Source organism: Telopea speciosissima, chromosome 5 (genome assembly GCF_018873765.1).
Source record: "Telopea speciosissima isolate NSW1024214 ecotype Mountain lineage chromosome 5, Tspe_v1, whole genome shotgun sequence".
In the NCBI taxonomy this organism is placed as follows: Eukaryota; Viridiplantae; Streptophyta; class Magnoliopsida; order Proteales; family Proteaceae; genus Telopea; species Telopea speciosissima.
In genome coordinates this window covers 20685221-20749582 of record NC_057920.1, presented here as the reverse complement: position 1 = coordinate 20749582, position 64362 = coordinate 20685221, and the positions used below count along the sequence as shown (strand labels likewise).

The following is a 64362-nucleotide window of genomic DNA, read 5'->3' as shown; positions in this document are numbered from 1 at the left end:
CGTACCAAAAAAAAAAAAAGCATGTCGAGTAGAGATTAGGTTCTTGATGCAAATAACAGATAAGTCACCTAAAGAGCTTATTTTATTGAAAGGAAGCCTCTTTGGGTTGGGTTATGTAGGTGTTAGTCCTTTGATCCAATGGGGTTTTTTTTTTTGGTAATGGGTCACTTTATTTGGCCTAAGATAAGACTAGAAAGTAGGAAAACGATATTTACTTCATTAGTTTAGTTAGAGTCTGTTTCTTTTATTATTTTAGTTGTCTAATCAGTTTATCTTACCTTTATTAGTTTAGTTAGAGCCTGTGTTCTCTTATCACCTACAAGGGGGAGGGAACCCAATATTATATATGCCCACATCCAAGCCCTTACGGGACCGATGTGGGACTATTGTACATAACATTACCCCACCCTTTAACAGCCAACGTCCTCGTCGACCCACTCTGGATCAAGTAGGCGGCTCCACTCTACTCTAAGAAGCTGCCCGGCAGCAGGTAGCCCTTTCCTAGGGGCTCACACTCTGGCACCAGGTCACCCCTCTCAAGTAGTTAACCGCGAAGGATGGGTCAATGAAAACACCAATTGATACAATTGGAAGAACTCACCCTCATAAACCGGTCTATAAGGGGAGGGAACCCAACATTATATATACCCACATCTAAGTCCTTATGGGACCGATGTGGGACTATTGTACATAACAGAGTATGAGACAATCCTTTTTGGTTTGGTCGTATAAAGACCAAAACCACAATCAAAGAAAAGGGGAAGAAAAAAAAATTCCTTCAACTGCTTTGAAAACTTAGAAGGAAGGATTAGAAATAATATAAAAGTCACTCAAATAACTTGAGCCATAATTAAAGGACGAAAAGGAGCGTAACAAATTAAATTAGCTGTAAAGCCTTCAGTTCAGCCACCATAAAAGATCAAAAAATGAAGTATTTGTTTTCTATGAAGCCAAATAAAGTAAAGAGTAAATGCAAAGAAACTGAAGAAATGATGAAGATCAAAAAATGACATAATTTTCAGTCAGTAAAGATATTTAAAGAAAAAAAGTTTTAAAAAGGAATCACTAATGAGTAATAAGTTTCTCAGTTCTCAAACTCAAAACCCCAGCAGTCCAAGTTCTCAAACTCACAGCAAAAGAAAGTATGCCAATCAAATTCAGATTCTGTTTTACAGAAAGCACAAAGATCAACTACTTAGAAAGTCAAGCATTAGTTGGAATCCCATGATTAAAAAATGATTCAAAAATCTCCAAACAAATATTTTAAATTTTGGATGAATGTGTAGTTTTCACAAAAACTCCCACCATGGGCTAGAAGCCATGCTAGGATCTGGTTAAGAATTAAAAACATGGAAAAAATCTCTACTTGATGGTGTTTCCTACGCCCTCTCACAGGGCACCGTGAGATGACGTCTCTACCCCTGAGTATCGTGCTCACCCATTGGCCTAGGTAGGGGTGTCAATAATACCCGCTGGCCCGGCTGGCCCGAACCCGCCAACCGCTCGAGCCCCCCCGAACCCGACTGATCCGCTAGGCCCGAAGGGCGGGTCGTGTTGAGATTTTGGCTGACCCTCGGCAGGTCGGGTCGGGTCGGGCTCAACATGGAGGGCCTAGCCCGGCCCGGCCCCGACCTCGACTCCTCGAATTCTTTATAAGCCTTTATATGGCTGAAAATACCAAAATACCCCTAAGAGTGATAAATAACCCTAATCCCATATGGCCATATTCCCTTTTTGTTTTCACTTTTCACATTTTCAGTCTTCCCATTCTTCTTCTTCATCCACGAGAAGTCGAGAAAGCCGCCGCTCGACGACTAGCAGCCTTCTTCTTCCTCGGTTCCTCCTTCCCAAATTCGCATCAAGGAGTCAAGGACTCAAGGTATGTTCTAAACTTCTAATATTCAGCACTTCATTCTTATTTGGGTCTTTCCACCGCCTTTGTATTTGCCATGTATTCGAGTTTACCACGTAGGTGGTCCTGCAATGGCGTTTGTAATTGCACCTTCAACAAACTTCTAGTATCCTTAATTTAGTGCATCCATATCTTCTTTCCATTTTAATTTTGGTTTTTGCAAAGGCTAGTGGCTTCATGGTTCTCTTCCTCCTTAAGCTTTTTCTTTCCATCATCATCCACTAATAAGACAATAAACTTTTGCAAACATTTATCGTATACTGGAGCAAGTTCAAAGAAGCGAGAATGCTTAAGTTTCTCCTAATTCCTCTTGTTCATAAAAGCAGGGGAACCAAAATAACGAAAAAATGATCAGTTCGAGTTTTTTTACACGCTTTCAATTGTTTATGTTGCCCCATATGGTGTGTGGTACTTCTGGCTCTTTATAAGAAGCAAAAACATCAAGAAGTTCACATTTTAGTGGGTTTCTTTCTTTTCAAAGACTTTCACTCACTTGCAATGACATCAAGACTACAAAAACAGAAATATAGGAAACATATTGCATCTTCTTACATGACAAACCAAAGTAAAGAGGAAGTTTAATATGGTATCGTCAAAGTTTCGATTGCAAAAATCGACATAATCATGTAAAGTCAACCCCAAAACCTGAATCTCTATTTTCCTCCGAATGGATCATAGTAAATTCACAACAACCACAACCTAACATAGAAACCTGGTCAACCAAGTGGATTAATTAATCTTCATAACAAAGAAACAATTTTGATGAAGATGTCGTGATTGTCCAGTGATGGATTGAAGCTATAGTTGTTATAGTGCCCAAAATTTCTCTACCCGAATCAATGCAATTCTACCGTTTGAATTTCTACAAAACAAACAGAGGTTAGAAGGAGAAATTAGGGTCAAGCATGTTAGGGTATCAAATATCTTCAAGTGAGAGGTCACAATTTGAACCTATTAGCTGGGTCCTAGCTAGGATAGTATTCTAGTCTCATTCGATTCTGCTCTCCAAATTAACAATAAAACCATTGCCTGGAAATAAGAATAACCTCCTCGAATGTATTAAATCATTCAAAACTTCCTTCATGTTGAAACATCTTATTAAACCATTAGGTGATGGCGAGATAAAATAGTCAACTCCTCACCCTATACATGAGAACTGTCCTCATGTTCTGTTTAAAGGTATGGATTGCTGCCAATAACACTTAAATAGCAAATGTAACCTTTTAAAACAAAAGGCAAGAAGTAAACCATGTATCAATCATATAGAGCAAGTCTCCTTCTTCTTCACTATTTTCTTCAACTTATTGTTTCAAAGATCTTACACATGTCTGAATTTTTGAATTTGTACAGATCTCAATGGAGGAAAACTCAAATCCAAGGCAGCCAAACTCAAGTTCAAATCCAGCTTGAATCAAGCTCTAAGGATCTGTGACAAGCTCTACAAAGGCACAACCAAATTCTAATGCGTCTGAGGTATCTTCTAATCCCCTCACTATAGGGTCATCTAGTGTTTGGAATCACTTCACTAAAGTTATACCTCCTAGTGGTTCAAAAGCTACTAAGTGTACATGCAAGTATTGCCACAAGGAATTTGGTTGTGCAAGTGAACATGGTACTAGTTCACTAAAACGACATTTGGATAGATGTCTTCTGTGTCCAAGTAGTGAAAAATAAGAAGCAAAAACTTTTGGATTTTAAAGTTGACACGAGTGATGGTAAGAGTACAATCACTAGTATCTTAGCTTGGAAATTTGATTATGAATTGTGTAGAAAGGCGCTTGCTCGCATGATTATTATGGATGAATTACCATTTATATTTGTAGAGCGGGACGGGTTTAGAGATTTTTGTAAGGCTTTACAGCCTAGGTTTAATACTTTGACCCGTATCTATCGTGGCACAAGATTGCTTGCAATTGTATCCGGGAGAAAAAGAAGTTGCAAGATTTGTTTAAGAGAAATATGTGGACTTCTATCCACATATATGTGGACTTCTATCCAAAATCTTGGTTATTTGTGCCTCACAAAGACATTACATTGACCAAAATTGGAAATTGCAAAAGAAAATCATTAACTTTTGTAGTCCCATCACCACATACTGGTGAAGCAATTAGTAATGCCCTTGAGCCGTGTTTGATTGATTGGGGTTGGATAAACTGTGTAGTATTACTGTGGACAATGCAAGCAAGAATGATGTTGCAATTCAAAATTTAAAGAGAAGATTTAATAAGAAAAATGGGTTATTGTTGGGTGGTGAGTTTTTTCATATGAGATGTGCTGCCCATATTTTGAATTTGATTGTCAAGAAAGGTCTTGAGGATTGTGGAGATGTTGTAAGTAGAGTTCGTTCTGTAGTGAAGTATGTAAGGAGTTCACCATCAAGGTCACAACAGTTTAGATTGTGTTATAAGCAAGAAAAGATTGAGTGTAAGAAAGCTTTGAGTTTAGATGTTTCTACCGTTGGAACTCTACATATCTTATGTTGCAAACTGCTTTGGAGTTTCAAAAGCTTTTGAATGTGTAGAAGATAGAGACCCAAACTTTACTATGGAGTGCAGGATGGGGTCCCAACTACTCAAGATTGGGAGAGAGCTAAAGTTTTATGCAAGATGTTGGAGTTTTTTACAATGCAACTACAAGATTGTCCGGTCTCTTTTTACTACTTCAAATCTTTACTTCAAAGAGATTAGTGTGATTGAATCACACTTGAACAAGTGGTCAAGAAGTGAAGATGACATGATTCGGGATATGTCATTGGCAATGAAAGAAAAATTTGACAAATATTGGGGTGGTAGTGGCAATCGACAAAATGAATATTATGTTGGTTGTTGCTCGTGTTCTTGATCCACGATTTAAGTTGAGATATGTGAAATATTGCTATTCAAAATTATATTCTCAACATGAGGTGGAAGAGAAAATTGAGAGGATTAAAAATGTCATGGATCGCCTCTTGAGACATTACCAAATGCAGGGTCGACAAGTAGTACAAAGAGAGTTGATTCATCTACAACCTCTTTTGATGGTTCATCAATAGATGATGATGACAAGGAATTTTCGAAAGGGATTTTCATAATGCATTAGAAGAGGAGGAGCGTTTCCATGTGACATCCGACTTAGACAAATATTTGTTGAAGGTATTGAGAAGGAGGATGAACTCAATTCTTTTGACATCTTGAATTGGTGGAAGGTCAATAGTACACGATTTGTGGTTCTAAATAAGATGGCAAGGGATGTTTTGACGATTCCTGCCTCAAGTGTTGCTTCAGAGTGTGCTTTTAGCACCGGTGGTAGGATTTTAGACCGGTCCATAGCTCTTGACACCTACGATGGTAGAGGCATTGGTATGTACACAAGATTGGCTACGACAGACACGGTTTCAATTGATGTTGAAGAGAACTTAATTGACCTTGAGAAGATCGAATCAGGTAACAACCTTTTAAATTCCTATATCATTTAATTACAATAATAATAATAACATTATGAATGATGATTAAGTTTATTGATTTGTTCATTTGTTAAATGTGTTTTTTTCAGCTACTAACAATGATTGTGGTGATGCAACTATAACTTTGACTTGATGGATGATAATGCATACTTATTTGGCGGAACTGGTAAGGACTTGTATCCAAACAATAGTTCTTATTAGCTAATATTTTCTTTGACATCTGCTTGTATTAATAGAGTTTTTCCCTCATTTTGGGCATTTTTTTCCAGAACCTATTCAAGCATATCATGGAGATGGATCATGGATGCCAGCCGTGATTGATGGTTGATTGTGGCAGTATTTTTATTCATGGATGATTGTAGCAAGAGTATTTTTATGGATGTTTGTGGCAGTATTTATATGGATATTTGTGGTAGATTATTATGGATGATTGTGGTAGTATTTTTATGATGTTTGTGGAAGTATTTTATTTATGGATGTTTGTGAGAGTATTTTTATTTATGGATGTTTATGGTAATATTTTTATTTATGGATTTTTATAGATGTTTGTGAATTATTTTTATTTAAATTTACAAGTCCCTCTCTCCCTCTCTCTCCTTCCCATCTTATTCTTATTATTTACGGTTTTTTTTAGATATATTCTTTGATATATATCAATCGGGTCAAGACAGGAAAAACAGTGGTCAAGACAGGGTCAATCAGTATTTACCTGACCCCGCCCGACCCTGGGTCGGGCCTGCCGCCGTAGAAAACCCCGGCAGTGGTAGTCGTGGTCGTGGTTTAGACCGTGGTCGAGGTTTTGCAGGCCCGCCCAACCCGACCCATTGACACCCCTAGGCCTAGGTGCTTGTATAGTGACCATGCAACCAAGTAGAGATCTCTTGCCCTTTTTCTTTGGTTAGTGAGTTACTTGCCCATATAAATTGGAATGTTATTCTTATAGATATATAGTATTTTCCTAGATCTATAGCTTCTTCTATAATTAGGACACCTCTTTTTTCTTATCACTAGAATGATGAATGGATTTGTCCTCTCACTAAGTTTTGTATCTTATCTGCAAAATTTGCAGCTTCATTCTTCTTTCAATAGTCTTGCGCATAAGTAAGCGAAGGATCGATCCATATATTTACTCAACGCCCATCCCCAATTCTAAAACACACCATTTTATTTAGGAGTGGTACAATAATACTTGATTTGGCATTCCAGGTCCATGAGCCTTTCTTGAAGAAAACCGAATTGTCCAGCGAAGATACATTGGAAAAATATTTGGCACATAAATTAAAAGCCTGAAGACTTTGGGGGTTAGTGATTAATCTCCATCCTAATTTAATAAGAAAATGTTATTATGAATAGACAATCTCTTAAACCAAGACCACTCAAACATTTAGGTATACAATGAGGCACCATGAAATAAGTCTACCTTTCCTATTATTCCTACTAACTCCTAGCCAAGATCTAGAATTAATAAAGTCCAATATCCAACAAGTCTTTAAAGGAATGCGAAAACAAGACATCAAATATGAAGAGATGGATGAGACTAATTGGATTAAAACTCTACGGTCAGCATTTGGTTAGATGATTTTTTTTCCAACTTTTTTTTTGGTAAGAAAGGATGAAAAAGGTTAGTAGCAAGATATATTGCATCCCTAGACATTTCTTGAATTCTCAATAATTGAATAAATTGTCTCTTCATATCTTAGAGGAACATTCTTACTAAAAAAGACACCAAATTAACTAAAATTAATATGTTGGTTTGATAAATCCAAAAATAAATAAATAAACAGGTCTAATAGTTTAAAAGTTCTATGCATATCCACGAGGAGCTCTAGGATCCGGCTCCTCTCCAAGGAGGTCAGTACCTAGGGGGCATCCAAGGGTGGGGCTGTGCTGCACACATCTTGACATACGTCTAGGGATGTGTGCGGCACAGCCCAATAGTTGGATGCTCCCTAGGCGTGTTGGGTTCCCTGGAGACGAGTTCAATTGGGAGCTCTAATGGTTGTTCTCTGGAGATTGAGTGAGAGAGAGTGTGTGTGTGTGTGAAAATCAATTTGCGGAATTGATAGACAGCTATTGGAAAAACCACTATATACTCTTTTAGAACAATATGTGATTTGGCTTTCCTAATTGGAGCGAATCACAATCTCCCTAATCATATCCATTTTGTATCAAATACAATAAAGGTATGATTTAGTTGTCATTAGATAAGACCATTCATAAAGAAGTTGTTGTAAAAAGATTCTCTTGCCACATCATCTCCCAAATCTTGATGTGAGATCTTATCTCATCAATATACTCATCCAATGGATATTATCCAAAGGACCATGGCCAATAATAAACATGCTACATAATGGGTTAAATCAATAGGAAATGGGTAGATTTCCATTGGAATTCCACCCAGGTTGTTATACTACGCATCAATCCCTCATAGTGTAACATCGCATTATAGAATGTATGGCATGTCTATATTGTCATAACCCCTGTCTATAGAAAATTATTTTTTAAAGATTATGTAATTTTGATTGGACCAATAAAAATATTTTTAAAAATAAATATTAATTTTAAAAACTTTACAACCAATTTACCAAAATGTCACCGATTCTAAATTTGTGTTCAATCAATTGATCAAATGCCACCTAAGCTATATATCTTGTTTGCTACCCATTTAATTCTTGATTTTTTCTATCAACTTCTATCTAAAACTCGTATCTTGAAAGATTAGTTTTTTGATAATTTTGTTTTGGGAATTAGTAATCTTAAAATGTAACCCCCACTCTTCTGAGCCGTAACATAACATGTGGACTAATCTCAAATGAAAGAGTATAAAAATAGAGAAAATGATGTACACACCGCCAGTCTGCAAGGGCCCTCTCTCATTCTCCTTATGACACACTCTCTCTCCTCCCTAACATAGTAACATGTGAATCCTCCCTGTATTCCCATGCTCCCCCATTGGCTAAGTGTGTAGATCTCATTACAAGCCCGCGCATACAGATCCTCTCCTGCCCACGCCCAAAAATAGTATTGTCATTATAAAATGGTGCAAAAATCAAAATCGGGTACATTGGAATCGGTCAAGAATCAGTTGGACTCGGAAGGAATTCATCAACCTCGACCTAACTTATCCTAACTTGGTTGAACTTATCCTAACTTGGTTGAACTTTTGTTTGGCAGTAGCTGTTAACTTAGCTAAATATGCCCACTCTAACCAAACAATGTACATATTTGCTAAGTAAGTTTAATATATTAAATTTTCTCATCAAAAAAAAAGAAAAAAGAAAAAAAAAGAGAGTTGGTCTCCGTCGATGTTGAGTCAAATTGATCAATTCCACCAATTCTAATCCAATTTTTAAAACCATATTATATTAGCTATGCAAATTTGGGCCAATGAGTCCCACCTGAAAATTTCAAGGCCTAGGTTTCAACTCCCAGATTAAGTTAGGGTTGGGTTTTCAAGTACGGGTTAGGCCGGGTCAGGCCTATAAATATATGTGGGTGCATTTTGTTGACACCAAGTATGTGAACCAAGAAGTTGTACCCTTATTTTTTTGCCCTTTGTATTATTCCCAAAAATTAATTAATGCATTGGTAATCTTGTCATTTCACATGAATAATGATAACTTTTGAAAATGACATAATGATAAGTCACTTTCAATTACATATTTAAAAGAAAAATCACTTTCAGCTTATTTTAAAAATATTTTTTTATCGATGATTAAAATAATTTTTGAGGATAAAACAAAAAGTACTGCAAAAGTAAGATTACAATCTTGCTGTAATCAAGGTTGGTTACAACAAGATTTTCCATGTGTGCGTGTGCATAGAAAAATCTTGTGATAACAAAAGTTGGTTACAACAAGGTTATAACTTTTTACTTTTTTTTGTCCCTTGTCTTATTCCCAAAATTTAATTAAAGTAACGCTAAAAAAATGTTCTATAGTGAAAAATCTTGTGATAAACAAAATTGGTTACAACAAGATTATAGCATTATTTTTCTATCATTTATCTTATTCTCAAAAGTTATTTTAATCAAGACTTAAAAAATATTATATATTGAAAAATCTTGTAATAACCAAAGTTGGTTATAACAAGGTTATAACATTACTTTTCTATCATTTGTTTTATTTCCAAAAGTTATTTTAATCAAGATTTAAAAAATGTTATATGTTGAAAACTCATACACTAACCAACTTGGACAAAAAAATAACATTTTTTTTTTTTGGGACTCAGACAAGGGACAGAAAAATAATATTATAATCTTGTTCTAACCAACTTTGGTTATTGCAAGATTTTTTTTTTTTTTCACCAGAAAAATCTTGCAATAGCCAAAGTTGGTTATAACAATATTATAACATTATTTTTCTGTCCCTTGTCTTGGTCCCAAAAAATATTTACCCAAAAAAAAAAGGTCTAATTCCCAAAAAGGCATTTCAATTAAGGCTAAAAAAGTTTTCAAAATAGATTGAATTATCATTTTGTGAGGTCCAAAAGTTGTTATTATCCATGTAAAATGACAGGATTACCCTCACATTAAATGCCTTTTGAGAATAAGACAAGGACAAAAAAATAAGGTTACAACTTCTTAGTTCACCTACTTAGAGACAACAAGATGTACCATATATATATATATATAGATAGATAGAGAGAGAGAGAGAGAGAGAGAGAGAGAGAGAGAGAGAGAGAGAGATGTCTTTCCCTATATATATAGAGAAGTAATTTTCAATCGCCAGCACTTTCATGTGTCTATCTCTCTCCTCAAACAAGGGGCAAATGTGTCTTTTCATATGGGGAGAAGAGAGATAGACTCATGGGAATGCTGATGTAGATCACACTCTTTGGAAAGTACACCATGCCTTGTGTCGTCCTACACTCCCATTGGTGCATGCTGGCGTACATCAAAATTATTTCATCATTTGTGTAAAAATAGAAAGAATATTATTGTCACAATGATTTGTTAATATTTATTATAACCTTTCAATGTATCTATTCTACTAGGTAAACAGACAATGTATCCATTTTCATCGTCAGTTGGAGAGAACAAGTCTAGATCAGTCACATGTCAAATTTCAGTCTACTTCAATTAAACACTCCTTATAATTAACATGCATATCCACGCATTTTAGACATTAGTTTGTACTCTTCAACTTGTGCAGAATAGTTTAAACCATGAACTTTTAGAAACGTCACAAGCAATTTTGACACTAATAATCACCCTTATAAAATAAAATAAATAATAAAATAATAGGGCCATACCCAACCGGCCTGAGCTCGACCAGGCCAAGCTTAGGTAAAGATATCCCAGCCTAACATCGGGTCGAAATCGAATCAGACCTGGCTGGGCCTAGGTTTAAAAACCTGGTCCAACCTGGTCCAATTGCAGCCCCAAAACCTGCACCCGCTAATTAAAGTTTAGTTAACAAAAGTTTCCAATGGAATCTCCGTTTCGGAAACCTTTTTTTAAAGCGTTATATTTTTCATCGTCCCACTGACCTTTGCCTTTCCATTTATTTATATATGGATCATGGTCATGGTCATGGTCATGGATGGGTTCGTAAATTGGAACTCAAGTAACGTATAGATTTAGAGAGCCGTTTCGGCTTCAACTTCAATGCACGTTTTTGACCCCTTCTTCTTCTTCTTCTTCTCTTAAGCCCCTATTCCTAATCCTAATCGTAACCTATAAGTTAGTGTTTAATGAAATTCCTAATTCCAACCACCAAATAGATTCCTCCGATGACATCAGCAGATTCCCTGGAACGAACTCTAATTTGCCCTCTCACAGGTAGTGCAAGTTGGAACCTTCACTATCTCTGACCTACTTTCCACGTCAGCGTTAGAATAAGTAGAAAACCAATAGAAACAAAGAATAACCAACGAACTCATAAAAAGGATCTCTCTCATCTCTCTCTCTCTCTCTGTCTATGTTTTGTTGTTTCCTTTCTTTCTTGCGCATAAACATGCGCCGGAAAAACAGTCCAGCGCTTCTATTATTCTTCTTGGTCTCCTTGGCTCTCGTCGCCTCTTTCCTCTTCTTTCTTCCCCGTAATTTCTTCTTCGGCAGAGAACTTAATCAAACTTCCACGATTCTCAGAAACCACAAGAATCTTCACCTTCGCCTCACCATCGATACCGAAGAAGACATCTACCGCACCTTCACCTTCCATCACCTATCATCATCTCTTACCGATCTCGATACCGTCTCGATCCTCGTACCCGATTGGGAAGTTCTCCTGATCCATTTGCCGGAAAATCCTTCATCATCGAACGCCGCCGTGGACGACGACCGATATTATTGCCTCTTCCAAAACAACGCTACTTCTCCGGCGAAACCTTCTGGAATCTTACCTTCAACCAAAGCTACAATCTTCAAGTGCGTTCTTCCCGATAGCATCCGCCGAATTCGCCCTTTCTTGCAACCGATTCTAACAAAGCGGAGGAAATTTTGGCCTTGGACGGAGTCAGAGTCGGAATCGAGTGGAGGATCGCCCGAGTTGTTACGATGGGGTTTCCTTGTGTACGAATCGTTATCGACAGAAGATGACGTCATCTTGTTCGCTAAGGGAGTTAACAATCGTCAAGGCATCAACCGGCAACCGTCTGAGCTCCGTTGCGTGTTCGGAGACGGCGTCATAACGGAGGTCACTAGCTCCTGTCAAGAGGTGTTTCGATGTCGTCATCCGGACGAAAATGCCCTCGCTCGCTTGCCCCAAGGCGGGAAGGGCAAAACGATGAAAATTTCCCTCCAACTTCTAGTCCAGGGAAGGGAGGAAGAAAAAGAGAAGGAGAAGGTGGCGTTGATGGTGCCATCCGTGGCGTACTACACACCCTCGCACAAACCAGCTTCCCAAGAGGGGAAGTCGCTATTGTGCGCGTGTACGATGGTGTACAACGTAGCGAAGTTCTTGAAAGAATGGGTTCTCTACCATTCCAAACTCGGCGTAGACAAATTCATATTGTACGACAACGGTAGCGATGATGGATTAGAAGAAGTAGTTTCACAGCTACTACGTGAATCACACAACGTCACTACCTTCTTATGGCCATGGGCTAAGACCCAAGAAGCTGGTTTCTCACATTGTGCCATGCATGCCAAGGATTCATGTACATGGATGATGTACATCGATGTAGATGAGTTTTTTTTCTCTCCATCATGGCTCAATTATTCATACCCATCAACTAACATGCTCAGATCCTTATTGCCGAAGTCATCCACGTCAAGCGTATCTCTTCCGGTCGGGCAAATTAGTATGCGGTGCCTTGATTTTGGACCGTCGAATCAACGGTCCAACCCGGTTCAAGGAGTCACCCAAGGCTACACTTGTAGAAGAAGGCTAGAGCAGAGACACAAATCTATTGTGCTATTGGATGCGATCGATGCTTCTCTATTGAACGCGATACATCATTTCCGATTGAAAGAAGGGTATAGAGGGAAATGGTTGAGCCGGAATGGAGCTGTAGTGAACCACTACAAGTACCAAGCGTGGCCGGAATTTAAGACCAAGTTTCGGAGAAGGGTTTCAGCTTATGTGGCGGATTGGACACAAGAGGTGAACCCAAAGTCCAAGGATAGGACCCCGGGGCTGGGTCGAATGCCGGTTGAACCGACAGGATGGGCCAACAAGTTCTGTGAGGTGAATGATACGGGGTTACAGTGGGTCACCCAGAGATGGTTTGGGTTTAAGTCGAGAACCGGGTTCAAGATGGCTTGGCAGAATCAGTGAGGAAGAAGGTCTTCTTGGGGGATTTAGGGAACTAGGAAAGGGTCTGCCACCACCCTCAGCCCCTATCTTTAGGACGTGAAAGCCAATAGTATTAGCTAGTTCGTGCCAAATAAAAGAAAGGCAGGGAGAGAGAGGGTACGTAGAGACAAGGCAGGAACATTGATTTTTTTTTTTTTTTTTTTTTTGGTAAGAAGGAACGTTGATTCAATACTACACATTACATGAGAACATATTCTTTTCTTTCTTTGGATAAATAAAACTTTCTGCCATAACAAAAAGAAAAAAACAGATCCTTTTGTTTGTTACATGTAGGCCCCATTGAAAATTTGAAAATTTATTACAAAAAATAAAAAATTAGCTTCCTCTATGGGGAGCGTGGCCTCTATACACGTGCAAGGGTCAATGAGAATGCACACATTGGCATTATGGGGGGTGTGGCAGTCATTTTGTCCCCGTGCGAACATAGAGTGGTACACTCTCCTACAGGAGAGATGTTTTCTGGGATTTGGATCCTCTACGGCCTGGGGTTGAGTGGCCATCGTGCTGTGCTCAACTCTCAAACCGCCACATCAGATTCCATGTTGATCCAATGGTCGGTAGACAAGCTCCAACCATTTTGAATTTTGAATTGAGCTTATCTACCGACCATTGGATTGACATGGGCTGCAAAGGATCCAAATCTTCTTTTCTGCGAGAGAGTGTAACCCTTGTGCCCAGACACATGGGGTGCAAAATATTTGTCTCGCCCCATGAAATGCAAAATTACTCCCTGTCGATGCTTCTATGTGTGCTCTTAGTAGCCCCTGCACAGGCATAGGAGCCGCATTCTCGGACAAAGAACATTTCCTCAGAAAAAATTAAAGACAATAAATCCATCACTTGTGCCATTCTTTTGCCATTATTTCAGGTATTCAAACGCTTAACACATTGACTTTGTAATGTGACAGATCAATGAATGTTGAGTGAGTTTGATGTGCAAAGCTGGTGTAGGCCGTTAGGGCTTTGTGGTTAAGTGGATTAGGAATGAAGGAAATTTGAGATTTTCCAAGTAGCACTAAGCACTTAAGCAAGGGTATGTGACATGTCAAACATCATTGCCGTTAACTAGTCAATATAAATGGTACCTCGCTAATCTTATTTCTCAAGTAACCCACATTGAAGCATGTCGGATCGGTTGATTCGTATTAGTATTAATAGAAATTGATATTGATTCTTGACCGATCTTATATTAAAATAATGGGATTCAAATTTATTTTATTTTTAAAAAAAATAAATTTATTTGATTCCAAATCGATCTAGATTGGTTTCGGCCGAGACCGATACCAATCCCAATACCGAATACGAAATCGCTACTTCAAAGGTTTAGTTGTATTGCATAACCATATAAAAAGGGTTGCTTAGATCGCTTTCTGATTCCTCATCAATTTGTTTAAACTTATCATGTTTATATGGTTTCGCTTCTTCCCTAATAAAGCAAAGATTTGGAGAAAAAGCCAGAATGTGCTGGTTATTGATCACTTGAACACGGCAAGTGTCACATGCATGATGCAACTGTGGAAACTATGGTCCCACCTGAGTTGGGCATATTGGGATTGGTCTTCTCTCCAGTGCACATCCAACGGCTGCAAAGCCATGACGTACACGCCAGCACATATCCCGATGCAAATTGTGGCTCTGCAACCATTGGATGTGCGTTGGACACTGTCGTTGGATGTGCGTTGAACACCATCCCGTGCTGGAGAGGAGCCAAACCCGGCATATTGATCAGATCCATCAGAGTTATCGTCATCTTCTAGAGAGTCCAAAATAACCCAAAAAGCTCATATTGTCATACATTCGAATGGAAACAGTCCAACAAGAGTGATCTTTACAACCCTAGTAATTTATGGGGTTCTTGGGGGTGCGACAGTCATTTCACGTGCCCTTGGGTCAAGGCGCAGGGAGAGTTCTATTGTCCATAATATTTCTAGTTATTTAACACATTTCTATTTTTGCTGGTATTTGGTATGATTTTAACCCTTATTTCTCATAAATATAAATCATACTATTATATAAGTGCACGAATGCATGTTTCGTGACTATTTTTTCACTTGACTATTTTGTCCTTCTTTCTTTTTTAAATATATTTTCTCTCCTATTATATTTTTTGTCATTTCTTTTTATTTTTCACAAATTAATGGTATCCTTACCCTCAACTTTTTATAATATCTGTTTTTGGTAACTATAAATTGACATCCACGAGAAATATCTCCACTTACCATATATCTCTCTTTATTTTCTGATAATTCTTCTCATACAGTTATTATTACTCAAAAAAACAATGGTTTTTTTCAAATGTCCCCTGAAAATGGTCAAACTTAAAGTTGTCTCCCTGAATTTTCACTAATTTCACGTACACCCCTGCTTTTCAAACTAAGTACCACTATAGTCCCTCCCGTTAGATTGAGATGTTATAACATATTAAAGGATCCCAATTTTTAAACATTGATAAGAACTGATTCAAGAACTTAGAATCATCTAAAACTCACACTTTTTCTTTATTTAATTAGATAAAGCCACTCAATGTGTTGCTTCATGAGTGCATAAAGTTTCCTGGAATGAACTTTTGTCCTGATAGAAAAGCAGCAGCAACAACAACTCACTTCCATGAATCATATCAAAGGTACCTAAGTCAAAGAGACGCCCAATTGCAAAATATACGAACTAACACTGGTTTCCAATTTCAGTTTCTTAGTTTCATATGGAGACCGTGATGATTTATGATGAAAACAAGAACCCACAAACCTTAACCAGTGAAGACACAGAAGTATGGTTATCGTAGTAATCCAATTGGAGGTATTCAAGTCGAAACACCCAATACGCCAAAAACAAATTAACCTAGGTTTTGAATTTCAGTTTCTACCATTTAAGTAACTTGTAGAATTCAATCCTGAAAAACTAAAACGAGCATAGGAAGGAGACCATGATGATTTGACGATGAAAATGAGAACTCACAAACCTTAATTAGAGAAGAAACATACGTCTGGTCAGCATAGCAATCCCCGGGTTCCATATTGAGATAAGCAGTGGCGCCTTACACAGCTCTCCAACTGCCTCCACAGCCTGCAACTCTGCACACTTGGTCCCCTGAGCATAGAGATATCCTTCCCCCACCAAGTTTTTTCCCACTGCTATCACGCAACCAAAATTAGGGTGTGGAGATGTGAAACCAGCCGATTTGTCGGTGATTTCTGCGGGCCGGCGAATGTGGGCAGCCTCAGGCGAGTGACTGTTGTTGGCTTTGCAGACAATAGGGGAAGAGAACGCTCCCAAGGAGAATGACATTCTCAAGCTTCAAACTCAGTTAATGCTCAAAAGGGTTTCTTAGGTCTTGAATCTTGATTGCTTCGGCTTCTGATTCAATTGAGAGAGAGTCTGAAGTTTGAAATTGAAGAAGAATAGAGGAAGAGGAAGAAAATGTATAGGGGAAGCAAAAGAGTGGTATGGATTATTAGCGCAGCGCATTTCTGATTCAAGTCTAGGGGAAAACCCCCGAGATGCCCTAAAAAAACCCTAAGCTGCCCTGAAAGTCTAGGGGAAAAACCCCGAGATGCAATAAAAAGTCTAGGGGAAAAACCCTGAGATGCCTTGAAAAGTCTAAAGGAAAAAAATCCCGAGATGCCCTGAAAGTCTGGGGAAAAACCTTGTGCTGCCCTAAGGAACCCTGAACAAGTTTCTCATCGGTTCAACGATGCCGTCTCATCGCAACAAGACCGGTTGGCGATGTCATCTCATCGTTACACAAGTCGGTCGCAATTCCATCTCATCGTTACACAAGTCAGTCGTGATGCCACCTCATCGTTACACAAGTTGGTCGCGATGCCATCTCATCGTTACACAAGTCAGTCGCGATGCCATCTCATTGTTACACAAGTCGGTCACGATGCCATCTCATCGTTACACAAGTTGGTCGCGATTCCATCTCATCGTTACACCAGTCGGTCACGATGCCATCTCATCGTTACACAAGTCGGTCATGATGCCATTTCATCGTTACACAAGTCGATCGCGATGCCATCTCATCGTTATGCAAGTCGATCGTGATGCCATCTCATCGTTACAAAATTCGATCGTGATGCCATCTCATCGTTACAAAATTCGATCATGATGCCATCTCATCATTACACAAGTCAGTCGCGATGCCATCTCATCGTTGCACAAGTCGGTCGCGATGCCATCTCATCATTGCACAAGTCGGTTGTGATGCCATCTCATCGTTACACAATTTGGTCGCGATGCCATCTCATCGTTATATTTTTCAAAACCTCGTCGCCTATGAACAAAGTAACAATAGTAGAGATCTGTCAAATGATTTACCAAAACACGATTTTATTGTCCAACTCCGCCACCTATGAGCACAGTGGCGGTGATGCATGTTCTTGGTGACCAAATCAGTTAGTTTTTTGTCTTTACCCTTCGGTTGCTGGCGCAGGCCTCAGCCAAAGAGGGGCAAATGTAGACACTGAATTTTGCCACCACCTCTGACGATGATGACAACGGGACACGGACGATGAACGTCGCACCCTTTTCCATTTCCTAAGACCAAAAAGACAGGGCCCATGGGTCCAAACACACTCTAAAGCCCCTTTAGGCTCAAAAAAAGTGGAAAGAGGGGGACCACATTGTCCATGGTGTCGTGGACAGTGCCCCACGGCCCTGTGGAGGCCTCCTACGGTAGTAGTGTATGGAACCACGCCACCGCGGAGAGTTACGACGTTAGTAGGATGACATCATCCACGATGCAGTGGAAAAGTCCTCCACGGCGCCATAGAGGTCCTCCATGGTACCTCTATGGCACTGTGAGTGCGGGACACCCCCTATAAATAGGAGGGTCTCCCTCCCCTCATTTCATGGATTTCAAGCCTAGGGAGACCCTCCTAGTCCGAATTTTACCCTCTTGCAATCCTTTGTGAATGAGTTTTGAGCGGTGTTCTGAGTTGTGGGTAGATCCATCGATTACCCATTCGAGCAAAGAGCGATCACATTCTAGTCAAGTCGTTATTCCGTCTGTATATGGATAACGAAAGTTCCTTTTTATAGCCGTTATTCTGTCCGCTTACAGATAACGAAAGACACATCCAGAGAGCCATTACCCTGTTCAAAGAACTGATGTTGATCCATCCATTTGTCTCCCCCTGAGCCAGGGGATCGTCAACATCTGAGGTATACCCCTATGAAGGTATATTCATTGCATTTTTCGTTACAATGTAGTCTTTCTGTTTTTCCGCTTTAATGTATATAATGTAAATAGAATGTACATTATGTAGTCATACATCATGAAGAGAGAATATTCGCCCTTTCAGCATCTATAACGAAAAGATCGATTTTTGTTGGGCAAGATGGGTGTCTAACACCTTCCAATGCTTGTAACCTGACCCCTTACCCGAATCTCTGACCAGACCATATGCAATCATGTAGCCTGTTTTCGTTCATGATGGATAGGGCTACACCTATTGGGTCCTAGGCCCTAACCCTAGGTGGCGACTCCTCATTTTATTTTAATATTTTTATGAAGTATGACCCCTACCCCATGATAATGTATCAAAATGATACCTTCACAATAAGAGACCGATAGTCTGTCGAAACCCCGTAACCGGGGACCGAGGTACTTACAACACCACTGCCCATGTTTTTACAGTTAGATTTTCAAGTGTGGTGCATTAGGCAGTGTACCACACTTGAGAGGATAAGTTTAAAATGTTTTTTTTGACTTTTATTAAATGTAGGGATTGCAGTCAAGGATATTGTTTCAAAATGGATTCAGGTCGATCCCACTTGTGCTCTCTGTGACACTTGTAATGAGACCCTCTGGTTTGTCCTCTTCTCCTATGATTGGGTTAAACATATCTAGGCAGCTGGTCCTCTTGGTTTGAGAACATAGTTTCTCACCTACTCTTCAATGGAACATTTCTGCATATCCATTTATCACTCTTGAAGGCTTGATAAATCCACCCTCCATTGGTTCTTTTCTGTGCTCATAATAACTTGCTACTTTATTTGGGAAACTAGAAACAATTTTTGTTTTAAGTCTGTTAAACCTAACCCTTTTATGTTATTGCGAAAGGTTAATAGATGGTTGCAGGATCTTCATATATCCCCTACCCCAATTTCATCCCTATGTGTAAATGATTTTGATGAGGACAATTTACTCCTATCCTCTATGCCTGATTTATCGATTTTAGAATTTCCTGTTTTGGTATGCGCAGGGGTTGACTCCAGAGACCCAAACACTTTTGGCTGGGCCTGTTGGGGGAGGAATGTACCCGAAATGTCCTGTCCAGATCCCGGTTCGGGCAGAGCGATGCGCGCTGGCTGGTGTGCAATAAAGAATTAAAGTTGCACATTTCCTCATAAGGCATCTTTTGGGGGATTGGCATGCATTTGATCCTACAATTGGTATCAGAGCAGGTGGTCACGAGTTCGAGTCTCCCCGGTACTATGGGTGCTCTGTTATTGGGCGTATATTTAGGGGGGGATTGTTGGGGGTGGAATATACCCAAAATGTATTGCCTAAATCCCGGCTCGGGCGGAGCGATGCGCGCTGGTTGGTGTGCAATAAGAAATTAAAGTTGCACCTTCCCTCACAAGGCGTCTTTAGGGAGATTGGAATGCGCTTGGTCCTATAGGACCTTTGACATTTTGTTAGATGACAAACTCATTTTGGTGAATGCAGGTTTCATTAAGGACTACCATACTCTAGAACTAGTGTTGACTGGGATAAGTCACGGGTTAAATTTTGCATCCAAGAGAGGTGTGAAGCTGAAAGAAGTTTGATGTTCGGATAACTCTTTGCCTGGACTTCTTCCAACTCCATCCGGATCTCCTTGGCCCTACGAGCTTCTAACCCCTTTTTTTGCAGATTTCAGACATGTCAAAGGATATCCAATTCCAAAATATTACTAATGATAGGATTTTAATCTGGCTAAAATCAAAAGCTAATACAGTTGCTAGACATTCTCTTCCTTGTATGTATGATCAAATTACTAATTTGCCATCTTTTTAGTAATATAATTTTCTTGGTTCACCAAAAAACAAAAATAAAAACTATTCTCAGGTTTAACTTGTTACTTTTGTTGTTATGCACATTCTGAATGATATTTAAGTTTCTATATGGAAATGTCTATATTCATGTCTCAGTTCAAATGTTTTAGTTGAGATAGTTTATGATCTAACGCTCTCCGCCCACGAGGGTTGCACCATTCCCTTATCCAGGGATGCGTGGCATCACATCTAATATGATCGAAATCAACCTCCTTAGTTCTTTGTTAAAGCCTTAAAACTAGCTTTCTTAGTCTTAACAGTTACTTGGACCTTATTATCCCACCACTAAGTCTCCCTAGGGGGATGAAGTTTACCTTTAGATTCTCCTAGGACTCTTTAGACATATTCATACACGTAGGCATCTTGTTCCACATCGAATTAGCATCTCCCTCAAAGCCCCACTTCCATTTTTTGACTACTTTGTGAGTAAATGATTTCAATGAGTCACCTTTCAAGATCTACCACCTTACCCTAGGGCAAGGAAGCTCACCTATCTTATGATCCTGCTTAATGAGACACATATCCATGACCACCAATTTATGTTGATCACACACTGGCCTGTATTACAGCAACAGGAAGAAAGGAACAAGGGCAGCAGCTGAATCGAAGTCCATTTTTTGGATCTATTTGAGCCAACCGGCTGTGTTGGGCTTATGCAAGCTCGTATGACCTATTTTACTATTTATAAATTGATTTTAATTAGTTATTTCAAGTCCTAATAGAAGTAGGAATTGTGGTTGTTAGTAGTTTAATTTCGGCAATGTAAATATCCCTACTTATGATAGGAGTTATTTTTCAATTTCCCTATTTTGTTTAGGAATTGCTTTGAACCTTATAAATACAAAGAATGGACTGTACAGCCTCTCACGTTTGAATGGATTAAAGTTTTTTAAGTGCTGTTAGCATGAAAAATCTGTGAGAGTCAGATTGGGTGAGATACCAGTCCTGTGATAGTCTACTTTCCCCTTCTATCCCGTCCTACCGCCAGCTCTAGTTTGTGGTTAATCTCTGTTCGAAAATCTCAACTTCTGCTGGTGTTTATTTCTGATTTCAAGAAAACATATTACCCTTCACATAGTGTTTAATTCTCAGTAACAGATAAGTTATATTCAAAGTTTAATTTTAATCCATAGCAGCCTGTGACATACTCTGTTTTATGATCTCCTAACCTATTTTATACAAAACTCAGGTATATTAAAATTCTTATGATGGAACACATCCAATATTTGACTAAGTAAGGTTCGAAACAAACTCTGGAAATTTTGCAATAAGGTCCTTCAAGTTTGCATCACTCTGTAAAATAAGAAAACATTGTTATTGCAATAGTGATAATAATGAGAATAATTAAAAAAAATTATTAGCTAAACAGATTAACCTCCTCCCAATAGTGTGAATAAACATTCCGCATGAATCGCACAATGTCGAAATCCCACTCATATCTCGCAATTTCCATACTTTTGGGATCAACTGTCACAACAAAGTATACACAATTGTTCAATTACATTGCTTTTTATAACAGGGAGAGAGAGAGAGAATCATAATTCAAAACTTTGTCGTATCTTAGATCATTTTCAATCAATTTCCTCCATACACCACTGGTTGTACTTCTACCCTTGTAATTAATACTACTCCGTAAAGCGGTTCTAACTTCTTTATAATACTTCTTCTCTATTACAATCTTGTCTTTTAATAAATTCAAGTAATTGTAGGTTTCTGTGGCCGTCCAGTATAAAGGAAATTCAAAACATATATCAATTGCCTCCGATGGACGCTTGCAAAATTAATATCAGATAAGAATTGAAATAATGAAATATAATTACGTAAATAATTACAACAATTCAGCCAAAAATTTATCCTCTCAAGTGCGCCCAGTGCACCACACTTGGAAATCATACTGTCCACCCAACACTGGATAGAATAAAAAGACACCACTACCCATGTTTTTACAATTAGAGTTCCAAGTATGGTGCATTGGGCAGTGTACCACACTTGAGAGGATAAAGATCTCACCCAACACTTGATACAATAAAAAGACACCACTGCCCATGTCTTTCCACTACACGTGATTTCTCTACTTTCAATTGGTGGAATTTTGATTGAAAACTTAATTTGCATCCTAAGTTTAAAATATTTTTCTGGCGTGTATTAAATGTAGGGATTGCAGTTAAGGATATTATTTCAAAATAGATTCAGGTCGGTCCCACTTGTGCTCTCTGTGGCACTTGTAATGAAACCCTATGGTATATCCTCTTCTCCTATGATTGGATTAAACATATCTAGGCAGCTGGTCCTCTTAGTTTGAGAACCGAGTTTCTCACCTACTCTTCAATGGAACATTTCTGCATATCCATTTGTCACTCTTGAAGGCTTGATAAATCCACCCTCCGTTGGTTCTTTTCTGTGCTCATAATAACTTGCTACTTTATTTGGGAAACTAAAAATAATTTTTGTTTTCAGTCTGTTAAACCTAACCCTTTCATGTTATTGCGAAAGGTTAATAGATGGTTACAAGATCTTCATACATCCCCTACCCCAATTTCATCCCTATGTGTAAATGATTTTGATGAGGAAAATTTACTCTTATCCTCTATGCCTGATTTAGCGATTTTAGAATTTTATGTTTTATTATGCGCATGGAGTGACTCCAGAGACCCAATCACTTTTGGTTGGGCCTGTTGGGGGTGAAATATACTCGAAATGCCCTATCCAAATCCTGGTTTGGGCGAAGCGATGCGCGCTGGCTGGTGTGCAATAAGAAATTAAAATTGCACCTTTCCTCATAATGCGACTTTTGGGGGATTGGCATACATTTGGTTCTACAATTGGTATCAGAGCAGGTGGTCACGAGTTCGAGTCTCTCCGGTACCATGGGTGCTCTGTTATTGGACGTGTATTTTGGGGGGGATTATTGGGGGTGGAATGTACCCAAAATACATTGCCTAGATCCCGGCTCGGACGGAGCGATGTGCACTGGTTGGTGTGCGATAAGGAATTAAAGTTGCACCTTCCCTTACAAGGTGTCTTTTGGGGGATTGGCATGTGCTTGGTCCTATAGGGCCTTTGGTATTTTGTTAGATGACAAACTCATTTTGGTGAATGCAGTTTTCATTAAGGACTACCATACTCTGAAACCAGAGCTGACTGGGATAAGTCACGGGTTAAATTTTGCATCCAAGAGAGGTGTGAAGCTGAAAGAAGTTTGATGTTCGGATAACTCTTTGCCTGGACTTCTTCCAACTCCATTCAGATCTCCTTGGCCCTACGAGCTTCTAACCCCTTTTTTGCAGATTTCGGACATGTCAAAGGATATCCAATTTCAAAATATTACTAATGATAGGATTTTAACCTGGCTAAAATCAAAAGCTAATACAACTGCTTGACATTCTTTTCCTTGTATGTATGATCAAAGTACTAATTTGCCATCTTTTTAGTAATATAATTTCCTTGATTCACCAAAAAAAAAAAAAAAAAAAAATTCTTCAGTTTTAACTTGTTACTTTTATTGTTATGCACATTCTGAATGATATTTAAGTTTCTATATGGAAATGTCTATATTCATGTCTCAGTTCAAATGTGGATAGTTTATGATCTAACGATCTTCGCCTACGAGGTCTCCCTAGGGGGATGACATTTGCCTTTCGATTCTCCTAGGACTCTTTAGACATATTCATACACGTAGACATCTTGTTCCACATCGAATTAGCATCCCCCACAAAGCCCCACTTCCATTTTTTAACTACTTTGTGAGTAAATGATTTCAATGAGTCACCTTTCAAGATCCACTACCTTACCCTAGGGCAAGTAAGCTCACCTATCTTATGATTCTGCTTAATGAGACACATATCCATGACCACCAATTTATGTTGATCACACACTGGGCTGTATTACAGCAGCAGGAAGAAAGGAACAAGGGTAGCAGGTGAACCGAGGTCCACTTTTGGATCTATTTGAGCCAACCGACTGTGTTGGGCTTATGCAAGCTCGTATGAGCTATTTTACTGTTTCTAAATTGATTTTTAATTAATTATTTCAAGTCTTAATAGAAGTAGGAATTGTGGTTGTTAGTAGTTTAATTTCAGCAATGTAAATACCCCAACTTATGATAGGAGTTGTTTTCCAATTTCTCTATTTTGTTTAAGAATTGTTTTGAACCATATAAATACAAAGAATGGGCTGTACAACCTTTCACGTTTGAATGAATTAAAGTTTTTTTAGTGTTGTTAGTATGAAAAATCTGTGAGAGCCAGATTGGGTGAGATACCAGTCCTGTGATAGTCTTCTTTCCCCTTCTATCCTGTCCTACCGCTAGCTCTAGTTTGTGTTTAATCTCTGTTCAAAAATCTCAACTTCTGCTGGTGTTTATTTCTGATTTCAAGAAAACATATTACCCTTCACATAGTGTTTGATTCTCAGTAACAGATAAGTTATAATCAGAGTTTAATTTCAATCTATAGCAGCCTGTGACATACTCTGTTTTCTGATCTCCTAACATATTTTATACAAAACTCAGGCATATTAAAATTCTTATGATGGAACACGTCCAATATTTGACAAAATAAGGTTCGAAACAAACTCTGGAAATTTTACAATAAGGTCTTTCAAGATTGCATCACTCTGTAAAATAAGAAAACATTGTTATTGCAATAGTGAAAATAATGAGAATAATTAAAACAAAAATTGTTAGCTAAACAGTATTAACCTCCTCCCAATAGTGTGAATAAACATTCCGCATGAATCGCACAATGTCAAAATCCCACTCATATCTCGTAATTTCCTTGCTTTTGGGATCAACTGTCACAACAAAGTATACACCATTGTTCAATTACATTGCTTTTTATAACAGGGAGAGAGAGAGAGAACCATAATTCAAAATTTTGTCGTATCTTAGATCATTTTCAATCAATTTCCTCCATACGCCACTGGTTGTACTTCTACCCTTATAATTAATACTACTCCGTAAAGCGGTTCTAACTCCTTTATAATACTTCTGCTCTATTATAATCTTGTCTTTTAATAAATTCAAGTAATTGTAGGTTTTTGTGGCTGTCCAGTATAAAGGAAATTCAAAACATATATCAATTGCCTCTGATGGACGCCTGCAAAATTAATATCAGATAAGAATTGAAATAATGAAATATAATTACGTAAATAATTACAACAATTCAGCCAAAAATTTATCCTCTCAAGTGCGCCCAGTGCACCACACTTGAAAATCATACTGTCCACTCAACACTAGATAGAATAAAAAGACACCATTACCCATGTTTTTACAATTAGATTTTCAAGTATGGTGCATTGGGCAGTGTACCACATTTGAGAGGATAAAGATCTCACCCAACACTTGATACAATAAAAAGACACCACTGCCCATGTCTTTCCACTACACGTGATTTCTCTACTTTCAATTGGTGGAATTTTGATTGAAAACTTAATTTGCATCCTAAGTTTAAAATGTTTTTCTGGCGTGTATTAAATGTAGGGATTGCAGTTAAGGATATTATTTCAAAATGGATTCAGGTCGATCCCACTTGTGCTCTCTGTAGCACTTATAATGAGACCCTCTGGTAAATCCTCTTCTCCTATGATTGGGTTAAACATATCTAGGTAGCTGGTCCTCTTGATTTGAGAACCGAGTTTCTCACCTATTCTTCAATGGAACATTTCTGTATATCCATTTGTCACTCTTGAATCCTTGATAAATTCACCTTCCGTTGGTTCTTTTCTGTGCTCATAATAACTTGCTACTTTATTTGGAAAACTAGAAACAATTTTTGTTTTAAGTCTATTAAACCTAACCCTTTCATGTTATTGCGAAAGGTTAATAGATGGTTGCAGGATCTTCATATATCCCCTACCCCAATTTCATCCCTATGTGTAAATTATTTTGATGAGGAAGATTTACTCCTATCATCTATGCCTGATTTATCGATTTTAGAATTTTCTATTTTGTTAGGCGCAGGGGGTGACTCTAGAGACCCAATTACTTTTGGTTGGGCCTGTTGGGGTGGAATGTACCCGAAATGTCCTGTCCAGATCCTGGTTCGGGCAGAGCGATGCGCGCTGACTGGTGTCCAATAAGGAATTAAAGTTGCACCTTCCCTCACAAGGCGACTTTTGGGGGATTGGCATGCATTTGATCCTACAATTGGTATCAGAGCAGGTGGTCACGAGTTCGAGTCTCCCCGGTACCATGGGTGCTCTGTTATTGGGCGTGTATTTTGGGGGGGGATTGTTGGGGTGGAATGTACCCAAAATACATTGCCTAGATCTTGGCTCGGGCGGAATGATGTGCGCTGGTTGGTGTGCAATAAGAAATTAAAGTTGCACATTTTTTTACAATGCGTCTTTTGGAGGATTGGCATGCGCTTGGTCCTATAAGGCCTTTGGCATTTTGTCAGATGACAAACTCATTTTGGTGAATGCAGGTTTCATTAAGGACTATCATACTCTGAAACCATAGCTGACTGGGATAAGTCAAGGGCTAAATTTTGCATCCAAGAGAGGTGTGAAGCTGAAAGAAGTTTGATGTTCGGATAACTCTTTGCCTGGACTTCTTCCAACTCCATTCGGATCTCCTTGGCCCTACGATCTTCTAACCCCTTTTTTGCAGATTTCAAACATGTCAAAGGATATACAATTCCAAAATATTACTAATAATAGGATTTTAACCTGGCTAAAATCAAAAGCTAATACAACTGCTAGACATTCTCTTCCTTGTATATATGATCAAAGTACTAATTTGCCATCTTTTTAATAATATAATTTCCTTGGTTCACCAAAAAACAAAAATAAAAACTATTCTTAGGTTTAACTTGTTACTTTTATTGTTATGCACATTCTGAATGATATTTAAGTTTTTATATGGAAATGTCTATATTCATGTCTCAGTTCAAATGTGGATAGTTTATGATCTAACGATCTCCGCCCACGAGGTCTCCCTAGGGGGATGACATTTGCCTTTCGATTCTCCTAGGACTCTTTAGACATATTCATACACGTAGATATCTTGTTCCACATCGAATTAGCATCTCCCTCAAAGCCCCACTTCCATTTTTTGACTATTTTGTGAGTAAATGATTTCAATGAGTCACCTTTCAAGATCCACTACCTTACCCTAGGACAAGTAAGCTCACCTATCTTATGATCCTGCTTAATGAGACACATATCCATGACCACCAATTTATGTTGATCACACAGTGGGCTGTATTATAGCAGCAGGAAGAAAGGAACAAGGGTAGCAGCTGAACCGAGGTCCACTTTTGGATCTATTTGAGCCAGCCGGCTGTGTTGGGCTTATGCAAGCTCGTATGAGCTATTTTACTGTTTCTAAATTGATTTTTAATTAGTTATTTCAAGTCCTAATAGAAGTAGGAATTGTGGTTGTTAGTAGTTTAATTTCAGCAATGTAAATACCCCTACTTATGATAGGAGTTATTTTTCAATTTCTCTATTTTGTTTAAGAATTGCTTTGAACCTTATAAATACAAAGAATGGGTTGTACAGCCTCTCACGTTTGAATGGATTAAAGTTTTTTTAGTGTTGCTAGCATGAAAAATCTGTGAGAGTCAGATTGGGTGAGATACCAGTCCTGTGATAGTCTTCTTTCCCCTTCTATCCTGTCCTACCGCCAGCTCTAGTTTGTGCTTAATCTCTGTTCAAAAATCTCAACTTCTGCTGGTGTTTATTTCTGATTTCAAGAAAACATATTACCCTTCACATAGTGTTTAATTCTCAGTAACAGATAAATTATAATCAGAGTTTAATTTTAATCCATAGCAGCCTGTGACATACTCTGTTTTATGATCTCCTAATCTATTTTATACAAAACTCAGGCATATTAAAATTCTTATAATGGAACACGTCTAATATTTGACAAAGTAAGGTTCGAAACAAACTCTGGAAATTTTGCAATAAGGTCCTTCAAGTTTGCATCACTCTGTAAAATAAGAAAACATTGTTATTGCAATAGTGATAATAATGAGAATAATTAAAAAAAAATTATTAGCTAAACAGTATTAACCTCCTCCCAATAGTGTGAATAAACATTCCGCATGAATCGCACAATGTCGAAATCCCACTCATATCTCGCAATTTCCATACTTTTGGGATCAACTGTCACAACAAAGTATACACAATTGTTCAATTACATTGCTTTTTATAACAGGGAGAGAGAGAGAGAATCATAATTCAAAACTTTGTTGTATCTTAGATCACTGTCAATCAATTTTTTCCATACGCCACTGGTTCTACTTCTACCCTTGTAATTAATACTACTCCGTAAAGTGGTTCTAACTTCTTTATAATACTTCTTCTCTATTATAATCTTGTCTTTTAATAAATTCAAGTAATTGTAGGTTTCTATGGCCGTCCAGTATAAAGAAAATTCAAAACATATATCAATTGCCTCTGATGGACGCCTGCAAAATTAATATAAGATAAGAATTGAAATAATGAAATATAATTATGTAAATAATTACAATAATTCAGCCAAAAATTTATCCTCTCAAGTGCGCCCAGTGCACAACATTTGGAAATCCAACTGTCCATCCAACACTGGATAGAATAAAAAGACACCACTGCCCATGTTTTTACAATTAGATTTCCAAGTATGGTGCATTGGGCAGTGTACCACACTTGAGAGGATAAAGATCTCACCCAACACTTGATACAATAAAAAGACACTACTTCCCATGTCTTTCCACCACACGTGATTTCTCTACTTTCAATTAGTGGAATTTTGATTGAAAACTTAATTTGCATCCTAAGTTTAAAATGTTTTTCTGGCGTGTATTAAATGTAGGGATTGCAGTTAAGGATATTGTTTCAAAATAGATTCAGGTCGATCCCACTTGTGCTCTCTGTGGTACTTGTAATGAGACCCTCTGGTTTATCCTCTTCTCCTATGATTGGGTTAAACATATCTAGGCAGCTGGTCCTCTTGGTTTGAGAACCGAGTTTCTCACCTACTCTTCAATGGAACATTTCTGCATATCCATTTGTCACTCTTGAAGGCTTGATAAATCCACCCTCCGTTGGTTATTTTCTGTGCTCATAATAACTTGCTACTTTATTTGAAAAACTAAAAACAATTTTGTTTTAAGTCTGTTAAACCTAACCCTTTCATGTTATTGCGAAAGGTTAATAGATGGTTGCAGGATCTTCATATATCCCCTACCTCAATTCATCCCTATGTGTAAATGATTTTGATGAGGAAGATTTACTCCTATCCTCTATGCCTGATTTACCGATTTTAGAATTTCCTGTTTTGGTATGCGCAGGGGTTGACTCCAGAGACCCAAACACTTTTGGTTGGGCCTGTTGGGGGTGGAATGTACCCAAAATGCCCTGTCCAGATCCCGGTTCAGGCAGAGCGATGCGCGCTGACTGGTGTGCAATAAGGAATTAAAGTTGCACATTCCCTCACAAGGCATCTTTTGGGGGATTGGCATGCATTTGGTCCTACAATTGGTATCAGAGCAGGTGATCCCGAGTTCGAGTCTCCCCAGTACCATGGGTGCTCTATTATTGGGCGTGTATTTTGGGGGGGATTGTTGGGGGTGGAATGTACCCAAAATACATTGTCTAGATCCCGGCTCGGGCGGTGCGATGCACGCTGGTTGGTGTGCAATAAGGAATTAAAATTGCACCTTTCCTCACAAGGCTTTTTTGGGGGATTGGCATGCGCTTGGTCCTACAGGGCCTTTGGCATTTTGTTAGATGACAAACTCATTTTGGTGAATGCAGGTTTCATTAAGGACTACCATACTCTGGAACCAGAAGTGACTGGGATAAGTCACGGGTTAAATTTTGCATCCAAGAGAGGTGTGAGGCTGAAAGAAGTTTGATGTTCGGATAACTCTTTGCCTGGACTTCTTCCAACTCCATTCGGATCTCCTTGGCCTTACGAGCTTCTAACCTTTTTTTTGCAGATTTCGGACTTGTCAAAGGATATCCAATTCCAAAATATTACTAATGATAGGATTTTAACCTGGCTAAAATCAAAAGCTAATACAACTGCTAGACATTCTCTTCCTTGTATGTATGATCAAAGTACTAATTTGCCATCTTTTTAGTAATATAATTTTCTTGGTTCACCAAAAAACAAAAATAAAAGCTATTCTCAGGTTTAACTTGTTACTTTTGTTGTTATGCACATTCTGAATGATATTTAAGTTTCTATATGGAAATGTCTATATATTCATGTTTCAGTTCAAATGTTTTAGTTGGGATAGTTTATGATCTAACGATCTCCGCCTACGAGGGCTGCACCATTCCCTTATCCAGGGATGCGTGGCATCACATCTAACATGATCGAAATCAACCTCCTTAGTTCTTTGTCAAAGCCTTAAAACTAGCTTTCTTAATCTTAACAGTTACTTGGACCTCATTATCCCACCACTAAGTCTCCCTAGGGGGATGACGTTTGCCTTTAGATTCTCCTAGGACTCTTTAGACATATTCATACACGTAGGCATCTTGTTCCACATCGAATTAGCATCTCCCTCAAAACCCCACTTCCATTTTTTGACTACTTTGTGAGTAAATAATTTCAATGAGTCACCTTTCTAGATCTACCACCTTACGTTAGGCCAAGTAAGCTAACCTATTTTACGATCCTGCTTAATGAGACACATATCCTTGACCACCAATTTATGTTGATCATACACTGGGCTATATAACAGCAGCAGGAAGAAAGGAGCGAGGGCAGCAGCTGAGCCGAGGTCCATTTTTGGATCTATTTCAGCCAGCCGGCTATGCTGAGTTTATGCAAGCTCGTATGAGCTATTTTATTATTTCTAAGTTGATTTTTAATTAGTTATTTCAAGTCCTAATAGAAGTAGGAATTGTGGTTGTTAGTAGTTCTAGACAGAGAATTCTAATGAATGCTTTCTTTGGTTTAGTTGACAATATTGTCAATGGATCTTGACGGGGAAGAAGGGACCCAGGTGGTCGACCTAGGTAGGTTCCTGGGTTTTTCGGCGTTAATGCAACAACCAAGGGAGGCAAGGGAGGCTGAGGGTCATCCTAAGTCCTTTGCTGCAGTGGTTCAACCACATCTGCCGGTGGTTGAAAATCTCCCATCACCTGTACGAGATAGTAATCTGACAAGAATAAAGATTCCACAAGCTGCGTATATTACGCAGTTGGAGAAGTTTAAGTATTCCCTTCTGGGGAGGGTGAACTTTCGGTTTACAACAATGGATAACCTCCGTGAGGCGACAAGAAATTGGGCTCTAAAGGAGGATATTTTCCTGAAGTCCATTAGGAAGGGTTTCGTCATTTTCCGCTTCAAGAACATGGAGGATATGACGGCTGTTTGGAGGAGAGGTCCGATGCGAGTGGATGGCCAATTCTTGAGGTTTCAACAGTGGCATAAGGACTTTACAGTTAAGGAGCAAGCTATCACTCACAGGCTTACCTGGGTCCGATTTTTGAATTTACCACAAGAGTACTAGCATGAGGATATCCTGTTATCAATTGCGAAAGTTGTAGGTCATCCTATTGCCATTGATAGAAGGACAAAAGATTTGTACTACGGATACTATGCTAGGGTGTGCGTCGACGTTGATGACTCTATTCCCAGGGTGGAGGAAGTATATGTTGAGCAAGAGCAGGAAGGCTCTCCGGAGATGTTCATGTTCATGCAGCCGGTGATCTTTGAAGACCCGCCTTCTCGGTGTCTAGGGTGTCATCATTTTGGGCATAAATTGGATGCATGCCCTAACCGCGAGAAAGATAGCGAGGCTAATGAGGCTATTCCAGGTGCTAACTATGCTGATGAGGGTGTTCAACCGAGGAGAACTAGGCAACAATGGCGACCGAGGGGAGCTCCAACAGAGGTTCCGTGGAGGCAGGCTCAAAGAGACGTACACGGTGCTAATTTAGAAGTTGAGAAGAACTCAGATCCTGTTACAACTCCTAGGGGAACTCCTATTCTGAGGGAGCTTAATCAAGAGGAACAAGGGCATGTGGATTTGAGAGATGACTCCCCTTTGGAGTCGGTTTCTAGAGTTTGCAACTCTCTCTCCAACCATCGTGAAGATGAGGATGAGGTGGCAAAGGTGTTAGTGGTAATGGTGGGTCTCCTACTCATATTGAAACGCCTTTGCCACCACTGGCTCCGAGCTCAAACCAAGTTTTGGAGATGAACCGGGTTGGGTTAACTCAAGAGGGTGGGCGTTTAGAAGTTGTGCTTTCTCCAGTTTCCATTACTAGCTGTGATAATGGTCGAACGGCAGTGGTACATCATGTTGGTTCAACGCAGTGAGGGGAGGAGGGCGAGGGACCACCTTTTATCAATGTGACGCGTCGTCGGCAGGATTGAGAGAAGCATATTCAGCAAGCTAATATTATCCCAGGCTCTCGTCGCCGTGGTCGAGGAGCAGGGGAAGTAAATCTAGTAAATTAAAATTCATAAACAGCTAAGGTGTTGTTTGTGATGTGCTCAACACTGATGATCATTGTGTTCAAGGGGTGAAAAATCAAGGGTATTATCATTTCATGTTATTTTTAAAACAAAGTATCAAAATTTGTTTTCACCTCCTTCCTCTCTTCCATGTTCTGGTTTCTCCAACTTTTTCTTTAATGCAACGCATTCAATATGTAATGATTCTTATTAGTCTTCTTTTTTTTTTTTTTTTGTTATTGCATCCATTCTCAAAGAGACGTACACGATGCTAATTTGGAAGTTGAGAAGAACTCAGATCCTGTTACAACTCCTAGGAGAACTCCTATTCTGAGGGAGCTTAATCAAGAGGAACAAGGGCATGTGGATTTGAGAGATGACTCCCCTTTGGAGTCGGTTTCTAGAGTTTGCAACTCTCTCTCCAACAATCGTGAAGATGAGGATGAGGTGGCAATGGTGTTAGTGGTAATGGTGGGTCTCCTACTCAGATTGAAACGCCTTTGCCACCACTGGCTCCGAGCTCAAACCAAGTTTTGGAGATGAATCGGGTTGGGTTGACTCAAGAGGGTGGGCGTTTAGAAGTTGTGCTTTCTCCAGTTTCCATTACTAGATGTGATAATAGTCGAACGACAGTGGTACAACATGTTGGTTCAACGTAATGAGGGGAGGAGGGCGAGGGACCACCTTTTATCAATGTGATGCGTCGCAAGCTAATATTATCCCAGGCTCTCGTCGCCGTGGTCGAGGAGCAGGGGAAGTAAATCTAGTAAATTAAAATTCATAAACAGCTAAGGTGTTGTTTGTGATGTGCTCAACTCTGATGATCATTGTTTTCAAGGGGTGAAAAATCAAGGGTATTATCATTTCATGTTATTTTTAAAACAAAGTATCAAAACCTGTTTTCACCTCCTATCTCTCTTCCATGTTCTGGTTTCTCCAACTTTTTCTTTAATGCAACGCATTCAATATGTAATGATTCTTATTAGTCTTTTTTTTTTTTTTTTGTGTTATTGCATCCATTACAGACTTATGTTTCACATTCATATTTATAATATAACATCAATCACTTAAGAATGACAACTCTAAGCTAGGTGATCTGGAGTGCCAACATCTTCCTTTTTTTTTTTTTTTTTTTTTTTTGATAAAGAAGATTTATTAACGTTGGAACAAAGTTCCAGAAGAGTCAGCAAACAACACTAGATTAATACAAAGAGGAGGGGACTGAAGCCGGACTAGAGAATCTTGAACAGAGGAGCCTAAAGAGGCCAAGCAATCAGCGACAACATTGCCTTCCCTTAAGGTGTGCTTGTATTGAACGTCTTCAAACATTAATGCTAACTGCGAACAATCGTTGAGAATAGGAGTAATCATACATGGGGAGGCGACATATACCTTGTTCAAGATGTTGACCACTAACAAATTATCACTTTCAATGATCACCTTCTTGATGTTCAGAGTCAGAACCGTCATGAGAGCTTGCTGGACGGCCATTGCTTCAACAACAAGAGCTAGGTTCCATCCAATCCCAATTGCGAAACAACAAATAAAGGCACTGTCAAAATTTCTGCAGATTCCTCCCATACCAGCTCTCCTATGATTACCTCTACTAGCACCGTCCATATTGAATTTAACATAAGGGATGGGTGGTGGAATCCATCTAACAAATCTGGATTGTTGATGATGGCGAACCTGATTAGAAGGCACATAGTCTTTTAGCATTTGTGATCGCTCTAGTCTTTTAGCATTTGTGGTCGCTCTAAGTATGATCTCTCCAGTCTTGAAGCTCTGTTATTTGAATACTAGATCCCAATAAGCAGTCCAAATGTTCCAGATAATATTGCAGAAGGCGGCCATCTTGACTGAGCTATCTCTATTTATCTGATTCCAATTTATGATAAAATTGGTGATGGCGTTAGAGAGATTATTCGCAGTGAATAATTGTTGTAGACCTGCCTGATACCACAAGTGTGGATAATAGGACACTCCATGAATAGATGATTGGCCGATTGGTTCTGCTATTAACAAATTAAACATGTTGGATTCATATCTAATCCCCTTCTGATGAGAAGATCCGCCAAAGAGAGTCTTTGATGAATGATCTTCCAGATAAGATGTTGAACTTTGGGAGCTGTAGGTAAGTGCCATACTCTTAGCCACATCGGATTGGAGTCATGTTGAAATCCCTTAATCGCAAGACTATAAGCTGAAACTACCGAGAATTGACCTGAAGCTATAACTGACCAAACCACTTTGTCTTCAGTTTGAAAGATGGGGATGGGGATGGAAAGAATCTTGAATGCAAAGTCAGGTGGCCACCAATGAAATAACTTTTCCCGATTCCACGAGTTGGAAGAAGTATCAATGAAATAAGCCACAGAGGATGGAGCTTCTCTGGGAAGGGGAAATGGTGCTGCTGTAGGAGGGCAATTGGGAATCCAGTTGTCCAGCCATGGATCAATAGATCTACCGTTACCAACTCTAAAGAAAAGACCCCTTCTCAAGAGATTTCTAGAGGAACAAACTGAATTCCACCCCCATGACACACTATTTGGGCATTTAGATTGAAAAAACGTGGAAGAAGGAAAGTACTTATCTTTCATCAGACGACTCCAAAGAGAGTTAGAGGGGTTGAGAAGTTCCCATCCCTTTTTTGCCAGCAATGCTTGATTCATATGAACTGAGAGCTTCACATTTGAACCTCCAAATCTCTTCGGAAGGCAGATAGAGTTCCAAGAAATTGTGGGAACCATTTTGTTAGTGCCATTCGACCAGAAAAAATTCCTGCTAATTGAATCAAGCGAGTTGTGCACTGAGGATGGAGCCTTGAAACAAGACATGACATAAAGGGGCATAGTGGATAAAGAAGACTAAATGAGCACAAGTTTACCGGCCGGACTGAGGAATTGAGACTTCCAATGCTGTAACTTATATGTGACTCTATCTATGAGATTTGAGCAATGGTTTTTTGAAAGCTTGCCATTGATGTATGGAATACCAAGATAGGAATCAAGTGAGGAAGTGGGAGTGATCTGAAAGAAATCCTTCAACTGCCTCTTGATGGAAGAGTTGACATTTGGGCTGAATTGTGCTGAAGTCTTGTTAATATTAATAGCCTGGCCTGAATAATTGCAATAGGTTTGAAGAATATCATTCAGAGCATGGGCTTCATTCATTGAGGCCTCACCAAAGAGAATTAAATCATCCGCAAATGCCATGTGGGAAATTCTCTCACCCCTTTTGCAAATCTGAAGACCATGTATATACTTCTCCTCCATGGCTAAAGCCAGTTTGGTTGATAAAACCTCTGCACACAGGACGAATAGATAAGATGATAAAAGATCTCCTTGCCTTAATCCTCTAGAAGGACGAAAGAATGGAAGAGGAGAGCCGTTCAATAAGATACTCATTTGAGTATTCTCAACACAGAACATAACTCGATCAACCCATGAACCATCAAAGCCATAATTTAAGAGGGCCCTCCAAAGGAAATTCCATTCAATCCTATCATATGCCTTGTTCATGTCAATCTTGATTGAGAAGTAACCTTTGTTTCCTCTCCTGGTCTTCTTTATTTGATGTAGCAGGTCATGGCATATGAGAACGTTGTCCTGGATATGTCTTCCTTTATTGAAACTGTTCTGGTTGAATGAGATTATTCGATTCAACAAGGGATGAAGCCTTCTAACCATAATGCGAGAGATAATCTTGTAGACAAAGGTACAGAGACTTATTAGCCTGAATTCCGAAATAGATGAAGGATGGTCCACCTTAGGAATTAAAGCACTGAAGGCTTGATTCATCTATAAACTTAAAGCCCCTGTAGAGAAAAAAAAATTTAATGCAATTGATTACCTCTTCACCGATCACAGACCAAGCTTTATGGTAGAACATCCTAGAGAATCCATCGGGTCCCAGTGCTTTATTGGAGGGCATAGCCATACTAGTAGAGAAGATCTCTTCACTTGTCACTAGGCAAGTGAGAATTGCATTATCTGCCTCAGTTATTCTGCCTTTGATATGTTGAAAATAGATCTCATCTAACTGGGGCCTTTGTGTCCCATATAGGTCCTTGTAAAAGTCTGTGATAGCTTTACTCATATCAACCTCTTCAGTTAATGTTAGCTCGTTGACATTGATGAATCTAATAGCATTCCTTGCTCTCTTCTTTATAGTTGACATGTGGAAGTATCGAGAATTGCGATCACCAAAATTAATCCAATCAGCCCTAGACTTCTGTTGCCACAGCAATTCTTCCTGATGAGGCAATCTTTTTAAAATGACAATCTGATGTTTTTCTTTGAGAAACCAATGATCATTTCTCAATGAGGGATGAACCTGATATAAAGAGGCAAGATCGGCCTTTGTTTCCTCCAATTTTCTGAAAATGTTCCCTACATGATTCCTGTTCCACCCCTTAAGAACTTTTTGTAGGGAAAGAAGCTTCAAACAAATAATGAAAGAAAGTGATCCTCTGATATCAAATGACGTCCAAAAATTGGAGATGATCTCATTAAAACTCAGTTCAATAAGTCAAACGGCCTCAAACCTGAACGGGCGAGTGGTTCTAGGCCTTTGATTTACTATCTGGAGGATGATAGCTTTATGATCAGAGGATGCAATAACTTCAGTGACCACAAAGGCATTGGGATAAAGATTGAACCACTCTGAGTTAGCTAATAATCTGTCTAACTTAGCTTCAATTCTTCTGTCTCCGAATTGCCTATTATCCCAAGTATTGAATGCTTGAGATTCTTATCTCGAAAACACAAGCATTATTACTGAAGTGATCCAAGGAAGAGAGTTGAGCTCTTGACATTTGTCTACCTCCCCTCTTGTCATCCTGTGATAAATAAGCATTCCAGTCTCCAACCAAGAGCCAAGGATGTTGAACAAAAGGAGCTAAGTTGAGGAGAGTCTCAAACTGTGACTTTCTGATGTTATCATTGCAACTCATATAGACAAAAGTAACATTCCATGTCTGATTTAACTCTGGGAAGTGCAATTCGGCATGGAAACACCAATCACTCTACCATAATAAAGAAAGTTGCACATTGCTAGACCACATGAGTAACATACCACCCGCACCATTGATCGCTGGAGAACATACAAAATGAGGAAAAGAGAGAGAATGACAGAAACTATGAAGAAGAGGACTCAACTTTTTGGTCTCGGCAAAAAGCAAACATAAGGCCTATGCTTATTCAATAGGTGGCGGATTTCTGACTTAGTTGAGGGTCGGCCAAGCCCTCGTCAATTGAGCGCTAATGCCTTCATATCTTCCCTGGTGGCTGTTTCCGGCAAGTCACCTGCGCCTTAGAATCAACCAACATAAGAGGATTCATGTCAACCCGCGCTGCCAAGCACTCTGCAAAAGCCTTGAGATATGAGCTTTCCTCTAATGAGAAAGGGGCAAAGGAGGAACTGTTTGAAAGAGAGTCCATGGGGGAAGGAATAGGTTTTGCACAGCTGAACCACAGGTACTAACACAAGAAAGAAAGTCGCTAGGGTTGTGGAAGGTTTAACCATCCATCCTCTGAAATCGAACATAAAAAGAGACTCAAAAGAAGAAAGACTAACCGAGTGACCTTCAGCAGAGCCACAAGAATTGAGACAAAAAAAAAGCATGGGAAGCAGGTTATAAGCTCGATGATGAACACACGCATAGAGAAAAATGAAGAACTGGTATAGGCTTGATGATGAGCGCATGCATATAATAAATATGAGTAGTAGGGAAATCCAGTACAAATATTTACTATAGGTGGATAGAACTCCTCGAAGGGCACAACCATAATAAATTATAACAGAAGTGGAACCCAAACTACCATCCAAGCAATGAAGGAGAAGAGGAAAGGACTCACTGCGCATGCGAATTTCTGAAGCACCCAAAAGATCTTGAAATTAATAGAATGCCTCCATAAAACCCAAGAGCACAGATAAAACGAAATCCTTGCAAGTTTTAATGCCAGACGGCGGGATCCTTAGTGAGTTCTGCCGGGTTACGATGACATTAAGGTTCTTCTTCAACCGATTGGGTTAGCTGAGGCAGAAAGGAGATATAACCGATAACGAAATCGATCGCAACATGCACCATAATCCTCTAAAAGATATTGAAGAAGACGAGAAAAGGAGAAGATCCACTTGGTGTTGATGAAGAAAACCCGAGCTTGAATCCTAAAGGAGAATATTAACCATCAGATAAGAACTAGGAGAAGGGGAGCCAAATTAAACTCGAGTACCCGGAGAAAGGGGGAGGAAATGCCTAAGAATCTCAGGATTCAGGCGAAGGAAACGGCTGAGATGCCCATCTTGGTAGCTCCGCACAGTTTCCTCTGTTCTTCTGCTCTCCTTTTCTCTCTATCTACTCAGAGCTCAGGTAGGCGAAGAAGAAGAGAGTAGTTTCAGACCCTCTTAGTTTATAGAGGGGAGGGACAAATGTTAGACAAAAAGATGCCTACCTACATCTTCCTCATATCGTACATTCGTACCCTATCGATGATTTGATTAATCCCTATTGAAGTCAAACATGGAGTTATTTTGATGGGACGTAAACCTTAATTCAAGGGATCTTTATCTCCTCAATTTCCTCAATTCCATCTAATACGGGACGAAAATGACCAATCTATATTTTGTCCGAACACACTGCCCCGAGTGAGGTCCACTTCCCTCTATTAGAGAGAATTGAGGAAGTTGACGGACAGGCAAATTGAGGTGATATTTTTCCGTAATTCAGGTGGCAAATTCTATTCTTTACCTTATCTCCTTTTCTTTTGAGAGTTTGAGATGAAATGAAAGTCCAATGCGATCTTTGACCTCTTTTGGTTCTCATAATATCAACTCCGTTGGACGAAGAATTATGAAGATCATTATAAGAATCTGAGCACAAAGGAAGGGGCAAATGCTATCTATAAGATACATAAAATGCGAGAAAAGAGGAGTAATGATTTCAACCATGTTAGATATATTAAAGTGAAGATGGTAAATTATTAATAATGCATCATATCTGATCTGTATCATATCAGATCAGATATGATGCAGGATCAGATAGGAAGGCCAAGGTTTCCTCCATTATCATAGATGAGATTTGGTATCCAAGGTTTTATACTTCCAATAACTTACATGAGGTCTGGTCTACTCTCACTTCCACATTGTTGAGACCAAGAGGAAGTGGTTATTTAGTTTTATTTTATGGCCAAGAAATTCTTTAAAGAATTTCATTTTTGCCTCTATCTGGAATTTGATTAAATCCAAATCTCACAAAGTCTTTTGGCATAGGATTGTGTGGTTTAATTTCAACATTTCCAAACTTGTTTGGCAAGCTCTGGATATTTTTCATCCCTACACAAGAGTTCCTTTATAAAAGAAAAAATTTCTTATCTAATTGTTGCCTATGTTGGAACTCTAAAGAAAATGTGGATCACCTATTCTTTTCTTGTTCATTTTCCAAATCTGTTTGGAATGGGATTCTTAGTAAGTGTTGGTCACAATATTGTAATATCCTCTCCTTTCAAAGAAAATGAAGGTGAATTTTAAAAAAGTTTAGTAGTAAAACAATCTCTAACAGTATTAATAAGTTTGTTTTTTGCGATGTGATTTATCATATTTGATGGGAAAGAAATAAAAGAAGATAGACCTCCACTTCGTGTACTATAGAATAGATATTATGGGAAGTCATCTCCTTTGAAATTAGAAACAAACTCCTTTCCATTCGTTCGAAGAGCTAATACACATTAAGGAACAGATATACTTTGCCTCTTGTTGGGACTTCCCACTCATTTCTTTCCCATCCTTGATTTTTTGATGTATCATCATTTTAATAGTGTTTATGCCCCACCTTGGCTTTTGGTGTAACATCCTTTTATTGATGTTTTACTTCTCCCCGAATTTTGATGTCATCTTTTTTTTGTTGTTTTGGCAATTAAATAGGGATTACATATTTGTCCTGTCATTCGACACTGTCTTTAATATATGCTTTTTCTCTTAATTAATTTTCTATTCACTGAAAAAAAAAATAAGAGATGAAAAAATTATTTCTACATCCAATTAAATGATGACATTTCAAGTTATATCTCCCGGAAGGCTCATTACCCATTAAGAGACCACATGTCATAGATATATAGAAAAAATTAAAGCGACTGAAGTAAAAGAAACTTTAAGTAGGATGAAAGTAAGCAAGGCACCAAGTCCAGATGGAGTTCCAATAGAAGTGTAAAAAAGTTTATACATCTATGATTTGTCTTGGCTAACCAAACTGTTTAATAATTTTTTGAGCACAAGAAAGTGTTAGATGAATGGAAACGAAAGATTGTGGTTCCGATTTATAAAAATAAATGGGTTACTTTCAGATCCGCAATAACTATAAAAGCATAAAACTAATGATTCATACTATGAAATTATATGAGAAAGTTATTGAAACTCGCTCGAGACAATAAAAAAAAATACTACTATTACAAAGAATCAATTTGGTTCTCCATGACAAAAGCTATTTACTTACATAGGAGACTGATGGAAAATTTTAAAGATTGTCAATATGGTTTTTATTGACTAAGAAAAATTTTAGGATAGAACGCTAGAGAATTAATCTGGCAAGTAGTAAAGAAGAAAAATGTTAAGTAAATATGTGAGACATAATTAAAATATAGTAGTGTGGCGACTAGTGTAAGAATTCTGGGAGTCAAGGTAGTGAATTCCCAATTACAAGTTACAACTGGATTACATCAAGGATCAACTTTAAACCTTAATTTATTTGCGCTTATCATAGATGATTTAGCCAGAGACATTTAAGATTAGATTCCATGTTGTATGTGTTTTGCTCATGTTCAATGGAAACTTTTAGATGCTCTTGCACGGAGGATTGATTTGATTCAGATTAAAGTAGCTAGGAGAATCAAGGGTAGACCTAAAATGACCTTAAGAGAAGTGGAGAAGAAAAAGACATGTACAGGTTTAAGTCTTGCAACAAATATGACCTTAAATAGAGTTGATTGAAAGAAAAGTAACTAACGATCAATATACGGTTGAGTTGTTGGATATGGTAATTTAATTAGTGTTGAAATTGGTATCACTCTTTTTTGCATCTCATGCAAATTTCAATCAAATGGTTGACATATGCCATCAAATTTAATAATTCACTTATTTAAGTAAATCCTCGTCCATACAAAAGTTGAATTGGTAAACTATAATCCACGTCCGACACAGAAAATATCATCCATGTACCAAAGAAATAGGGTTATGGCCAAAAAATCCCAAGTAATGATGGCATGTTAGCAACGTTTTTAATAAAATAAAAAAGGAAGGAGAATGCTGGAACAGTGGAACTATCATCCAATACTTTCGTACACTTCTTTGTCTAGGTGCAGGAGCCAGGGTGGGCTACACGACCAGGTAACACTCTTTTCCTCAAATGAAAAATATAAAAAAAAAAATGTTTGCTGCCCGGTCTCGTGACTCCTACACCAATGCAAGAGCTAATGTGGGGTGAACAGGGCATCCAATAGGAGGGATAGGACAGTTATTTCATCCTGCCTGCTTTTTGTGTGGGCATAGGAGAACACGACCAGACAGCGTTAATTTCAAATAAGGCGAAATGAATGAGATGGTGCAGTTCTTGCGTCCCATTTGTTCCACATGGCACACAAATTGGGATAGGGCTCCTCTGGGGCGTGGCAGGGGGTCCGGCGTGCATCGGACGGCCCTGCTGCCCCGAGCACCCAGCCCAACACAAGGATGGTATATTGGGCTATGTGTCCAGGGCAGCAAGGCCATCTGATGTGTGTGGGATGCCTTGACACACCACAGAGGATCCTTCTAGTTGGGAAGCCTCTAATAATCCACGGTCTTATAGAGTACAACTATTAAAGCCGCATTCCCTCTGGTGAACTTTCCACCAAACTGCAATTTTGTGCTCTTTCGTGGACCAAGATCCTCTACAGTACCGGTGGGGCAGCGGTGCACATCCGACGACACAGCAGAAGCCAAATAACACACATGGCAAACATGGCCTCTGTTGTGCTGCCGGATATGCACCGCCGCCTTGCCGATACTACAAAGGATTTTAATACGCTCTTTTGCACCCGAACGCATGGATCAGATGCGCCAGCTACAGACCAATTGAGCAATTCTATACAGTCGAATGGGAAGAGAATTTTTTTCTTTTTTAGGTAAGTAAAGGATTTTATTGAAAACCTCTAGAGGTGTCAAGGGACTCAAGTCATAACTCCGACACTTGGACTGTAATATCATACTGGATTGAACTTGGCACTCAAACATCAGGGCACTTCACCCTCCTCTTCCACACTCCCATTAGTTGGGTGTGGGGATTGCATTACACGCTGGCGGCAGCGCGGGCACGCCCCAACACCCCCCCCCCCCTCTCTAACCAAAACCTTGGCCTAAACTCATTCCTATATCAACATGCCTACATGGCATCTCATAAATTTGAATTCACTACTATGGATTAGTCAATCTGAGTTATCAAAGTCTGTTATTTACAAAACTAGTAGCTTGCAACCAAAAACCTTGAATCACAAAACTTAACTCTATAAATAATACAAATGGAACTTTTCTTTTTTTCTTGGGCTTTCCCTCTGTTAAATTTTGATCCCATAGATTAGAATACATTAATCTGTACAAACTTCCTCCTCCCCCACTACTCTTTTACAACACAATTGTGTGCGACTATGCTCTACCAGCTTATCTAAAGAGAGCTTCTATTCCTCTCCATTACCAGGAGCTCCAACTCCTAATAATTGTAAAAAACATTAAAAACAAAAGAAAAGAAGAATAACTGAATGATCCTCAGAGCTGCAATGCCAGATCTGGCTGCGGTGATTCAACCGGCACACTAGAACTTGAAGACCCTGGTGAATGAAATCTAACATTCAGGTCAGGAGGAACCGAATCTATTTTCTGGTGCACTGACAATCCCCCCCATGATGGCGGATGCAGCCCCATTCCAGGTACTAATTGTGATTCTTGGCAGGAATTCAGCAATACATCCCCAGAATTTACTGTATTTGAAGCCCTCGACAACTTGTCAGATTCTGAATGGCCAACAGGTTTTGGATGCACAAAATTGTTGCTTCTGGCAACTGTTCCTAGCATTCCTGAAGCCATTGCAGCCTCTGAACCAAAGCTCCCAGCCAGCCTACCTGGCCTTGCCAATTTCCCCATCTGGGGTGAAAGGTTAAACCCAAATTCACCACTACAACCATTCATAGTATAGTGGATTAGGTGACTCTGATGAATTTGAAAGGGAGGTCTAGGCCTGATTGCACCAACACTGCTATTCAGTAAACTGAATCCACTGTCATAATTTGATCCTCTAGCAGCTTCTCCTTCTGCTGTAGTTGGTTCAGGAGTTCTAATCTTGACTGCAGAAGAAGTGGCAGAAGATGGAAGGGGAAGCTTGCTGTGAATGCCATCTGACAAAGAGTTTGAAGAATTCTTTTCTGATGTTTTTTCTCCCTCAGGCTCAACTTCGTGAGAGATAGTAGCTGACATTGAGATCTTGGGTAGTGGAGAGGGCTGCGGTAGCAGACGCGCAGGTGGTGGTGCTTGTACTTGTGGCTGTGGCCGTGGCCATGGCTGTGGGGTGTCATTTTCTCCTACCCAACCAGGACCAAAATTCAATCCAGCTGGCAATGCCCTTTCAATCTTCTGGGAGGCAATTTTCCAAGCAACAGGCCCAAGATTTGCAGCAAAGCGAGCTAGGCTCCTTGCATAACTATATTCAGCTTGAAGCCCCACCTGATTCAGATGAAGCAAAGCCCACAATACAGACATTCATTCAGGTCACAAGAATGAAAATGAGAAAATAGAGTATAGATGCACTAGCAGGTGCAATTGAAGAATCTCTAATTCAATAAGGTCTTGAAACAGTATCCCTGAGTCTAATGTAACGGAATGATTCCAATAAATTTCCAATCAAGTCTTTCCTGCAACTGTTTGCAATGTAACTATTGCTTTCCTCTGTCCCAAATAGTGAAAATACCAATGGTTATGAAGTTTACATAGGAAATCATCTAGATGGGACCTATGAATGACAGCTCCCAACAGTTACTGATGAACCTTCTTATCAGTACCAGTGGGTAGCTTCAATTTCCTGAAAAACAAAAAAGGTCGTACCCAGTGCACAAGGCTCCCACGTTTGGCAACTTCAATTCCCTATGTGTGAGAAATAAAAGAAGAATAACTTCACTTACAGTCATTAGCTGCTTTGGTTCCCCGTCAAAGGCAGTAAACACTGATGGCTTGCAACCAACAGCCAATGGATGGAATTGCTTGTAGGTGTTGCGCCTGTTTTCATCTAAAACAAACTGTTTCTTCCCATACTTCACTGACATACCTTTCAACCCAGATCCTACAAACAGAGATAAGTGCATCAAGAGAATGCAACCAGCAAGAAACAGGGATATAACATTTGACCACATACTTGAAGACTCAGACCTGGAAATTCATCATTCTTCTCAGACTTCCGCTCAGCCAGCCAACCAGTATAAGCTTCAGTGCTCCGAGACCCATGGAAAATCCTCCCTGACACATCAGAAAGCCCAGACCTATCTGAAATTGGCCAGATGGCAGTGTCTCCCGCAGTAGCAAGAGTAGCATCAGAGGAAAATTCAGAGCCAGCACGCTCAAAATAAGGCCTTCCTGGAGGCTTTTTCAGGTGTTTGGTCGGTGGTCTACCTCTCCTCACTACTCTGGGTTCTGGTTCGTTATCTTCACTATCTTGCCTCAAATTCTCAAAATCCTTTTTTGCCACCTCTTGCATGGAGCGTGCCTGGGAGAACGAGAAGTATTTTGAAATGTTGCTCACAAATATAGTCTGAATTTGATATAATGCAATTGGTTTAGACTTGTACCTGTCTGTAGTAAATGGTATCTGGTGAATTATACCGCATCGCATTTGAACAGATCAAGAAGACATCTTTCTGCATGATAAACCCATTAAAGAAAATGTTCAACAACTTATTTTCTACTATTTTGAGGAAAAGGAAAGTTTTATCCCTCCAGTAGTGATTAGAAAGAGAGCCAGAGCACCTTTAAATTAAATAATGGGCTCCACCTAATATTTGGATTATCATAGGATGGCATAATAGTAAATGTCATCCATTTGAAAGAAGAAACCATAATATAGGCATCACGCAAAACATATCAGAGAGACAGTAATCAAAATATTTATTGTTTAATCCCCCTATGTGAGAGAGAATGGCATACCCATCAGACAGGCACACATGCCCACAAAGACACATATTCCCAGAACCTCCATCATGGTCTCAAAGATTGTGGAGAATCTTGTTCAGGTAATGCAAAAACAAGCAGACTACAAGGTTCAAGGTCCTATGAGATGAGCATCACTGGCTTAATAGACACGAAAATAAAAGTTAAAAACCAATGCATAGTAGTTCCCAACAAAGAAATAGATTTATGGTTCACTGACTAAAATATATTGTACACAACCAAAATTTCTAATTCAGTTTTTTAGGATAAAACATGCATTGGGGTGCCTACATCAAGTTTGTTAAATCAGGCATAATAATGGAATCCAGATCTCTAGGGCCCACTAGTGACAAAAAGTCAAATCGAATGAGTAGTGCAGTTTCATAAATATTCAGAACAGTTTTGGACCCTTTTAGAAGAGGTAAAAATGAATCGGGGCAAATCAGTAAATAAATACAGAAAAGGATGAATCTGGAATTTTGAAACAAGAATAGCGATGAGCAGGAATAAGTTTAGAAAGTAGGGGGTTTTATGCAAATTATAAGAATTGTCCCAAGGGTAAATATCCAAAGGAGACAGTTTTCCTTCACCACGCGGTGAAGGTTCACCACACCATCCTAGGGTTCACAAACCCCTATAGGGTTTTAGTATGATCCCCAGAACACCCTCGCGATAGCCTCCCGCACACATCTGAAGGCCCACGGTGAATGGGAAGCTGAAAGAAAACTCAGTCCATGTCCAAAAGTTAAAGTCTTCATGATGTAGATCGAATCATGAAGAAGACCAGGGGGAGTACTGTTCGCGTGAACAGTACCACGAGGTACTGTTCATGAGACACTATTCACGTGAACAGAAAATTGGGGCTGATATGGACAGCTGGCTTAGAGAAGTTGATTTTAGGTGTATTAGACACTTAGTTTCATATTTGAGTTGTCCTAATTAGGAATCCTAGTTAGACTCAAGTTTCTATTTTAAAGGGGATTTTATTCCTAGAAGAAGTCTAAGGTTTTATTATAAATAAGTATGTAGCTGAGCTGGAAAGGGACAGAGAATGAAGAAAAAAGAGCTATCAATGAAGCTGTTAGACGCGGCAACGGTGAGAGGCCATGGGTGAGAGGATGAGAGGCTGAGAGAGCCGACCCTATTCCCCCTTCTATATCCCTTTCTTTTTCTTTTCTATCCTTTGATATTCTTCTTCATATGTAAACAGAAAATATCAATAAAAAAGAGAGTTTCAGTTAATTCAATTCTGTTCTTTTTATTGAGTTGACCCTGCTGCAATCGATCTCCCACTGGCTTCCCTGGTTCAAGGTCGAGTTTGCATTACTTCTTCCCCATTAAAAAGAACCAAATGGAACAACAAGAGTTAGTTCGACTGAGAAAACTCTCATATGTTCTCCAATTGGCCTGAAACTCAAGGGGTGGATCGCTCAGCCCTGATAAACAAAACCAGTCCAGAAATATTATTTTAATGGGGGCTGGAATGGCGTGATGCAGAAACAGAGTATCAACCATAGGTAGGATCACTCTGGCTTAGAAACTCAATATTATCACTAGAATTCAAGAGAAATAGACAAATAAATCTCAGATATGAAATTTCGGGCTAACCCAATCAGTATAATAATCAGAAATGTAGGTGTTAAGCGAGCCGAAAGTTGTTGTGACAAAAGGGTACCATCCACTTGCAGAACAGGTTAGATTAGTGTTTTGCATCAGCCTCTTTTCTAACATTAGGCCCAAAACCTCGCACAAAAAATATCATGAAAAGCTTCTTACCCGAGAGGTTAAGTACCCGAACTACATCTGTAGAGATGAGGTTGGCTTCCGTTCCCATGTTGACAATTGTATGGACTACTGTCGAATCCTCATCATGTAATAGAATACGCTTCTGTCGAAAAACGGGCACCTTCTCTACTAGTCCATTGGAAAATGGAGTAAGACTGGGTTAACTTCGACCTGATCATTAAGATTATAATTGGTGTCATCATTTGAAAGTTAAGGATGTAATCGGATCGAATTCGTATCCGATTATATTCGGACGGATTTGGGATAGTATCCTATTAGTTTTCGCACGGATTCGGATAGTTTCCAAATAGTGACCTTTTTTAATACGGATTCTCCTCCATGGATATGAACGCAGATCGAATACGAATTTTTGACTATCCGTTGACATCTTTACCATTTTGTTGATGAGGGTTAGGGTTGAGACTTGAGAGTTCAGCAACTATCCTTTCTTCTACTGTTCTTAGCCTTTGATTTTCTTAGGTTTTTTACTTTTGATTTTATGTTGTATTTATTTTAAAAGATATGTGATTCCATGTATCACAGTGCATAAACAATATATATAAACCAATAGAAAAATCTAGAAAAAGAATCACATTATCTTAACTTATAAAATTATAAAAATAAGAAAACAAAATCCAATAAGGTAACTTAATCGGATAAACGGACACAAATATATTTCAGACATTCTATTACCGTCGGATTGCTAAACGAATCGGATAATAATCGATAGGATAGGGTGATTATCATATTCATATCCGATTAGTTATTGGACGGATTCGGATTCTTCTAGACGGATACGAATGCTGATCAAATACGGATTTTTGAACAACCGTTGACATCCTTAATTTGAAATGAGAGGATAAGAATAATTATGACACAGGGAGTAGTTCTTTGTGGGGGAGCGCAGGGGACACATACACGCAGCAGCCAATGAGAGCGCGTGCGCTGGCATCTCGAGGGGTGGGGTGGTCATTTTGCCCCCCAAGGGTGTGGCCTGCAACCCTCCCCCCCCCCCCCCCCAACAAAGAACATTTTCCCTTATGACAAGTCATTATTGCTACTCTTCTCTATCGATTGCGTCCCAACTACGTTAAAAGAGCGAGTCTTAAGGGGACATCTGCTATCGAAGTGACCTTTTCTCACCACAATTGGATAGTGATACACAATGTTTTTCAGGCACTCGTTACCCTTGGAGACCTCTGGCAGTATGGCGTCTTGACTTCAACCTTGCAAAGCTTAATCTTTGGTGGCGGCCAGTTAGGAGAAGAGGGGAAATTGATAGAAATCAGAGTTGCAGGGGGGGGGAAGAGAGAAGTAATCGCATAAGAAAGGGGGGGAGAAGGAACGCACAAATCAGCCACACAGGCTCTTCACAAACACAAACTCAATTCATCTTTTCAATCTATTCAATGATGGGGAGTTACACCATATATAAAGAGAAATAAAAGATGAACTCTCTAACTAATAAACTAATTCAAATAAGGAAATTGGGAAACCAAATATCCTACGTAGCTAACTTCTAAAATAAAGAGAATAAAATAAACTAAAAGACATTATTTCCCCAAATGACATAAATACCTAAAATCCTACTAAATTCTAAAAACTCAATCTGGACCCGGTTTGTCTCCATCTAGATACCCAATTGGGTTTGGGTCGATCCAAGGTAGTGTATCTACATCAATTCCCTGGTGTTAAGAAAAACTCACCCACGAGTTTTGTAGAATGGTAGAAATAACAGCTCACGAGTGGGAGCCATCGGTTCCATGTCTACAACTTAAGAGAATCCAAAATATGAAGCTTTGGGGTTGCATCCATGTTAGGGAAATCATGGGAAAGAACGAACTCATGATGGGGAATGGCTTTCACTGCATTGGATTCCGTCGTCACCTGATCCACGATCTTCTCGCCTTCCCTTGCCACTATTGGCTGTTCTGGTAGAGGTTGTATCACTGATGCTGCCTCTTTTGTCTTAGAACAAACGTCTTCAACTAACACATGGAGAATGAATGTCTGGGGCATGCATAGTTATCAAGGCGTCACCAAGGCGTCCAGGCTCCTTGGATGCCTTTGGCACCATGGCGGGCGCCTTGCCGCCATGGCTATGTCGCCTTGATTTTTTACCGTCTAAAACGCCATGGACGCCTTCCCGCCTTGATAACTATGGCAGCATGTGAAAAGGATGTAAGGTACAAAAGTTTCCATCACAATCAATGATGCCTTTTCGTTCTTCTAGCCATTCACAATCCAATTTAGGATCTATAAAAAAAGGCGGATTATTCTCAATCAGATGGTTTGGGACTCCACCAACAATGCAACAAACAGGGTCGAGCTTGCTTATTGTACCTTTATTGATATTGAATTATTGAAAAAATCCGAGATTCTTTCCTATTTCTTCCTTATTTATTCCAATCCACATTTTTTTATTCTATCTATATAGATTATATGTGTAGTGCCAATCCAACACAAGTCTTTATATATATATATATAAATAAAATATATTTTTTTTATTTAATTCAATTGCTTTTTGTTAACACGCCGAGGAGAATCAAACACTTCACAATGAGCACCATCACAATAATAAGAAACGGAGAATTCGATGAATATATAATCCTCAGAGTGAATAATAATCTGATCATTCTTTGATAACATCTCGACCACAAATTGTGAGACGAAATTGTTGCTTTGCCCTTCATCAATAAACAACATAGCAAGCTTTCCATTGGGCAAACACACTCTAAATTTGAACACAAAAGGGTCCATGGCCAGCTTGTAATTGAAGGAATCTTAAAGAGTTACTAAGGCAGACTAGAAAAAAGGTGTGATGAATAATAAAAATTAAATGATAAAGACTCACTTGGAAATAAAAGACACACTAATGACAAAAGAATATAAGAGAAAGAGAGGGGTTGTTTAGGAAATAAAAAAGAAAAGATAATAGAAGGAGAAAAAAAAAAAAGCACTAAACTGGGGAAATATAGGATCCACTTCCCTGATGTACAGTCGTTCATTTCCTTTTAATATAAATTTCTCTTTTTCATATAAAAATAGGGGGTAATATAGGGAATATGGGGTTTAAAATGAAAAGTCGTGGGTTTTGGCTTGGGTTACCGATTGCAACCTCCTACTTGGAGTCTGCTACTCCAGAGAGGGAAACAACGACAGAGGAGGTCGACACAATGAAGATGATGCAAGGGTCTTGATCGACCGAGGAATTCAGATGCCGAAGAGATTCTGTCCTCCAGAGAATGATGTCAAACCAGTAGCGGTGGGTCTTCTGAAGCCAGGTATGTAATTTTTTTTCCTTTTTTTTTCGGTTCTTGTTGTCTCTTGCTCAATCTTCTCTTCCTCTTCACTCTTTTTTTTCTTTAGGTTCAATACCTTGTGCTCTCTCTGCTCTTCTTTCTCTTTTTTTTTTAGGGGGTTCTGGTTGCTACTAGCAGGACCCTAACGGGGTTTTATCGAAGTATCAGTGGAGGAAAAGGGGGGTCAGTGGGGGTTTCCTGTGGATATCGAAGGGTGGGGTTTGGGTTTCTGGAAACTTGAAGGGACGATATCTCTGGGTTTTGCTATGTGGAATCAATGGTGGTGGAGTTTTGCCGTAGAAAAAAAGAGGGACAGTTGCGATTTGGGTTTTTGTCTTTTTTTTTTCACAGTTGCTGGTCGTATGGCAGAAACAGTTACAGGGAGAGAAGAAGAATGAGGTGAGAGAAGGGAATGAGAGAGGTTGATGGTGTAAGGAGATGAATCCTTCGGCTCTGATACCAAATTGGTGGAGGGCCGATTAGGAGAAGAGGGAAAATTGGTAGAAATCAGAGTTGCAGGGGGGAAAAGAGAAGAAATCGCATAAGAAAGAGGGGGGAGAAGAAACGCACAAATCAGCCACACAGGCTCTTCACAAACACAAACTTAATTTATCTTTTCAATCTATTCAACGATGGGGAGTTACACCATAAGAGAAATAAAAGACTCCTAAAATTAAAGACTAACTCTCTAACTACGAAACTAATTCAAATAAGGAAACTACGAACAATTGGGAAACCAAATATCCTACGTAGCTAACTTCTAAAATAAAGAGAATAAAATAAAAGACATTATTTTCCCCAAATAACATAAATTCCTAAAATCCTACTAAATTCTAAAAACTCAATCTGGACCCGGTTCATCTCCATCTGGATACTCAACTGGGTTTGGGTCAGTCCAAGGTAGTGTATCTGCATCAATCTTCAATTTTAGGTGCATACCTATAAACTGAAGAAGTCTTGATCATTTCCTTCAAATGCCTGTACTTTTTCAGCGGTCTTAGCAAATGCAGCTGCCACATCGACTGATCTAGAGTCCCCATTGGCAAACTCTAACCAGATCTTTGTGTACAGCCCACTGACATACCTCAATACCCGTTGTTGAGCTGTCTCTTGGAGTCTGCATCTGGACAACAATTTGTGGAACTCCATAGTATATAGTATCCACACTTCTACAACCTTGATGAAAGTTAACAATCTTATGGAAGAGCCTCTTTTACAATTAGGAGGAACAAATTTCACATTCAACTTTTGTTTCATAACCTCTCAATTTATAACGGGTCTAAATCCCCCGATAAACTATGACTAAAGCACATCATCCCGCTATGAATAAGCATACCCAATGAATTTGGTGAGGATATGCTCGCAATTCTTGTCATCTGGAAAGGACTTGTAGGCAAAATCCTCTTGACTTTAGTCAACTAGTCAAGAAAATCCTCGATTCCCTTCTTGCCGTCGAACTCTGAAACCTCAACCTTGATGCCATAACCTGTCTAAAAACTTTTGTTTGATATGTTGGGGAATAAATGGCTCAGGTTGCTATCTCGGGAGCGTATCTATAATTCATAGAATCCCAAATTGAGGAACTGGTGTAGATGGCCCTGAATCATCTCGCCTGTTAAATCTCTTCATGAAGGCAAGAATCTCAGTAAAAGTCTTAAGATTAATTTCACTCAGCCAAAGTTTCTGCCATTAACTTGTGTCTTCCATGAACTTGTCAAGTTTTGCTTCACTCCTCAGCTGGTTTTCCTGTAATTCCTTGTACAGCTTGTGAAGCTCAGAATTAGTGATATAAGAGGGTCTTGTCATGGTTAGATTCAGCTCCAATACCGATGAATGCAATCTCAGGTTTTGAACCCTTAAATTTGGATCGCTATGGGCCCACTAGTGACAAACAGGTCAAATCGAATGAGCAGTGGCAGTTTCATAAATATTCAGAACAGTTTAGGACCCTCTTTGAAGAGGTAAATATGAATTGGGGAAAATCTGTGAATAAAATAAAACTTAGAGAAAAGGATAAATCTGGAATTTTAAAATAAGAATGGGGATGACCAGGAATAAATTTAGAAAGTAGGGGGTTTTGAGCAAATTATAAGAACTATCCATAAGGGTAAAATATCAAAACAGAAAATCTCCTTCCTCGTTAAACAGAACCCAACAGCAGAACAAGAATTATTTCAACTGAGAAAACTCTCATATGTGCTCCAATTGCCCTGAAACTTAAGGGGTGGAATTGCCCAGACCTGATGAGCAAAACCAGTCCAGAAATATTATTTTAACGTGGACTGGAATGGTCCAATGAACAGTTTCAGTAAGAAAACCCAGAAACAGAGTATCAACCACAGGTAGGATTACTCTGGCTTAGAACCTAAAGGTTATCACTAGAATTCAAGAGAAATAGACAAATAAATCTCGTATTATGAAATTTTGGGCAAACCCAATCAGTATATAATCAGATATGTAGGGGTTAGGCTGACTGAAAGTTGTCGTGACAAAAGGATACTGCCCCACTTGCAGAACTGGTTAGATTAGTGTCTTGCAATCTAAAAGCCTAAAAGGCACAATTTGGTGGAAATTTTTCATGGACCATAAGTTTGCAGGGAAAGAATGCAATTTCAAAACCAATTCAGGCAGGTTGATTTCCTGAGAGCAAAATGCCTATAAGATATCAAGGAACATGCCATTAGGATCTTGCACTGTGATCTTTCAAATTCCAAAAAGAAAATTATAAAAGAAGAGTCCTTCTAAGCATCACTATGCCTAGTGAAGTATAACGCCTCACTATTTGCCACTTGGCAATACCTGGGTTAAGTCCATGTGATAGCGGACCCCACATACATCTCAATGGCCAAATTTTAGTCCAAAGTAAGCAAGGAAATTTGCTCAAACTCTGATTCAAAGTTTTAGTAAAATTACAAAAATGACATCTTTTATAATTTTAGCTACTTTACTTATTTTAAGTTGAAATTGCACCAATGAGATGCTTGCCTGGTCACCTTTTGTAATTTTAGCTACTTTACTCATGAGGCAAATAGTGAAGTGCTATACTTTACTAGGCATAGTGATGGGGAAGAAACCCCTAAGAGAAAATTTCATGCCATGTATTCCTTGAATTATCTAGAATGGTGATGCAGATTATAGGGAGGAGATTTGGAGGACATTCTAGAAGATCTAGAGGAGATTTGAGTGGGGAATATTCTGTTAAAGTCTTAAAAACATTCCAACTACTATGGGGACTGTGAGTTTTACTTTGTGGCTTTTTACTTTCTATTTTGTAGGGTTGGATAGATTGCTACAATCCAGCCATTTCTATTTTGCAAAGTTCTACATGGTTTCTATTTTGAAGGAACTAGGAAGATTTGGGTTGTAAGGGATCCTCCTACCATACTAGAGGTTTCCTTTATTGTTAGTTTCTAAATCAGGCCTTGAGTTGCTATTTTTGTGCACCACTGATTTGAAGATTTTGGCCGCTGGATTAATTTGATTTTTATGTATTTTCTACTTACTGAATGGAGCATGTGACTCTAATCTTATGTTGATCTGTTGTGGATGTGAAGATATGTCATTGTTTATATTTCTGAAAACTAGTTTCTATTTTCATTCATTTGCCAATAACTTGGAATCCAACCATTGTATCTTCATCCTAATTTAAGGGATTTAAGCACTATTAGTTACCTACAATTGGCCTTTGTTTGGGGCTAACAGAACCGTAGATTGGGAGTATCTGTGGTGTTACTGTGTTAGCTTGCTGGTTGTGAGTCCTACGATTCTGTTGTGGGTGGGATATTGAACCTGGTCGTTATTGGGCCTTATCCCATTATTTTGGCATCATAACAATGGAGGGGACGGCAAATGAAGTCGAAGGTTGCTGATTTTTACTTCCAACTGAAGGTTGATGGTGTGGATCTGATTCCTCGACTTTTCAAAACTCGAGAACGAGTTCTTCCAAGACAAGGAGAGCTGATGCAGATCATAGGAGGAGATTTGAAGGATGTTTTAGAAGATCTAGAGGACATTTGGAAGATATTCTAGAAGTCCTAAAGGAGATTTGAGTTGAGAATATTTTGTTCAATATGTCAGCTACTATGGGAACTGTGGGTTTCACTTTGTGGCTTCTTATTTTCTATTTTGAGGGTTGGATAGGTATGCTACAATCCAGCCATAGTTTCTAGTTTGTAATGTTCTAGATGGTTTCTATTTAAGGAAGATTTAAGTTGTAAGGGATCGTCCTGCCATACGAAAGGTTTCCTCTATTGTCATTTTCCAAATCTGGCCTGGAGTTGCTATTTTGTGTGCTGCTGGATCAATTTGATTTTTATGAATTGTGTTTACCTATTGAATGGATCATGCGACTATAATCTTATGCTGATCTGTTGTGTGATGTGAAGATATGCCATTGTTTTTTTATTTCAAGTAACAAAGTTTCTAAATATATTTCTTTGCTAGTAACTTGGAGTCCGACCGTTGGATCTTCATCTTACTTAGAGGGATTGAAGTATTTTTATTTACCTACAGATAGCCTGAGTTTGGGGTCCATCGGAACCCTAGATTGGGAGTTATCTGTGGTGTTGTCAGTTTGCTGGTTGCGAGTCCTATGATTCTGTTGTGGGTGGGATATTGAACCTAGTTGCTGTTGGCTCTTATCCCATCAAATGGTACTGAATGCAACTCAAATCATTTTCAACACAATGTGTCAAGAAGGGAACACATGGAAAAAGAATGACAGAGAAAGACAAGGAAAGAAGCTGGCGCAAGTTTAATGAACTAATGAAGTGTAAAAATATTTTACTGGACAGAACAAATATTTTTGTTTTCATATCAGATAAAAATATATCACATTGAAAATAATCCTATCCTAGAAACGATATGAGCATGTCATACTAGAGGTCAAATTCGCGGCCTGGGGGGGGGGAGATTGCAATGTCACATTCTGGTCCAAAATTTCCATGACTTGAGGGAATCCAAATTTATTTTTTATTCAAAAAGAGGTCTCCATATCCAAAAGGAATCTGTCCATAATCTTGCACAATTAGGACTTTTTTACTCCTTCAACCGCCTTTCAGTTTCCTCTGAATTTGCAACCAGGTAATTCCAACTATTTCATTCTCTTCATTAGTAAAGACTAGAGTCAACATAGGGAAATTAGCCTTCAGTCTCATCTTTGGCAGATCGAGTATGAAGGTAAAAATTAAAACTAACGGAAGATAACTTTTAGTTTCATTAGAGAGATGCAACTGACTATAGACCACAAAAAAGTTCAGTGTTCTTTCCTTTTATCTTACTGAGGTTCTTTCCCAAGAACCCATTTGCAAGTCAGTAGCAAATTGATGGTAACAATTGCAAAAATGGCCCTGTTATAATTAAGAGATATAAAGTCTTACTCTGAATGAAGGGTTAGTTAAGACATCTGTGAAGACTCATTGGACCATTGAATAAAAAAGAACACCAAGGACACCCAAAAATTACCAGTCACTCCCTTGTAAAAATATAAAAAGAGATCATTATACACGAACTCACTCAAGCACACTCCCAAGTTTTCTTTTGTCCTTTCCATAGTTTAACAACATTACAACAAAGAGTAGAACATTCGTTAAGGAACAATTGAACTCACATCGACATCCAACAAAATATGTGCTAGTACTATTTGCATCAATCAAAAGGAAAGAATCAGCATAAGAGCCGAGTGCAAAATTCTGAACAATTACTCAATAAAAAACTATTCGAAAATGACCGACATGATTCAATAACCAACCCCCCACCCCCCTTCCTCACTTTTAGACCTTAAAACTGAAAATAAATGTATACACTTTCCAGCCTTGCAATGTTCAACATCAGCTACAGCATTATAGTAAGTACGTTAACTTACCTCAAATTGTTCCAAGTTCGCATAAGCTCCTCCATCCAATTTCTTCCTGACAGTTCCAAAATCCATTGGATGCTCTATGATTTCATGGTAGTCCGGCAGCTACAAAAAGATTTCCTGGTCAAATAAAGGAAAAGATAACTGCTAAATGTTCGAGATAAATGTGTTACTCTCAAAACGCACTTCGTTTGGATCCACTGGATCAGAGAACACTCCATATGTGTCCTTCCTGCACGAAGGATGGCAACCCTCAGTATATTTAGACTCAACTGTCAAACTGGATTGGAGAAAAAGAGGAAAATATCTGAGAAACTACAACGCACTTTTGAAGCCTGTCGAGGATGAACACCAGCAACTTTTTGTCCGGTAAAGGTGTTGTGGGTCCGGACTCCAACCGTGAACCTGTTCAAAAAATTATATAAATATAAAAAAATAATAAATAGAGATTTCCAACTTCCAAGAATGTCTTTTTTAGACAGGAAAACGAGACAGATAGCGAACCTGACTCTTCTTCCCCTTTTGAAACAGACTTCGTTTTATTTCCCTGAAGAATTAGCATTTTTTTTTTTGTCAGATAACCGAAGAATAAACCAGTGGAAAAATGAGCATAGAAGAAGAAAAGACAAAGTTGAAATTTTTTTCAGACAAGATAGTTTTGAGCAAGTAAAAAATTCGATTAAATGCAAATCAAAGTAAAGAAGAAGCAAATGGAGAGATTAAAAATTAAAATAGGAAAGAAATTATCATTCACCCGGTCTTCAAAAAACGCAAAAAAGAAAAAATAACAATCCAATACTTGACCTAGTCAAACACATGTTCCAAAAACCAACGAAAAAGCTCAGAGCGAATTCCAAGGGGAATTCAAATCGACTAAAAAATCTATGAGATTCCGAAACTTAAAATAAATAAACCGAATTGCCCCAAATTCTACGAAAAATTCGGCAAGTTCTAAATCGAGAAAACCCACATTCATAAAAAAACAAACCCAATTCAAAACAAAAAAAGGGAATGTCTCTCTCTCTCAGAACATATCATAAATTCGTCACCTTTTCAGCATCGCCGGGTCCAGATCCGTCACCAACGCCATTAACCCTTCTCTTCTTGAGCAGCGTCTCAGTGTTCTCATCCTCCGCATTCGAATCAGAGCCATAAGAACCAGAATTCAAGGAAGAATTCAAAGAAGATCTGTGTTGCTGATTCGAAGGTAGTCGAAGGACAAACTTGAGCTTCTTTTCCTTGCGCTTACCGTTGGAATCCTCCTCCTCCTCCTCGTTATCGTCATCGTCATCATCACCGGCTTCGGCTCCTTCCGAGGCTGCTGCAGAGATTCCGTCAGGGTAAGGATTACGGCGAGTGAATCGACCATTAGGGTTAGGGTTAGGAGTAGGGACGATAGGTTTTCTGTAATTAGAATTCGAATAAGGGTTAGAATTAGGGTTTTGCTTTTGCTGTTGCTGCTCCTGCTGTTGTTGTTGTTGTCTGAGACTTCGCTTTTGGAGATCTAAAAGAGAGGGTCGTCCTTTCTTCTTCTTCTTCTTCTCCACTACCTTACCCATCGTCTCTCTCTCTCTCTCTCTCTCTTTCTCTCTCTTTCTCTCTCTCTACAAACAGGGGTAATTTTTTTTCTTTAATTTTTTTATTTTAAATTCTACTTACGACCTTTCGGACGTTAGCTTCGCACGAGAGTACTACACGAGTTGGATGGTGTCACGTGCTTACGTCAGCGTCTATGCTTACTATCTAAGATGGCTTGGCACCTATGGTCTGATCTGGATAATTTGATATCTCATTTTCTAAAAGCTATGTACTATCCTAATTCTTCAATTCTATTGGCTTAAGTGGAAGACTCCTTTTGTTATTTTGTTTGCTATGTTGTAGTTTTCCATGTTTCTATAGAGATTGTTTGAGAGGCTCATGTAGTTTTTATTTTGTCTTATGTTTGGTGGTTAGTTGGTTAGAGACATTCTTTTCTCTTGTAAATACCTTTATTGGTCAGAATTTTTTTGATACCAATCTTTTCTAATAAATTGTGTTCTCGTAAAAAACAAAAAATTTGGTTAAAATGGGTCATCAACCAAGTTGAGGGTGGAGAAGTATTCTAAAAGTACTGCGAGTACTTGAAGTCGGCATCTAGTGGTGTATTAGAACTGGAGTGGATGTTGATGTATGGTGTTATAGGTGGGGTCCTATTGCTAAGGTTTTTAAACTAACAACCTCGTGTCCACTTGATCTTCTACTTACTAGAGTTGCACACCTACTTGACCATAAAAGTAGATATTGGCGGTGGGATATCTTAGAAGATCTCTTTAATCCTCAAGATGTTAGAGAGATCCTTAAGATATATTTATCTCTCTTTCCAATTGAAGATAAGCTTGAATGCATGGCATGTTGCTAAAAATGGGGTCTTCTCTGTCAGGAGTATTTATCACCTTATCTCCAATAATCTAGCAGTCAAGGAGTTCTCAGAAGCATCATCTTCAAGAGTGCAATATTGGCATAGTATTCTTGATATAGTATGGAAGTGCATATGGTCTTGCTCTACTTTGCCAAAAATCCCCATGTTCTTCAGGCCTTGCAACTGGAGATGCTCTTCGACACAAGAATATGTCAGTCGATTCCATTTGTGGTAGATGCGACAATCAAGAGATGATCTCTCATATTTTATTGGGCTATTCATTTGCCCGTGCAGTATGGCTTGGGAGTGTGATGGGATATATGGCCCGTACTCAAGAGGACCTATGTTTTTCTACATGGATTCTTGCATGGAACTCGTTCTCTGCTCATGGTAAATCATTTAAGAAATAGCTTATTTCAAAGTGCACCTTTTGATGGTATCTATGGTTAAAGTGGAATGACTACATTTCCAATCATGTTGGAAGCCTAAAGATGTGATACGCTTATCCACCCAGGCTATTAGGAGTTCTACAATGCACAATCTAGTGGTGATTGTGAACCAAATTCTATCTTAGACGAAGCTTGTGAGGGAAAGTGTCAATTCTAATCCATATAATTCATCTACTGAGAAAGATCAATTGGATCTCACATCTATGTTGATAATAAAATACTTACAATTGCGAAATATCAACATTATAAAGCCATGTAGGGATAGTGCATTTACATAAGCAATGTGGGTACATGAGATCTTTAATGGGCATGTAAACCGATGTTACCAAGAATTTGTCATGGAACAACATGTATTCTTTAACTTATGCTTGCCATGCAACATCGTGGTTGGCTACAAGATAGTCGATCAATTAGAGTAGATGAACAAATATCAATGTTCATGTTCAGAATATCAGGAGGGAGACCTAACAATAGAGATCTGGAAGAGACATTTCAACATTCGAGAGAGATTGTTAGCCGCTACTTTATCATAGCATTGAAAACTATGCTTAAACTATCTAAGGAATATATCAAACCCCCTTTTTTCAACAACATCCCCATCTAGATAATTGCAAACCCCAAATATAACCCTTATTTTAAGGTAACATTGACATTTGTTTTCTATTATAAGGTCACATTTTCTGTGAATGAAAAGTTCTCTTCTTGTTTAACACATACGTATTACTGTTGAATATAGCAGGACTACATTGGTGTCATAGTACACATGTCATTGCTTTAGTCCCTTAGGGCAAACAAATCCCATATTGAGGTTGAAAGGGGATAACAACCCAGAATATGATGTGTGCATGTTCATTTAATATGAAATTCATATTTGTATATGCGAGTTGGAAATGCAGTGTTAATGACTGTTGTGTATTTGCAAGAGCATTGGAAGATCCTACTTTGCAATTTCCTCATCCTCCCCAAGGTATATCGCTCAACAATTGTTAAGTTATTTATCTAAACATTTATTTTTCTACTTGATATGTTGCAAGATATTCTCTAATCATATTATAGGTAAGTATTATGTACTAGATTCAAGCTACCCGAGTATGATTGGCTATTTGACGCCTTTCAAAAGAGAGAGATATCATTTGCTAGATTAAAACGGAAGGAGAAGACGACCTGCAACTACTAAGGAATTGTTCTATTATTGGCATTCCTCTTTAAGGAATGTGATCGAGCGTAGCTTTGGAGTGATAGAAGGAAGATTCTCTATGATTTTTTATGTTTAGATTGATGTCTGAATTTTCCCTTAGATACAAAACCTACATTATCATTGCTTGTTGTGGAATTCATAACTACATCTAATAGGAACAATAAGCAGACGGATTATTTGCACTATATGAAAATGATGAATATGATCATGGTCGATGATGAGGATGATGGTGAGGGGATGTTTGGTCCTTCTAGAACACACTCTTATGGTAGTCAGTGAGGGCTTACAGAGATGAATGACATAAAGGAAACGAATTGCAAATCATATGACAATAGATAATGGTTACACTATGCTATGACTATTTATGTATTTTTATTTCAACACTAGAGGTGTGGTTTAGCTTATTACATACTATTTTGTAATTCTTATTATTTTGATCTTGAATGCGGAGGTTGAGTGTTTTAAATTTTATATTAGAAACTTTCAAAATGGTATTCCATATGATTCAGATGTTGCTTACCTATCATAACTTGGAGAAACATGACAGACATTGAAAATGCATCCTATGTGTTCATGCGGCCATGGTCGGATGGTCGTGAGAATAACGCGTACAAAGGCCAATTTTGGCTGTAGTTTTTACATGTGTCCTATCAATGGGAAGCATCCAAAGTCATTTATGTGGGTGGACCTGTACGAATCTAAAATTCCCCATGAACATGTACCTCATGTTGATGACATCTATGATGGTGACCTTTGCATGACATTTTTGTAATTTACAGGTTCTTGACATTTTTGTATTACCATTATGTGTAATGGAATGTTAAAGATGGTTTCCCTAATTATTTAAGTTGTACATCTTAAATAGGAAATTTATTTGACACTACTTCAGAAAATTAAATATGTAACAAGGCAGTTTCTAGATACCAAACTGGAAAAGAGAAACTTAGGTAAAAATGGACTTGATGTTCGTTAATATAATTTTCAACATGCTTTTGTTATAGTATTATTCATGATAATGAGTAGTATAATCATAATTATTATGGATTAATAAGGAACATATGGGTGAAACAGGATTGGGTTGGGCCGAGTTTTTTAAAACCCTAGCCCAACCCTGAGTCCTCTTAGCTCAACCCAAGCTCAACCCAGCCCTAGGTTAGGCTGAGATATCTCAGCCCAGGCCCAATCCTGTCAAGCTCAGCCCAGCCCAGCCCGGCCTTGACTGACCCTAATTGTCCCTAATTTTTGCTAGGGCCTGGTTGGCCCTAATTGACCAGTCTCATATGATTGGGTATTGTTTTGTTTCATACTCAATTAACTACTAGACTTTTCTTAGGGTTAAAAAACTTAGCCCTATCTTAAAATTTTAAATACTTTTGTTCAGTAGATAATTAGCATTTTTTTTGGTAAACCAAAAGATAATTAGCATTTTTTTTGGTAAACCAATAGATAATTAGATACTAAACAAAAATTGTAAAATGTAATCAATAAATAGCAAAGCATAACCTAACACAGGGCCGGGCCGGGCTAGGCTTAGCCCGAGGCCTCAACCCTGGCCTAGCCCGACCCTGACCCTGGGCCTGAATATTTCAACCCTAACCCACCCTTAGGGTTGAAAAATCCACCTGAGGCCCTGTTCGGGCTCGAGGCGGGCTCGGGCCGACAGGGCCAAAATTTTGTAAAATGTTTGTCAAACATTGTTTCTATTCTTTTTCTATTCGTGGAACATTTCTATAACTATTTTACCAAACACTGTTTCTCTTCCATGAGACCGTTCTCATAATATATGAAAAGAACATTCTCCTAGAAGGAAAATGTTACCAAACGGGGCCTAAATCTTTCTAACTGTTGTTTCTTCAAGAAATATGCTTCATTCATAGGACAATCTAGCAGGCTATGTGTAAGCCATCCACATCTGAAGCAAAAGAGAAAGACTTCATATCATTCTTCAATATTATGGCAAAGACCTTCAGAATCGGGAAGATAAATGTAACATGTGATGGGGTGGCACTTTGGATATTTGAGCTTGATTCTAGAAGAGAAGGGTAGGATTCCCAGTGCAATTGAGTATAGAGAGGTGTACCGATTTTTCCATACTTCTAGAGTAATAGACTCCTCAAAATATTTCACTCAAATTGATATATCAGTTGGATCCACATAGGGAATTTCCATTTTCCTTATGATATTCATAAGGTGGAGGATGAAATTCCTAAACCACCATGGAGAGGCATTGAGTACAATGGCTCGGTCTTCCTTTTGGTAAAAAATCACTTTAAACTAACAACTCTTAAGAACTTGGACCTTTTTAATATGGAATTTGCTCTTTATGGAAATCAAATTTTCACCTAAAGATTTAGTTGGTTTGGGGCAACCAATCACATAACCATAGATACACAAATCGTTAGATGATCCCTGAAAACCAGTAGCTTTATCTTGGTCTATGTCTTTGTCATTGCTTGATATACTAAAGCTTTCACTTTCTTACTCACTCAATTTGCCTTTTCCCTTGTGAGGCAAGGAGCCCTTGGAATATTTGGAGTGGGACATCATGCAAGGTGTCGAAACTTGGGAAAAGTACTTGAAAATGATAGTCCAAGGAGAAGTGCTAAAAGAGGAAAGCGTTGCACTTGACTTGGGGAGAAATGGTCTAGCGAGAGGCCTAAAATGGGTGGTGCAAAGCTTGAGTACGTGGAGGGAGAGTATACAGAAGGTGAGGACTTACAATATTATTCAAGAAAGTTTAGCATTGAAGGATAGAAGGGGACTTAGGGACATCTGTGTCTTCAATCATAACATGAATATTGAGAGGAAGATGGGGTAATAATATTGAGACTTAGATTTCCACAAGTGGAAAGAAATCCGGAAAAATAATGCTTTCTACATAAAAGGTCTGAAAGAGACTAGCAATTCAAAGAATGTATTGGTGTGAGGACCAAGTCAAAAACTGGGTTTGTATTGAGAATTCAGAGACGAAACTACAAGGAGATAGCAAGGAAACTTATCAGAAGATTAGAAGAGGACGAAGGAGAAGGAGGTCATCGTTCTCCCCAACTTCGTACTGGTACCTCTCTCCCCATGAAAAATGGAAATTTATAGTGGGTCCATTTCTATTATAGAAAAATGTAAACCTTTAGTTATTATTGTGGTATTATAGGCCATACTGATGCTCGATGTCTAACTTTGTTTGAAAAGAAACAGTTGCATGTCAAAGCAGGATGTGATGAAAATTGTTCATGCTTAGAAATCTCAGAACATAGATTTGGGCATTGGCTGAGAGCCCATGAAAAGGGTTTGTAATTTGTGGAACAAGCAAAGTCTCATATCAGTAATAATGAATTTCAAGCATTGGAGGAGGAGGAGCAGGAGCGACTCTCATTGTTTGCAGCAAACCTCTTGGCTACCTGTACCTTGAATCAATCAAGATCAGAGAAAATTACTGTGGTAAATGTCTCATCTACTAGTGACTTGGAAAGACAAATTACAGGGCCTACCAAGCAAAATCGTGATTTGATGAAGAAAATTCTAATCCAAAATGATGAAGTGCCAGCACTTTCCTGATAGAGACAAACTCAGCCACCCCTCTCTCACCAATCATGC

At 38.8% G+C, this 64362-nt stretch overlaps 2 protein-coding genes across 4 annotated transcripts; one reads left to right on the top strand and one right to left on the bottom strand.

The window, feature by feature from the left end:
* The first annotated feature begins 11294 nt into the window (after positions 1–11294).
* LOC122662162 (glycosyltransferase family 92 protein RCOM_0530710-like) lies at positions 11295–13170 on the top strand. Its single transcript, XM_043857730.1, has one exon. It carries the CDS (start codon positions 11312–11314, stop codon positions 13073–13075), a length of 1764 nt encoding a protein of 587 aa, XP_043713665.1. The 5' UTR covers positions 11295–11311; the 3' UTR covers positions 13076–13170.
* A 24949-nt stretch (positions 13171–38119) lies between these two features.
* LOC122662232 lies at positions 38120–58457 on the bottom strand. Of its 3 annotated transcripts, XM_043857810.1 has the most exons (11): positions 57773–58457; positions 57228–57270; positions 57050–57128; positions 56910–56955; positions 56730–56828; positions 45422–45490; positions 45006–45339; positions 44762–44919; positions 43327–44306; positions 39443–39449; positions 38120–38133 (listed from the first exon to the last, which is right to left on the bottom strand). In XM_043857810.1, exons 1-9 carry the CDS (start codon positions 58280–58282, stop codon positions 43356–43358), a joined length of 2289 nt encoding a protein of 762 aa, XP_043713745.1. In that variant the 5' UTR covers positions 58283–58457; the 3' UTR covers positions 38120–38133; positions 39443–39449; positions 43327–43355. The 3 variants fall into 3 exon arrangements, with proteins under 3 accessions (XP_043713745.1, XP_043713744.1, XP_043713746.1); XM_043857809.1 differs by lacking the exons at positions 38120–38133; positions 39443–39449 and having other exon boundaries at positions 43106–44306; XM_043857811.1 differs by lacking the exons at positions 38120–38133; positions 39443–39449 and having other exon boundaries at positions 43106–44306; positions 44762–44904.
* Positions 58458–64362: the final 5905 nt, after the last annotated feature.

Coding starts and splice junctions, on each gene's coding strand:
- LOC122662162 (XM_043857730.1), top strand. CDS start 11,312: ATGCGCCGGAAAAACAGTCCAGCGCTTCTATTATTCTTCTTGGTCTCC.
- LOC122662232 (XM_043857810.1), bottom strand. CDS start 58,282: ATGGGTAAGGTAGTGGAGAAGAAGAAGAAGAAGAAAGGACGACCCTCT. Junction 45,491..56,729: donor CGAACTTGGAACAATTTGAG/GTAAGTTAACGT, acceptor TTTATCATGCAG/AAAGATGTCTTCTTGATCTG. Junction 44,920..45,005: donor GAAGAATGATGAATTTCCAG/GTCTGAGTCTTC, acceptor CTCTGTTTGTAG/GATCTGGGTTGAAAGGTATG.